Here is a 65,427-nt window from a genome sequence, read left to right on the forward strand (position 1 = left end):
TTTGGATTAAATGTTAGGAAGAAATTCTTCCCTGTAAGGGTGGTGAGGTCCTGGCACAGGTTGCCCAGAAAAGCTGTGGCTGCCCCATCCCTGGAATTTTCAAGGCCAGGCTGGACAGGTCTTGGAGAGACCTGGTTCTAGTGGAAGATGTCCCTGCCTATGGCAAGGGGTTTGGAATTAGATGGTCTCTAAAGTCCCCTCCAACCCTACAGCATTCTATGACCCCAAATAATGCACATGTATGGCAAATACAGAAAACACCTTCAGCTGCCTGCTGACAAGCTGGTGCTGGATTCTTTGCCCTTTGGCAGCAGCTAAAGCCAACCAGGCAACAGGAAGAAAGCCAGCAGGAACTGCATACCACATTTACAAAAGGCTTTCTGAGGTTCCACAAGGAGTTGCCTTGGTCACAACAGGCTCTACTGGGTCCTGCACTATCCATCAGCACTGCAGGAGGTCTGTGCTCTTGGTGTGTTGGCGTGAAATGTCAGGCTGCATTCAGGATGAGATGGCCCAAAGCATGCCACTGCAGTACTGCCAGGATCTCGAGGTGTATTGACTGGATCTCCAGATTAATTAATGTGCTGTGAAATGGCTGGTGGCAGTGCTGAATGCTGATCCTCAGCAGAGGCAATTCGATATTCAGGAGGTTCAGCCTGGCTGAGATTTGCCATGCACAGTCCCAAATACAGCCTTCATAATATAAAAACAAATAGCAACAGGAGAAAAACCCAGACCACCTGCCCACCACTCCTGTAGCCCCCTCTGCAGTCGCCTTCGCTCATCTCAGAGGGAGGTCATTCAAGTCTGCCTTCCATTACAAAAATGATTAATCTCCATTTGTGCAAAGAATAAAGGGGCCTACAGTGGGCTTTGCATCAAGCAAGGGAAACCAAGAAAAAACCCCAACAATATTTCATTTTAGACATTTTCAGTCATAGGCTACTAGTTTTTGGTAGAAGAGCTGACAGCAGCTGTGCCAGACTCAGAAGGGACTCGCTGCAGACACAGCTTATTAGAAAAGACCAGGGAGCTGTGAAAACTCACCTCCTTTAAAATAGGTACAATTTTTTGCTCCATTTAGTATGGGCTCAGCAGGAGCTGGAGATGGGTGCTAAAGTGAAGCCAAGCAAAAATCACTCAGACAAGCCTTCCCAATGCCTCTGCTGCTCGCTAGTGCATTTGGTTACAGAAGCATGAATTCCTTGTTCTTGTGCCAAACATATTGCTATGGGATGAGTAATTTTGCCTTTATAAATTGAGTCATCACTGCAGTCAGGTAGACACTAACACAACACAGTATTGCATACAGTTCTTCCAGTCCTTCCCACTCTGGTATCTCTGTAGTGATCTTGTTAATAACATTGCTCAAAGCACTTTCATTTTAAACATTGTCCAGGATTTAAAAAAATAAAATTCCCATTATAATCTTTTCGGAGCTGGGGAGGTGATCTTTCTTAAGTCCAGCTCTTTGCTCTGAAGTAGAGAAATGTGTTTTTGCAGATTTAAAAACTGGTACTTGAAGGAAACTGATTGAAGTGCTCAAGGTTTCCCATGAAGAGAAACTGGTTGAATAACAACAGTTAGGGTTCATTTTCTGGAACTTGAAAAATTAGTAAAATAATCAGGAGGGTTTTTTCCCTCTGATATTAAAGCCATGCATAATAATAAGCAGCATGACTAAAGAACAATTTTGTCAGCATCACTGTTGTATCATATTAGATCTTTTTTAATATCTATCATTTCCATCTTACATTACATCTGAGGAAGAAAAAAGATGACTGGTCCTAATTTCCACTCTTAAAATCTGTTCTGCTTAAATCAAATTAGGCTAATTTATAACTCAGTACCTCACATTTCTTTTCTCAATGCAGAAACCTAAATCCCTTTCTAAAAGGAATTCAAATTATTTTCTGAGGAAAATCCATCCAGAAATACACATTTGTAATGGAGGAGATTGTACCTCTTCCTTTTCATGTGAGCAAATATGAACAAAAATTATTTCTTCCTAAAAAATAGATTCAGGTAATAGACTAGAATTTGCCACATCTAACTATGTGCCTTTTTGTAGCTAATACCACATCTGTAAGAAAGATGACTGTGTGCTACTACTGAGAAAAGCTCTAAGAAAAGCAACCAGACAAAACATGGGTCCCCATGGATCTGGAGTGAAATGCAGAGAAACGTAACAGGTTGTAAAGAAAAAAAAATAATAATAAAAATACACCTTTGGTTTATATAAAGAATGAATTCTCCCCAAAGATTTGTGCTCATTTCTTTGACAAGATGCTCTCTCTGATCAGCCCAGAGAGCAATGTCTCAATGGAATGTCCATCTGTTCCCTGATGATTCAGTACTTCAAGCTGCTCCCAGTGGTAAACCATAACTCACTGTGTCTATATTCCAGCTTAAATGTGATGAGTAAAACAGGAGTCAAAAATCCTCCTTTTGACTAATACTCTCTCTCCTATCAACTGCTTTGTTTCCATGTGCTATTGCTGTCATTTTTGGACACAGCATATCTCCTGCTAAGACTCGCTTCCACTATAATCTGTAGTCTTATTTCTACAGCAGATTGAAGGTTCTTTGGTTTGCAATTGAAAATCATCTTATCTTGCTCATTTGGAAGTCCAGTGGTCATCTGCCTGAGACATGATAAGCTCATCTATCCAGGAGAATGCTTTAATTAGCATAGGAGTTGTACACAAACCACTTGTGATACTCATTGCTGGTGGATGGTAATTTTCACACAAGAGGCACCACATCCTTCTATCTGGAGGCTGTTCTAACAGAAGTCAGGAGAAAAGGTGCTCAAGTCAGATTTCACAGGGATGATCTGGGAGATGTCTGCAGCATTCACGTCTCACTTTGTAACAAAATTTGATTTATTTTGTTATAAATGACAACATAGTATTGGTTTTTGCATTTATGTATTAGCTTTTGCATATTATTATTAAACACAGAGATATTGATATGGTACAATTTTTATTTCCTTTAACTTCTTTTTGGTATAGTAAATAGTAATATATATAAGTAAATATAACTATATATATAAATATATATAACTAATAATAATATATAAATATATAAATATATAAATATAACTATATATATACTATATATATACAAGTATATAGTAATAGTAATATATACTATATGTTACCTCTGTCTCTCTTTTCTTGCCTCCTTTGGGCTCTGTTCTCTGTGGATATATCTTTTCTCTAGTCTCTCAGCCTTCTCTGGGCTCAATTCTCTGTGAATACAGCTTTCTATAATCTCCCAGCCTCCTCTGGGCTGAATTCTTCTGGGATCCTCCCTCGTGGGGAGTTCCACTTATATCTCAGTTCTCATTATTCGAAGTAAACTCTCGAGCTCGTTAAAATCTTGTTTCTCGTGTTTATTGCAGAATCCTTACAAAAGTTAACAGGTTTCTTCAGGCTGGTTACAAGGTTAATCTTTGCAATTTGGTACATTTCTTTCTTCTGATGGTACAAACAAGGCCTTGTGGCACACTTCATGTCTGATACACAAAATGGCCCCGAACTACGCAGTTCTTTTATCTTTATACCTATTTTTACCCAATTAACAATAGACACGTATATTATTTTTCTTAATGACCCAATGACCCATCACCTCTGTGATGCACTGCGGCATTTTCTATCCAATTACTAACTATTACCCAAAAACCTCCAGGAGCAGAACATGAAGAAGAAAGAAGAAGGACAAGAGACAACACCCTAAATCCTCCATCTTGTCTCCTGTTCTCTAAACTACTTTTTTCACCCAGTGATTTAAGAAACTTTCTAATCTACACACCTACCTTTCTTATCTAACTTTAGCATTTGTTTTCATGTACCACTATGAAAACATGCTCATGAATTTCATATTATATGAAATTCAGTGTTTTCTTGGATCTCAGCACTAAACATTAAAAGCAAGGGCACACAGTCTGTATTTCAGACTCCAACATCTGCCCCTCTCTTTAAAAAAAAAATTAAAAAAAAATCAACTCAAAGCTTTTCTTTGATTACTTTTCAAGAAGGGTTATTTTTCCTTCACTCATGCCTTATGCACCAACAACAGAACTGCTGCTCTGTTCTACAGAGCACTCTACCTCCAGTTTTGAACATTAGTTAACTAACTACCCAAAGCTAGAGAAATAGATCTAGGTTGCTTACTTGACCAGTAGCTTAATTTTTCTAATTGCTCTAAAGTTTCTGCTGAAGCTACTTGAATTGAAAGCTGAGTTGTTATAAATCTCTATCTAAAATTTCAAAAGTCAAACTCTTCACAATCAGGTGTAACTAAGATTGATATAAGATTACACTAAGAAGTTGCCTCTTTGTATAGAGCATGATTTGGAGTAACATTCATTATCTCATCTTCATTCTGTTTTAACACAGAAAAATTGGATGTTATACTAAAATCTATTTTCTGAGATAAGGTACACTTTCTTTTGAGTTAACTAAAAGAAGCGATGCGGGTGAAATTGCATCACAAAGTGATCAACAAAATGATATAGCTCAAGGGTGATACCTGATTCACTTTCATATTCAAGGATTTTATCTCTCGTGCAAGATTCTGAATCTTGACACTGTTCACACCATGCTTTAACAAATGAGGCTTTAAAATATCGACTTTCCCACTGTTTCACATGAAACCCAAAGTTCACTGTTCTTGCATGTTGGATCCAAGCTGTTCTGCTGTTAACTGTGATCTTGATACAGTTCACATCTGCATGCTCGCTCTTCTGCTCTTTGGGCTGTCTGCTTGTCTCTGCAGCTGATGAGTTTTCATGTTCTTTGCTAGGAAGTTACTTTTGCTTTGAACCTGTGAATACACAAACATACACTTTCTTCCAAATTATTAATTGAAATAAATTTTTTAATCTTCTTGCTTTTGAACTTTTGACCAGAACTTAAGAATTCTCTCTCAAATTTGCTTGAGTACTGTTAGAACAATACTTAATAATTGATGGAACTGACTTCGTAAAAGACTTGTTTAAAAAGGACTGTTCAAGAATTATTTGCAATAGATATAAGATCTTTACACTTTTTCCAAAAATTTAAAATATATTAGGTTTTTATACTTCCGAGGCATAGCCTTGGTCCCCCCCTTTTTCTTTATATAATTAAGTAAGGTATTTGTTTTTTTGTTATGAAAATGAAAAACTATCAAAGTAAAACACTTGCACATGTATACACATAGGAAATAACACTTTTACAGAAATCAAAAACTTATTAAGAAGATGCATAATTAATATTATGCGTTATTAAACTTATCTGAATAATCTGTAATATTAATTGATAAATGTACTAAATATATACTCTCATCCCAGAGTCTGCCACAGCTGATAAATCAATGGAAGATTGGAAAATCATGTCCGGATAACAATTTTCCAAGCTCACTGTAAAATCCAGCTGCTATATTAAGTCACTAATTGCCAAGTCAAATTGACCTGAATATTGTTTTGATGCAGAAAACTTCTGGTTTTATTGGTAAATTCTCCATCCAGGTAAAGTCAAGGCTTGGCCAGAGCCTTAGGCTTCATCTGGAAAGATGTCTCCTAACTCATTTTCAAAGCAAGGGGTTTAAAAATAACAGTTATAAGATGCTTAAAACACAGCAAACTTTTAAAAAGCATTTGTATAAAGCAAATGACCAGAAGCCTTAGGTACCAGACCAATTAAACCATCCAGCAGTTGGTTTAATCTGAAGTTTCTCTCATGGCAGCTGACCCTTAGCAATGGTACATCTTCTTAAAATTCTGAAAACACTGAAAAATAAGAAAGCTATAACAATAGCAATAACAATATATCAATAATATAACAATATAACAATAATAATATAACAACAAACAATAGAACTCTCAATGAAGTTAAAGGTGTCACAGACTGCATTCACTTCTGTCCACAAGCAGGTGTTCATCTTCATCTCTTTAGGAAAATAACTATACTTTGCAATTTAAACAAATATCTTCAATAAAACATAAAGCAATTTAAATTTAAACCTGTTAGAAATTAATTATGATAAAAGGAAGTAATAAAACTTAAAATTAAAAAATACCAAAGTTATAACTTAACTTAAAAACACTTAAACTTAAACATAGTGAAATTTAACTTTGATTAATTCTATTAACACTTAATCTGTATCAGATGAAAATATGACTTAATCTTACTCTATTATTATTAAAAAAGCAACTAAAAATTTGGTATACACTTCTTTGAACACAATATAATAGGAATATTGATTCACTATAGAGATTATAGGGATGCAACAAATTTATCATCATTCTGTGTTATCTGGTTTTGAGAATAATTCTAATAACTGCAGATGTTATTAAAAATACCAATTCATAATAAGAATTTGCTTGGTATATGTTTACATTTGTTAGGATTTTTAGAATGCAGTTTCACTAGAAAAAAAATACACCACCACAGATTTGGTAATTTCAGTTTTTCATTCAGTTTTTGTAGTACTTTTCAGAAACATTAAGTTTAACTTTTTAAATTAAAATTCAAAATCCAAATTGATATATATGCTGTTATACATGTTTTTTTATAACAAAAGGACTCACATTAAAATTGCCTAATTATAAAAAAATACTAAGCAAATGGGCAATATATGGTTAACATAATTTTGAAATTACTGAAAACCGTATTGAACTAACTCCACAATACAGTTACTCAAATGAAAGGTTAAAAATAAAAGAAACTTGTCATTCAATCCTTTTTCTGTAGGGTTAATCATATGATCTTTTAACTTAATTTTAAAGAAATGCTTCTTGCAGAAACTGACTGTAACTACAGTAATAATGCTTGATGATCACTCCATATGATACAGTATTACATTATCAGTAGATGTATAGAGAAGATAACATTTTCAAAACCTTCATGTATTGGGAATACTGAAACAGAATAAAAATCTTTTAAACTTCTTGGGATGTATAAATATCATTTTCCATGCTATTTTGTAAAAACAAAACCAGCAGATATTATTAGAAATACAACATCTATATATATTTTACTATAAAATATCTATAAACTTTTTGATCTATTTTTGAAGGCACTTCATTCAATAGAGACTTCTTTTTAAAACTCAATTATGATTACAACAATTTGCTGATTTACCAACAATACAATTTGCAAAGCTTCTAATTTTTGAATTGTCCTATTAAAACACTCTCTTTTTTGTCCCTCTCTGAGATGTCCAGCTTTCTGTTCCTTCATCGAAGTTGCTTGAGTTGTTTTACCGGTGGTTGTCATGGCGACAGCGTTTCTGGCTGCTGTGTACTATCAAGTGCTGCTTTTAAATCTGAGAAAAAACTCTAAAAACTTATATTTAGGAAGAAACTCCTTTTCAGGAGATAAATCCCTTTTTGGGTGACTGCTGTTTGTCCCAGAAAACGGACCCATGACCCTGAGATTAAGAGTCTCAGGCTCTGCCGGCTGAGCCAGCCGGGCTGATTTCCCGAACTTCACAGGCTCGGCTTCAGTGCCGAAACGCGCATGCGCGGCTCGACAGGGTTACACCGCCAATCTCCCCTCCGGAGGGCCGGGTCCTCCTCGTCATGGATCGTGGCACTGCTTTCCCTGCGGGGCGTGCCTTTATAACTTTGGCCAGCCCCTTTTCTTTCGCTGTCTGTCTATGGCAGCGTTCTAATATATTTCTTTTTTCTAATCTTTCCCCCCTTTGCTCGGGGTCACTCCGCGGCGCGGCCATCCCGCCGTTTCCCGCCGCTCTTTGAAGCCTCTCCTCTTTGGGCAGCTTCTATCTCCGCCTGATGGGCGGGTATTTTCGGGGTTGCCTGCTGAGCAAATACCCCCCTCCGTGTCCCCTCTTGGGCAGACACACCTTTACCAGCCTTTTCTAACATCTCTGTGTTATTAAATTCGTCAGAGGGCGGGGTAGGCTCCTTCCCTCGCTCTGGCTCCTCTGACGTGCATGGAGGGTGCAGGGCAGGGGGCTGTTCTAAAGGCGTGGTTTCAGGAACAGCGTGGAACTTTTCTAACTTTTTTTTTTTTTTTTTTTTTTTTTTTTTTCCACCCCCCCCCCCGCGATTTCTTCTAACTGCAATAATTCCAAAAAGACTCTATATAAACCATCATATCTCTCCATGCAATCTTTTTAACCTCTAACAATATAACAAACTGCTCACTCTGCTTTCTGAAGTAACACAAGCTTCCCGGTGTTCAGTTTTCCCTCGCATTCCTCCCTCGTCCCCCCACGTTCTCTGAAGGGACAGGGACAGGGGAACCACGCCGCTGGGGAATTATCTGGGTTTCCCGCGCTTTCAGAAAGGGCAGTTCATCTCCCCCTATTCCCGGGCCTATTATCTCTTTAAACATCATATCTATATTTCCCCCATATCCTGGGTTTAAACAATCTCTCTTTATAAATATTCAACCCCATTATCTAGACTGTATACAGCTTACCAGACCTGGCTATCTTCAGATTACCGACCAGCAGAATCCAGTGTTCCGAGTCCAGGGCCCTTGGAAATTCGGAATGTGATAGCAGATGTTTTTCTCCAGGATTTCTTTCAGGAACTGGTTGCTGTGATCCTGCAGGTGTTGATTGAAGCTTCTCTGAGTTCGATCCTCACACGGGGCACCACTTGTTACCTCTGTCTCTCTTTTCTTGCCTCCTTTGGGCTCTGTTCTCTGTGGATATATCTTTTCTCTAGTCTCTCAGCCTTCTCTGGGCTCAATTCTCTGTGAATACAGCTTTCTATAATCTCCCAGCCTCCTCTGGGCTGAATTCTTCTGGGATCCTCCCTCGTGGGGAGTTCCACTTATATCTCAGTTCTCATTATTCGAAGTAAACTCTCGAGCTCGTTAAAATCTTGTTTCTCGTGTTTATTGCAGAATCCTTACAAAAGTTAACAGGTTTCTTCAGGCTGGTTACAAGGTTAATCTTTGCAATTTGGTACATTTCTTTCTTCTGATGGTACAAACAAGGCCTTGTGGCACACTTCATGTCTGATACACAAAATGGCCCCGAACTACGCAGTTCTTTTATCTTTATACCTATTTTTACCCAATTAACAATAGACACGTATATTATTTTTCTTAATGACCCAATGACCCATCACCTCTGTGATGCACTGCGGCATTTTCTATCCAATTACTAACTATTACCCAAAAACCTCCAGGAGCAGAACATGAAGAAGAAAGAAGAAGGACAAGAGACAACACCCTAAATCCTCCATCTTGTCTCCTGTTCTCTAAACTACTTTTTTCACCCAGTGATTTAAGAAACTTTCTAATCTACACACCTACCTTTCTTATCTAACTTTAGCATTTGTTTTCATGTACCACTATGAAAACATGCTCATGAATTTCATATTATATGAAATTCAGTGTTTTCTTGGATCTCAGCACTAAACATTAAAAGCAAGGGCACACAGTCTGTATTTCAGACTCCAACACTATATAGTAATAGTAATTTGATAAATGTATTGTGTCTTAAGACGTAGCATAATATTAAAATAAAGACTATGTGATGTTAAAATGCTTGTATGTAGCTAACTCAGAGAATGGTGTAAGATAATTAAGTAGTTCCTTGCATTTTTAGACTGAGTGATTAGATAACAGTGACAAAAACCAGAACCCAATTTACTGACTCCTCGTTATCAGGGAGTGCAAAAACAACAGTGAAACCACAAGAAGAAATAAAACATATTGGTTTAACCCACAGGATGGCATGAAGACAAGTCAAAGGTTAAAACCAAGCAAAAGAACATCTAAACTCAAAGGAATGTTTGAATATGAATAAGCTCTTATAAATATGCATGTACCCCCTCTAATGTAACAGTATATAAAGAACATTGTTTTAAACTAAGGGTGTGCTTTTGGCATATAGCCAAGTACCCCAGTGCTAGATTTTTGTCCCTTTTATCCTTTATTAAACTTTTAAAAATTTTAAATAGTAAACTTTCTTTTCCACAATTTTCTAGCCTGAGCCTGAAAAACGCCACAAAACACTTGCATGAAGTACAATGCTGGCTCTAATATTGCCGTGTGTTACTCTGAGGGAATTTCTTCCCATTGTCGTCACGGAGACGCTGGAAAGGGGGAAGGGAGTGTCTTTCTAGGTTAATATACAGTGATTAATAAACAAAATGAGTAGCCAATTGCTCTGGCACACCACTGTGACCATTGGGGGAGGCAGAACAGGATTTGGCAGTTCTTAGCTGGGGGATTTGGCAGTTCTTAGCTGGGGGATTTGGCAGTTCTTAGCCAGGGGATTTGGCAGTTCTTAGCCGGGGGATCTGGCGGTTCTTAGCTGGGGATTTGGCAGTTCTTAGCTGGGAATTTGGCAGTTCTTAGCTGGGGATTTTGCAGTTCTTAACTGGGTGATTTGGCAGTTTTTAGCTGGGGGATTTGGCAGTTCTTAGCCAGGGGATTTGGCAGTTCTTAGCCGGGGGATTTGGCAGTTCTTAGCTGGGGATTTGGCAGTTCTTAGCTGGGAATTTGGCAGTTCCTAGCCAGGTGATTTGGCAGTTTTTAGCTGGGGGATTTGGCAGTTTTTAGCTGGGAGGGTTTGGCAGTTCTTAGCTGGGGGTGGGCCTCTTCCCCATTGGGAGAGGAGGTGATTTTGGACATGGACTTCTCCTGCGCAGCGGTTTGGCGCTGCTGCGGATTTCTCCCTGCCGCCTGCTTTTAAAACCCATTGCTTGCTGGAGAGAGAGAGACCAGTCTCCACCGCCTCCCCAGACCTGAGCAGGCTGCACTCAGGCCTGGCAGAGCCTCCCTGGAGCTTCCAAGCTCCCTCTGCCGTGGTACCCAAGTGCCTCGCCACTGCCGGCCGTGGCCGTAACTACCCCATGGGGAAACGCTGCTTAGCGAGTGGGAAACTTCTGTTAGTGTTTTGTTGTTTGTTCTGTTCTGTATATTTTTATATATTTGTTCCATATATTTTATAGTAAAGAACTGTTATTGTTTTTACTATGTTTTTTGCCTGGAAGCAGTATATAATAATGATTTGAAGGGAGGAGTCTTCTTTTCCCTTCCAGGAAGGTTCCTGCCTTCCTTGGCAGAAATGTTTCTTTTAAACCGAGACATTAATTGGCACCCAGTGTGGGGCTACAAGAGGAAAGGATGAAAAGAGAACAGTTCTTTGGTGACCCATTTATGCATTGGATATAGAAACCTTATTAGGCATCCATGTGGTCCAGTTTATCTCGGTTCAGTTGGTGTGTGATCATGGTTATGTTTTTTCCATTTGTAGGTCATTATCTAAACATGGGTCCTACAACTAAGGTTATTGTGACTGTTACCAAGTTTCTAGAACGAGTTGATTGGGTGAGGAATTCAGTGCTTGTAAACCTCTTTTTGAAAGTGTGCACATGGCTATCTAACCACCAGAGCCTAAGTTGGGGTTTCACTAATGATGGTACCTGTTTGTGGGGGAGGAATGTGGAGGGGTGTTTTCTGCCAACACTTCTTCAGACCTCCCACGACAGCTCTTGAAGGGTTTAAACTCCCTTTAAATGCTAAAGATACCATATTCTTGCTGATGTTTTTTCTAAGTTTATTTAATACAGTCCATTCAGCAGTTAAAGACAGGATGAGGTTGCTTCAAAATCTGCGCCAGAGGCTGGGAATGCTGCCCAGAAACCTGCTACAGAGGCTGTAGACACTGGCCAGCAGTACGACATTTCCAGCTGAGGGTAAGGGGGATAGCAGAGCCATAGAACCAACAGATATTACAAACATCCAGGTTCCAGCTAAACTACAAAGAGAGCCACAGCCAGCTGCAGTCACCCCGGTGCAGAGGAGGAAGTATAAAACCAATCAGGTACAAGGGCCCAGAGGAGCCGGAGCCTGATACCATCACTGAGTCCCTGTCATTTGACAGTCTCTGCAGTCTGTGAAAAGATGTTACATGACAGGTGGGCAAGGCTACTCTGGCCTGATTGACTCAAGTTTGGGACCTTATGGGTGCAGGTGTACAACTTGATGGTACCAAAGCAAGGGTTTTGGGGTCCTTGGCACTGGAGGTGGGTATCAAGCAGGCATTTATGAGAGAGCCAGGACCCCGTCTCTCCAGGAGCAGCTTCTAACAAATGTAAGAAAGAGGTTTAGACAGACACACATTTGAACTTTCAAGGAAAAGTCTAAATTTTAATTTGATTTACGCCTGTAACAACATTTATGTTTATACTAATAAATACAACGCATATATGGTAATCCCATACAGTGCAGTTATCCTCTCTGGACTGAAAACAGCCCAGCTAACCCCAGATAAAATCCTGTGCACAGAGATGGACAGCATCATCTCCTGATACTTGTCTTTATCCAAAACACTAACTAAAGTGTCCAAGGAATGGAAAATGAGGTCTCTTGAATAAGACCTTCCAGAGTGCATTGGATATAGCAACAAATACCCTTTGGGGCTGGATTTCCTTCCAAGTGCCCATGAGATCTGTGTGTCCACTGGTGCTCATTGGTGGTCATCTGAGGTGTCACTGTCACCTCAGATTAGCAAAACTTCTATATTATTCTTTAAAAGGCAGCATTGATTTTTTCTGTGTTATTTATCATTTAAGCCTTGGACATGGTCTGCTACTGATGCAGTCTTGTGTGCAGATGAAATACAGCCTTGAATGCCAACACATCCCACTGCCAGTCCAAGTGGTATCCCCAGCAAGGGACTAACCAGTGCTCCTGTTCCTCATCATCAGTGAGGCAAATCCAGGTGTAAGAAAAGCTGCAAGAGAAACCTGGAAAGGAGAGGACTCCAGTCACATCTCTATGGGGTTTCCCTTCTTTCCTCTAAAGAAAAATTTCATAAAAAATTCTGCCATTTTCCCGAAAGGTGGTTTCAGAAACAGAAATCTATTTTTTGATGCTTTTCCCATTTAATCAATGGCTCAGAGCTGGTAGTCAGGAAATCTGATTTTAATTCCCAAGCCTATTATGGGCTCCCAGTATAGCTGGGAACACACATCTGCGAAATGACATGGTGATACCAGGTCTGTTTACATCTATTGAGCTGGAAGTGGGCTGGATGCTGTATTTCTGTGTGGTTCTTCTGGGTGAAGTGCCCAAATATTTTTAATTTCCACATGACCCTTATTTTTCAAAATTTTTCAAAATAGGGCAAATCAAGCTCCCACAGTGGGGTTACCAAGATATTTACACTGCTTAAAATGCAAAAAGATGTCTCATGGGATTATCAAAAGTACCAAAACACCTAAATGCCACTGGTTTAAGAGATTGGAGCATACTCTCTTTGGAAGCTTTTCTAAATCCCATCAGTGTCACTCTGAATTTCTAAGCTTGCATTGCATTTTCCAGGACAGTGCCTGGTTTCTGCTACATTTTCTGACAGTTTGGGCTTACTTGCCATTACAAGGTTACCCTGGTAGTTAGACTTTCCTTTCTAGACTAAGGAGGAGATTGTTTTACACAATGCCTTTCATCTCCCCTAATATGTGCCATATTATCCTCTTGATTTCTTCCATCTGGTCAAATCTTTTGTTGACCTCACCTGAAATCTAAAACCTTTCAAAATAAGCTCTTCCACTTCTGTTCTCTGATCTAGTAATGGTGGATGTCACTGGAAGGTCAAAAGTCTGAGATTAGTCCTGACCTCACTCTTTGGCTTCACACTGGCAGTAGGTCAGAAGCTTTGAACTTGGTATCCTGACAAATTGTTATTGCTACCTACCAAAAATCAGATCACCCTCATGTCTGGGGAGGGTGTGGGGTGAAAAATAGGGGAGGTAGATTCCTTCAAAGAGTGAGTCTTTTCCACACAGCATGATATGGAGACAGGAAGGGTTTAATGCAAGGTAAAATTTTGGCAGACAATAACTCCTAAAACACAGCCCAGAAATGCTCTTAATTGAATCCTAACTGGGTTAGATAATGTAGACAATAAATTCCACTTTAGCTTTTACTTAAAGAGGGTGAGTTGCCAACCTCTCCTGAAAACTGAGTAGAGACCAGATTTCTGCACTGATTGGCTCTCACAATTTACAAAGCCAAGAATAAGTAAAGTCAGACAAGATCTTCAGAGTCATTGATTGCTATCAGAGGCAACAGCTTTGACAAAAAATGTATTCAAACATATCAGTCTCCATCTGAAGAGAAAAATTTTCCTTTTAAAATTAACTTTTATCATTCTCTGTTTTTAGTCTGGAGATGGGAAGCTACTGCAAACTTGTGTCTTGTCAGACTGTGAGAATATGTGTGCTCATCTCTGTCCATTCCCACTCTAACAGCATCTGACTCTGTTGGCCAAGCTCAACCACTCTTGCAGGAGATTAGATGCCAAAAAGGCTTTGTTTGGTATCCTCCAGAGAGCAAGGCTTTCTAGTCAGTCAAGCAGAGAGGCAGACCCATAACCACATTTGAAGCCAGACAAATATAACTTGAAAATAGAGTCTGCCTTTTTAAAAGCACAGCTATAAAATGAGTAAGCCATCAATCGGATTTTGTGTCTTCTTAGGCAGCAGAGTTAGTCAGCCTCAAAATACAAATCCAGAGGAAACCTGGCTCCTTTTGATCCAGAACTACCTATTTTGTAGATTTTAAAGCCATAGTGGGCTATAAGATAATCTAGTCTGAGTTCCATATAATATGGACCGTAAAATTGCACACTCCAATAAGGAACACAATAACTTGTGCTTGGCTGAAACCTGTGTTCCAACAGGCATCTGCTCACAATTTTAAAGTATCTGAAGAGGAACACTCTACTACTTTCATTGGTATTTTGTTTCAACACCTAATCATTCCCACCGTTAAAGCTCTTTTTGAAATTAAATGTGTCTGCTTTTGGGTTCCAGCCTTGGACCTCTGATAGACTACAAGGCTCTGTTGCTTCTGTATCTTTTCTCCTGAGGGTGAATTTCTACCCTTTCTGAGCCTCCTCTTGCCCTTCCCTTGGCAACTGAAGCAGGCAGAGATCTACCATGAGATTTGTTTTTTTCAAAGTGTTTGAAACTTTTTGTGAGTTTTCAGTCCTTTGAAGGGCCTTTCAAAATAGGTTGACATAATAATAGTGTGGACAACTTACAAAGTAAACATTTATTGATGCAGTCAGTGCACATGAGGGAAAAGGGTGAGGGGTGAAGAGACAAGAATTGAAACAACCCAGGAGTTTAATGTTCTGTCTGGTGGGGACATTTGACAGTGCTAAAATGTTCATGTTTTTTTATAAGATCATCTCCTCTCCTAAAATTATTAAGTCAGAAACTAGTTTTCAAAGGGAGACAGAGGAAGAAGCTCATCCAGGGCTCACAAGAGGTTTCCAGTAGGGATGGAGAAGGGTTGAGGGCATAGATATGATAATGTAATATTCCTGTCAGGAAAATTAATCCACAAACACCAGAGGTTTATGTCCAAAAAGGAGACAGAGGAATCCTTTTACTTTATTCAAATAAAGGGAGAGGCCATGGGGCATTCCCCTGGGGTCTCTCAAATTTTTGGAGGGCACAGCCTCCTTTTTATCCTAATTTCCTGGCCGCATGTCCCTTCTCTCTTTCCCCATAGGCTGAGGTACTTGAGAGGTACAGACTTCCCGGAATGCCTAATACCAGAGATTCCCCTCTAATGTATAACCCTTCCTCTTATTTTTTAATTCTTATGGAATTTATGGTGTTTCCTCAGTGTCCCTTTCATCCTTCAGTGGAATCCATGCCATTGTTTCTGTTATCTCTCAGTGACAGTTTCATCTTATCAGCAGACCCACAGCTTGTTTGTGAGGACAAACCTGTCATTCCTCTCATTCTCATGGCTTGCTGAGCATGTCCCAGCAATGGTGGCTCATATAGTTTCACTTCTGGAGTTCTGCCGCAGCTTGGCCTGCTCTAAAGCTCTTTTTCTCTAAAGGATATCCAAATTCAACAGCAGTAGACAAGAGTGCACAGACACTATTCAGAGTCAATCCAATGGAGTTCATAGAAGGTGGAAAGCAGAACTGGAGTATTTGTGCAGACTAAGTTCAGCTCTTCAGGCCCTCACTTCCTGGCCCAGCGGTAACACAGCCTGTAAATCACTCCTTGCATAGATTTCATTTTTAAGTTCTTGAAAACAGAAAACCTACATCTGGTGGAAGAATAAGCCAAATATAACAATGGTTCATGGGGTGTGGTAGCAAAGCAGCAAAATGTCTCACTGTGGATGAGGAACCACATATCCAAGCCTTCCTCTAGATTCAGGACACTGGCCACCCACAATAGCTTCTCTATCACAGGTCAGCAGCAGATGTATCACAGGATACACAGATCAGAATTGGTGCCTCTTACTCAGGGCCCAGCTCTGCCTTTCAGCTTCTAACCCAATCTACAGCCCAGCCCTGCGGAAATACAGCAGCTAATGCCAGAGAGACTGCTCCCAGGAGCTTCTGCATCACAGCCATCAGCAGAAAGCAAGCTGAGCCCTAAAAGGGAAAACAGAAAGGGAAATCGGTTCAAATAGGTCTGGGGATGTGGAGTGCCCCCACCCAAAGAGGCGGGAATTTGATTCTAGACAGGCAATGTTCAAGTGAGAGGCATGGCTTTAAGTGCTGGGAAGGAAGAGTGGACTCCACGCCTCTGCCTTGGGGGATGTGCCCTATTAGCCCGGGAAGAGTTACTCCACCCCCAAATACTTTATCAAGTATCAGCCCAAAATGTTCTAACTCCTCCTATTGTACCTCTATTGGTTTGTACCCTTGAGACTTCTCCCTTGCTGTATCCCTATCAGACTCAGACCCTAAACCCCACCCTTACTCTACCCCATAAAACCCACCACCCTGCCTTTCTTCTGGGTTCTTCATCTGGTTCATGCTGGGTTAATTCCTGTGTTGGTGATGCCCCAGTAAATGGATTCCTGAGTTTAACCAAATGGAGACCCTGGTCTGGTTGATTTCCCACGCCGGTCACCGGTGGCTGCACCCTCCCTGGACATGACTGCAGCAGCAGAACACAGTGTGGGGAAGCCTAGACTGCAGAGATGCAGCACTTAGTTGTTTTGTCTCCTTGGTCTGGGAGGTTGTTTGCAGCACTAGAGGGGAACAAACAAGGTTGCTGACCTGGCAAATGCATGTGCTGTGATTCTTGGGGTGTCTTATTCAGGGCCAGGAGGTGGCCTCAATGATCCTTGTGGGTTCCTTCCAACTGAGGATAGTCTATGATTATATGATTTTAACTCTATCTTCCCAAGTTTCCTGTTGAGTGAGCAACATACCTTTGCATGGGCAAAGAAAACAAGGATCTATCCAGCACTTTGTGACAACTTGATGTTACTATCTCACTAGGATATACTAGAGAAGTGTCCTTATGTTGTCCTGCAGGCCATTTTTTTTTTTTACTCCTTCTCCACTTTCTGTTTGTGGGTCTGCTGAGATGAGATTGCCACACATTACCCTGAGCTAAAGCATGGAAGATCCAAAATGAAGAGAAATTTGGATTTTTTGAGACTTTGGCCAACAAACTCTTCCAAGTGCTGTGGCACTGATCTATATGAAGTTTGTAAATCAGCACTAACAAGGAGAGGAAGAGGGTTTAACCTTTGTTACAGAATCCATAAATCACCATCCAGAGGGTGAAAATCCAGTAGCAATTCTATGGCTATAAAATCCACACATTATGCTAGGCTGAGAAAACTGCAACATTGGAAATAGTAGATTTTCAGAGCCCAAAAGAAACTCAACGGCTTCCTAAAGGCACTAAAGTGTCTGCAAAGCATCTTTGGTGACTTTAGCAAGCTTCCTTTCAGCCCTCAGGGAAAGAAAGAGGCAAGTTTTCCCCATTGTGTCCCCTCATTCCTGACAGTTCAGAGGAAGGCAGAGGCTTGTGTCCAGCTCCTCCTCATGATGTAAAAGTGAGAGTCCATGAGGACATGCATGTGCTTCCATCTTGCACATGCCCAGGCCACCATTATCAGTGCAAATAAATTTCTCTTCTGAGTCACAGAGCCACGCTACATCTTGGGCATCCTCAGCTCTGCTGCATTTAATGTTTTTGAAGGTTAGGGCTTTTCCTTTCGTTTTTCTTTTCTCTTAGGGGATTTTCCCCCACTTTTGTTGCTAAGGAACAATAACGACAGGGTGCTTGCAGTGGTTTATAAACCTTTAACTTCTGAATCACTGTGTATAGAGTTCACAAAAAACATAAAGGCCTTCAGCTGCTCCTAGATGCAAGTGCTGTAGAAATATCTGAACTTTTTTTAAAAAGAAGCAGACGGTGCTACTGGAACACAAAAGTATTTAACCATTTATGATTTATGCCACAATATAATGGCATAAACTGGGCCCATCCCATTTTAAGCAGCTGCACTTAACAAGCCAGTTTCCTGACAGCAGATGACATTAAACCATGGCTCTCTCCCATGCAAGTTGTTTTGTGAGCCTGCCCACTGTGACACCAAATATCTCAGTTTCAAGCTCTGGCTTCAAAACTGTGTCAACCACCAGCTCCAACCCAACTCATCCTCATGTACTTCCAGCAGGACATGCTGGCATTTTACCACATATTTCATGGTATGCTTTTATTAGTCTGGGCATGTGCATACATTCTGTTTTGGGTTTTTTTAACTGTATGCCAGACATGGTTTTGAACATGAAAGGGAGGGATTTCTTAGCTTTTCAGGTTTGGATTTCATCCTCTGGTTTTGGGGTTGTATCTCTTAATAAAAACAGAATGCTGGAGTCCAATCTGTCAAATTAAAGCAAAGATTTACCAAAGGAAAATATGCTTACAAAGTAAATATAAATTAATTTAATTGGTTCCTATTATCACTTCTGTTGGAGCCCACAAGTATAATCTGGTGCTGAAGTAATTGTGTGTGAAGTAGCTACTGTGCCAAAATTTACTTGTAGGAAGTGAAACTCTCAGACTTTTTGGCCTGTTACCTGCAGCATCTTGGCTTTGTTATTTTGTAGAGGGGGATGAATTCAGTGCCAAGCTCTGCAATCAAATTAGCACTGCTGGGATTGCAGGCACTGATTTTTGTGGTTTTCTCTGCCTTAATATAGTCTTGGCCTTAATTGCTCTGTTTTTTCCCCTCTCTGCTCTGGTTGTGCAATAAAGGAGCTTTGTCTGGTTTGTTTGCCGAAGGGATGGGGAGCATGGTGGGTGGAGGATGCAGTGTTGGTACAGGTCTCAGCAGCAGCAGCAGAACTGAGAGAGCCACCAGTCATGGCCTTCCATTTCATTTTGCCAGGAGAGTCACTCATGCAAACTGGGAATTAGCTCAGGCTAAATTAAAATTTAACTGGATTAAAATAAGCCAAGCTCGAGTACTGCAGAGGTTTTGAGATCCTGACATGTCCTGAGAGGATGCTCAGCTGCTGCAACTGAAGCAAACAGATGATGCTTCTTCCTACCTCCTGTACTTTTGGCATGCTGAGTGTTTCTTCCCATGCATCTCTCCAGCCTTCCATTGCACTTTCCAGCTACTGTCATCTGGCACTTTGGGCAAGTCCCTCCTTCCTTGATAGCAGCATCTGTAAGTAGAGCTGGGCACCACTCTCCCATTCATCACGTACTTCATCTTGAAGCATCTCTAAACAAGAGTATTCTTTATGTTCACAAGTCAAACTCTTCCCTGGACTGGATAGAGATGAGCTCAGCTTGGGAATTCACCCCAAACTTAGGCATTTGCTTTTTCTCCACTGTGTCTATCCCAAGAAAGCAGGTGTGAGGCTGGAACGGTGCTTAGCAAGAAGTGCTACATGGCCATCACAGGAGCCAGGCTGTACTGAAGGTGCAAGAGCTAAAATCAGCTCCAAGCACATGTTCTGCCCCCTCCCCTGCACCTTGTGCTTACAGGGTCTCATGAGCAGCTTGTGGCCATGTGGCTTTTGGGGACTTCTTCAAGACACACACAAAAATTTTAAAGCAATGAGACAACATCAAAAATATAAGGACTTTGGGGTGATCACTGCCTACACAAATTCCTGATCAAGATTAGAAACAGACTTTGATAGGGACAAGCCTGTACATGCCAGGACACCAGCTCTATTTTCTGGAGTCTGCAGTAAAATCAGCCAAGACAAAAGAAGTGCTGCTATTACTAGAGCTAACAAAAATGCAGATTTAAAAAAAAGGACTTTCTGAGCCAGAGCCCAACCTTAATGGGAACAGCGTGATCACAATTTTCCAATCTTTTTCCTCAAGGGAAAGCAGAGACTGACCCTTATCTTATATACTTTTGAAGTACCATCAGTGTTCTGGTTCTCATTAAAAATTTAATTTGTTTAAAATTGTTAAGGTTTTGGTTTATGAAACTTATTTCTTTCCACCTCTTCTTTTCTCTATAAATATTTATGCACATATTTAACCAAAAACTTATTCTTAAATATGTATTTCAGCAAGGGCCAGCATCTTCTGTATGAGTCTGCAGTTTTTTGTTCAATTCCCAGCCCTGCCAAGGCCTCCTCTGTGCATCCTTGAGACCCTCCACAATTTCCTTGTACCTACAGATTTGGCTAATTCAATCTCACATCACTGGTGGGACAGAGAATTAAAGCAATTGTTGTTCACAAACCTTGTTAATTCTCTTGAATGCTCAGGACCAAGGCAGTCCCATGAGATCACAGAATCCCAGATCACAGAATAAACTGAGTTGGAAGGGAGCAACAAGGATTAAGTTCAACTTCCAGCCCTGCATAGCACCCTCCCAAAGAGTCACACCCTGTGCACGTGAGCATTGTCCAAATGCATATCTATGATCACAGTGCCCTGCTGTGTTTTAGGGAGAAAGTCCCAGGTCACACAGGAGTCAGCAGGAGCCAGGCTCACTCAGGATGGTGTAGATGCACCCCAATGTGAAAGCACCCCAGAAACATGGGTTTGGTCCCCATCCTAATCTGCCCTGACCTTACAAACTGATGGTGGACATTTTCCAAGGGCAGTGCCTCCCTCCAAAGCCCTGATGGACAACAAAGGAGGAAACCACACAGACAGTTCCAGGTAGCCTCACTGTGAACCACTGAGGCTAGGAATGATTGCAACCCATGAGCCAGCCCAGGCTGGAGAGCCTGGTAAGTCACGTGGAAGTGCAGAGTTATGAGTTTCCTCAGACAAAGACCACTAATTGCAGTCTGCTCTCATTCCTGGTGGGAGGCCATGCAACTCACTGGCAAGCCTGGGAGTGGAGGTCCTGGATGGAGTGATGCGGTTTCTGAGGGGCACAGATGGACTAACACACCTCCTGAGGTGAGGGCTGGAACACAGCTCAGATGAACATCATTCCTGTCCCAGAGTTAGCAACCTCAGTATGCAAAGCCTTAGCATTGAAAATTGTCTGAATGTGTCCAGTTTTACTTCTGTGAGGACCAGCGCTTCCAAGCAAAGCAAAAAGCAGCTTAAACTGGGAGAAAAGGCAGGCTGTGAGACTGGCATCAATGGGAGCTTTGTCTGCAAAGTGATTACTTGGTGGTGCAAATGCTCCAGGGCTGGGTCTGTGCAGCAAAGCAATCCTTGTTATCACTCCACGCCTGAGCTGAGTGACTCAGAGTAAAAATAATTAAATATGTTAATAATTATCAGGGCTCCCTTTGATTAAAACAAATAAAGCCTGTGATGTGTAAGCAAGGAGGAATGTGTAGGTTTGTAGGGCTCATCTCACAACCAGGAGCTGATAGCAAAAGCAGATGTGATGCCTGAGTCTGGTCAAGGGTGATGGGGGCAGGTTGAATGCACCCCAGCCAGAGGTGTTAAGGGTGGTCAGGTTCCTGCTGTAGCAGTTGCCCCCATCCTTGATCCCAATATACTGTCTCAAGGCCAGGGATGAAACAGGGGACTGGAGGCATCGTATCTCCACATCTCAGCCCACCCAAGTGGGAGACCTGCTGGGTTTTGGGTAACTGGTCCTGGAACCAGCATCATATGAATTGCAGAAGGAAGGTGGAAAGCAATTTTGGAAGGTGAAGAAAATGTTAAATACAATTAACTGCACCATGAAGCATGTTTTTTCAGGAGCTCTGGGCATCTGATGAGTGGAGGAAGGCACCTCTGAAGGGAGATTTAGATCTCACATGGATTTACTTAGACTTCTGGGGTGCCCAGAGGAATGCTAGGTTCATGGCTTAGATGGTGGCTTCAGTGCGGTGATTGTCAAGTGAAGCAGTGTCATGTAAGGACTCTACTGGTCTAACCCTTGCCAAAAAGCTGGTGCTGCTTGAGATGAGATCTGGTGACCACTGTACTGAGCTTGGGAGGCAACTGCAAATCACTTCAACAGAGACAGACATGCCCAGACAAGTGGCTGCTCTGGTCCTTGCTCAACATGGGGCACTTGGAGTCAAAGGCAGCATCTGCAAGCGCTGGTTGTTATGGACAGCAGTGGTCTGTGTCACATTCTGGAGATCTGCACTTTTGGCCAAGAGAGGAGGTGGTGTTGCTGTGGTGCTTTCAGAGGAGAGTGTGGAGCTCCTCTCTTGTGCTGGCATGTGGCCAGAAAAGGCAGGCTGCAGGGCACTCAAAGCAGTCAGAGGTGCTTTTCATGGCTATTTTGATCTCTCAAGTGTACAGGTGTGATAAGAATCAGGTACGATAGTACTGGAAGGGCATTTATAGACAAAGCAAAACATGCCTGTGAGGCAGGAGGGTGTGTTCAAATCATATCACACCTGAGATCTGTGATGCTCTAGGGAAAGAATACCCCAACTTCCTGGCAGGGCACGTTTCCCACATGGTGCTTGTGTGGCACCACACAGCACCTGTGCATGTAAAACTGCGTGGTGGCCATGCTGACTGCGAGGAGTAGGAGAGGATCTGTCCACATCAGCTTCACCACTGGAAGGCAAACTCTAGGTTGAGTGGAGTTGCAGCCATTGCATGAGCACATACAGCATCCCAGGGCAGAAATGCTCTTTGTATCCCAAAGTATTTTTAATCCCAGGATGGAGCTCATGTGAAACACAGGAGTCAAGTTGTCCTCTGCACGTACAGTGTACCAGCTCATGAGCAGATGCAGATTTTCCACTGGAATGCACCCCCCTCTTGGGCAATCTATGAGAACACAGCAAAGCATTGGAATCACTGAGGAGAAGCAAGGAAAAGAAACAGCTCCAGTTCAAACCAAGGGGGAACCTGAGGATGTTCAGTGCATTCCCCCTCCCTGGAAATCAGCCAGGGCCCTGGAGCTACCACACCTTTGCAAACCCAAAAGGGACCCAAAGACAGAGAGCACAGAACACTATTCACAATCAGCAGACAGCTCTCCAACCTTTTTTTCCAATTAGTGGAGATGGGGCATGCAGAGGGAGGATAGCCACCACCATCTTCTGCCACATGGTCTCTATCTGTTAGTTTGCATCATGCTGACTCACTGATAAAACAAGCAATGTCCCTGTGGTGCTTTCCTGGGGGGAAGCATAAAATGGATTTGGAGTTAGTTTAATTTTTTTAAGTCTTATTTAAGAAAAGGAGAGGAAAGGGATCCCTGCAAGAGGAGCACTTGCTAACATGAGAGCACAACATGTTTGATTGAGCTTTCTTCTCCCATGGTACCTCACTGACTCCCTGGAAGGCAAAACTTAAGAGGGGTTAGGTGATGGAGCTAAACCATGCATAAAGCAGCAACTCTGTAACATGTGGTTGTAGTTTCGCAGCTACATAATCCCAACTTCCCATATAAAGTTACGTATTTTGGGAAGATAACTAGCCCGTGTGTAGCTGGCTGTGATCTGACACCCAGGGTAACTGCGCCACCTCATGGTTCCCAGAGTCAGAGTCTAAAGGTGGCAGTTCATCGTGTGACTCGTGTTCACTGAGAAGCATCTTCACAGCCGCCTTTGAGGAAAGCTGCAGCGCCTTTATTCACTGTAGTGAAATCACCTCCTTTAGTAAGGCCAGGTGGGGCTGTGCTCCATGGCTTGCTGCCTTATTTTGACAACACTCAAAATAATCTCCAAATAAACTATTATTCTTCTAAAACAATGTAAGAGCTGGAGATGACCTCGGCCATGGCTGTCTCCTGCCTGTTCTAGGACTGTTCCATAGAGCACACACATCCAGTCCCTGTGGTTTCTGCTGCCTCCCAGCAGATGTGAGCTGACAGCCCAGCAGACCCCACCCTGGAGAAGGGCAGTCCCAGATTATCAGGTTCTGTTTTCTTTTCCTTTGATCCAAATGAAATAATCTTTCTGGTTTGGCACCTCAGGCAGCCCATTTTTTAGCCTTCTATTCTCACCCTTCACATTAAAGTTGATTGTTAGCTGTGTATTTTACAAGCTGTCAGTCTGACATTCAGACCTGGAATTTTTCAGTATTTCCTCTGTAAGAGATGTGGTGGGAGTAGTTTTCACCTGCTTAAATCCAGCACAAGGTAGTCACCTAGTGGTCTCCCACAGTAAAATGGAGAGCAGGGTATCAGTAGGGTTAAGGAAATCCAGCCCAAGTCAGCTACCCAACAAAGTCCTGTGACACTGTTCTGGGAATGTCTCATTTGTCCCTCCTGCTGTCTCCTCCTTAACCATGTTCAGCCATGCAGATTGCATTCCTGTAGATGATTTCCCCTTGCCTCAGTTGTTCAGCACCAGCCTTTGTCTGCAGTGAGATAACAATAATGATCACTGTTAATTTATGACAATGTCATGCACACCATGACATGTTGACATGACATGTCAGTATCACTGACTCTTGGCATGGGTAGTTCCTGGCATCATAAAACACATGTATAGTGCAAGCAAATGGAAATCTGATGTATCCTAAAACTAGATGCAGTTACTATTTTCTGAACTTCCCCTCCCTGCCCTCTACACCAGTATTTGTTCATAAAAGAAGGCTTTGGGAGAAGATGCAATCTGCAGCAACAGGCTCAGAGCCATTTTGGTTATTGTTCTGCCTCATCTTCCTTATTCCCTTTGCGTGTCATAGAATCACAGAATCCCAGAATGGTTTGGATTGGAAGGAACCTTAAAGCTCATCCCGTTCCGCCCCCTGCCGTGGGCAGGGACACCTTCCACTACACCTGTTTGCTCCAAGCCACATCCAACTGTCTTGAGGAGATTTTATGATGATACTCTATTCCATAATAATCTGCTTTATGCTCAGAAATGGTTGCACTAGCTTTAAGATGGACCCAGGAGGGGGAAGCCTTGGATTCTTGCGTGGGTTTTATTCAAAGCCTCCCTCAAGAGTGTGCTTGGCAGGGGCGTGGGCTGCAGCGTCGTACTTTTGCTTTCGCTGGATTGGAGCGAAATAGCATTATGCTAGCTTGAAGCAACTTTTCTTTTTTCGCCCCCTCCCCGAAACTGGAGGCTGTTCCAGTAGTCCTCTTGGTGGCTTTTTGTTTGGTTGGTGGGGTTTTTTTGTTGTGTTTGTTGTGTTTGGGTTTTTGGTTTTGTTTTTGGTTTTGTTTTTTGTTTGTTTGTTTTTCTTGAACTGTTTCCAGTTTCATTTTCGGTTCCGGGAGCCGACGGGGGCTGCTCCGAGCTCAAAACCTCAGAGAGGCTGAACCAAGAGGAGAAAGGACACCAAAATCCACCAGCTTCACCTGCTGTGAGGAGGATGCCAATGCCAGAGGATCAACAGGTTTCCCATCTGCTTTGCCCCAGGCTGCTGTGTGAACTCCTTTCCCTTCCCAGACACAAAAGGGGCCAGCTGCCATTTTGCTTTCTGGGGCAGGTAATCAGCCTGTGTATATCTTCCCCAGGTATTTTGGAGTTTTTTTTCTTCTGCTGTGGAGGGGGTGGTAAGTTTCTGGAAGTTCAATGTCTAGTGACAAAAACACAGGGCAGGAGATTTGCTCCTTTTTAAACGACTTTTATTGGGGCAGCTTGGGGTGGGAGGCCAGAGGGGTGTCGCGCACGCCACCACTGCTCCCGAAGGCGACACAGAGAAGGAGGCAAAGCAGCTTTGTTTGTTTTATATACAGGCAGAACCAGGACTTCTGTCCTCACTGGAGCACCAGAAGGCCTCCCTTGGGCTCACAGGTCTCACTTTCAGCAGGTTCTTTGAGAGTTAGGGTGAGGAGTTGAACCATCCTAACTTCAGAAGGAGGTAATGCTATTTTTTCCCAACCTGCCCATGTCTTTTGAGTGACTCCTGGGCAATTCGGTATGACAAAGTCTTTTTATTTGATGTGGCTTTCTTTCCCAGTCGACACCCAGTCTCCTTCATTTGCATATCTATGATGTTCTTCCTCTTTTTGTCACCATGTTGGGAAAGCAGCAGAACTCCACGACAACCTGACGGAAAAAGGGACAGAACAAAGGATGAGTGATAACCAGGGAGTATAACAGTACTATTACACTAAAAATGAACATTCAACAAAAGGGTTTGTGAACATTTTACAAAGAATTTAACAACAACGAGTTATTTCTTTAAGGCTTATTCATTTCATCTAGCATTTATTCAGTCCTTTTCTGTTCTATGCCCTTGTGGGCATGCCCATTTTTTTGTTAATAAACAGGGTTTTTTTCACTTTCACCCACTGGTATTCATTTCCATCACTGGCAAAAGGGATTACTGGAGGCCTTCTCTTTGGAGGAAACACTCCTTTCAGAGTGTTTTTCTCCTAAATTTGTCTCCAAACAAAGACACCAACCTGGCCTTAACCACTGCCAGGGATGGGACAGCCACAGCTGCTCTGGGAAACCTGTGCCAAGGCCTTACAACCTTTGAAGCCAGGAATTCCTTCCCATATCCCATCTAATCCTGCTCTCTGGCAGTGGGAAGTAATTTCATATCCTTGTCCAAAGTCCATCTCCAGCTCTCCTGGAGCCCTTTAATCTGTGGAAGGGACTCTTAAAGTCTCCCTCAAAGCCTTCTCCAAGCTGAACACCCCCAGGTCTCCCAGCCTGTCTCCAGAGAAGAGGTGCTCCAACCCTCAGAGCATCTTCACAGATCTTCCTTTGCACTTGTTCCTGCAGCTCCCCATCTGTCTGACCTTGGGGGTCTCTCTCCTGTGACCTCCTGGGCTTCAGTGAGCACTGCTGTTCAGTGGGAGCTGAATGCTGGGCTGTGATGTCATGTTAGAGCTGCCTGGGGGTGACAGCTGCTCTTACAGAAGCCAAATTCAGCTTTGGGAAAGAAATTTCACCTGCTTTGATTGGAAATGCTATCCCAGGAATCACCAGGTAAGTTTTTTGGATCAACTCAATTTATCAAGAGTGGTACTTGCAGTTTGAAAATCTTATCTCTGGTTTGACCCAAATACAATACAGAAAATGTGAACAAAACACTTACAAAGCATAAATCTAGCTGTCCCTGTGTACAAACTCTTTACAAGGCAAAGGAGGAACTGTTTGGTGAAACAACTGAAATACCACCAAAGAAACCTATTTCAGGATATTTGAAACATCATTTGTAAACTTTACTCAAAATCTTTTCTGCATCCTGGTGTTTACTGTCCACTGTGGATATGATCTCCCACTTTGAACTCAGTGGTTCCTCCTGGAATGAAGAACTAGGGACAGCAGAGCGAGTGACTGCTCACCTGCTGCCAAACTCCTTAACTTCATGCTTTGAGCAAAGTCATGAGATGCAAGGTGTCCTTGGAAATTTGGGAACATCAGCCCCAAGTAAAAGTGATCCAATAAATATTGTTCTGTTTTTCCTTGGTTTTCCCCTTGCCAGCTTTAAGATTAAGTTCTCAAATACACTTAATATGCATGAAGCAAGAAAACTGAACAAACACATAAAAACTGTGACCTCTGCAACTCAGCAGAACATTTTCTGAAGCAGGCATTTAAGCATCACAGTGTCCAGCAAAAATGGGCATTGCCAAGGTCTGTCCCCTGGATGGCCACATGAGATGCAAGGTTCTATACCTTTATCATTAACCTCTGTTTCTTTACAGAACAAGCTGGTCATGTCCATTCTCCACACCAGGAAGGCTGTTTGGCCTGTTTGGCCACTACAGGACTGTTTGGGACAGTCCAAAGCTGTTCCAGGGGCCTTGCATAAAGCTTATCTGTACAGTCAGCTGTGACCTGCACTGGCCATTAGTATGGATGCAGCCAGGGAATTTTATTTACTTCAAAGAACAATGATGCCACAGCCTCATCAGTGAACACTAGTCCAATCTTACCACAGGAGTAAGGATCAAGGGGCCAGATTGAGCTCAAGATGTTGACTAGAAGCAAAGAGAGACAAAGAGTGAAATGAAAACCAAATTGGTATCATTATTTATGAGGAGGAGAAGGAAGATGTTTTTTAAAAAACCTCTCAGTCCCATGTTTTTTTTTTCCCTTTATGTTGTGCTTATGGCCTTCTCTGTCAATAAACCAGGCTTTCAAATATCCTGCAGAATGCCTATCAGCATTTGTCTGGAATCAGCTACAGAATGGATGAGCTGGCAGGGACTAGATAAAGTATGTCACATTCCCGTTCGAGTTCCAGCTCTTTGCTCTGATTTAATGAAGCAATTGAGCTGATTCAGTGTCTTCATGCCTGTGGCTGTAACATCCTGTCTCCATCTATGATCAGAGGAGTCCAGGCACCACAGGTTTTGGAGCATGTTGTAAGAGCCACTAAATGAAAGTCAATGAGCTGGACGATGGATTAGATCAAACTAGATAATTAAGCTAGACTCAGTCAGACTTCAAATAAAGGAAAAATCCCCATGTAACTCCTCTTAAGTGCTAAGGACATCAGTTATCTAGGAAAAAGCACAGATAAAGAGATTTAATTCTGTGGATAATATCAGAGTTTTAAGGGAAGGGGCTTTTGTATGATGTTTGGCAATTTGATTCCTGGAAATAGTCTCAATGCTGGAGCACAATTTGCACATAAAACCTTACTAATTTTCTTACTTGGTGTGCCACAGGAGCTCATGCAATGCAGTGGCATCTCTGTTCCCCAGGACTTGTCAAGCATTTGAATGTCACAAGCTCTTTGGGTCACTATTGCTATCCTCTGCTTTAAGATAGTGAAACTGAGTAGTGGAGATATTCAGTACATTACCTTACCTGAACAGTGGGAAAGTATTCCTTTGCAATTCAGAACAGTTCTCAGTCCTGCGCCAAGCTTTGTCACTGACCCAAGCCATAATAAAGAAAGCAACCAGAATAAATGTGGAAGGCAGAAAAGGGATTTGCACTCAAATACACATCAGTTTTAGGCACAGCTTTTCCCTTACTGGGAACAGGTAAAGAGAGGAGACACCCACACATCCTCCTATTTTCAGGTCTGTTATTTGGGATGCTGTATCAGGCTTGGGGACCAGCCCAAGCTCTGGATCCCACCTTCTAGTCCAGCAGCTACTGGTATTACCCTCAGGCTGAGTGTGCTGTCATGTTTGTTCAGAAGATATGCTGACCAATTTTTTTCAGTCCTAGAATTTATCTCACACAGTTTTTTCGTCAAAGCCCCACCTATCCTGTACAGCACTTCCTTTCTGATAATTGCTACTGAGATACAAAATTAAGTAATGGAAAAGGGAGAAAACTAATTCTCACCATTGTCTTGAGGGAAGTCTGTTAAAACATGAACTCTGATATTTTCTTCCAAGCTCCTCCCCTGCAATAGGCTTCTGAGCATCCCTGGAATTTCCTTGCGTTTGGACACTGTCCTAAACTGTGGTGGGAAACATACTGAGATTGGGAAGGTACCATTTGGTGTTGAAAGATTCTCAGTTTTGTCAAGAATGAATGGAAACAGAGTGGTGAGCTGCTCTTAGTCTACAGCACTCATGCATTTGAGATCCAAGGAGAACAATCTCCCTGGAAAGGAGCTAAGAGACCACCAGGGAGATAGGATGTAGAAGATAATTAAAATATCAAAGTAGAAAACAAATGCTCCAAAACAGGACCAGTGATGGATGACAGTGAGAGTCTTATTCCCACTGTGACACTTGAAAAATGGAGGCAGATGAGAAAGTTCTCACTGACTCTTTGTGTTAAGAAGTATTATTAATCAAAAATGATCCCCTAGGAATTAAAAGTTAAAAGCAGGTTTTGTCACAGCTTGATTTCCACCTTGGTCTCTGCTGTTCGCCAGAGAAAGCAGCTCATCCCCTGCTCTGTGAGGTCAGCAGGACATCTAGTGGCAGAATAACATTGAAATACACAGGAGAATATATTGGACTCTGCAGATTTGCATCATTTTTTGGACATCTCGATTATCACATTCTTTCTACCACACATAAAAAAGACTGGTTGAGAGCTCAATGATATATTTTTAACTGATTGGTTGAAAAAATGTATTGAAATTATGTTTTCCTATATCTTCCAACTTCCAGCTTTATGGAAATTAAACACCATTATAGCTGCTGTGCTTCCTTCCTGTCCTCAGCCTCCCAAGACACTTTTTACCCTGACTCTCTTCTTCTTTTTGAGGAGTTGGACGTATCACTGTGGTGTCTGGTTCTGGTTATATTTTTTGCCCATGTGTGTAGGGTTCTATATGCCATTGCTGCTGGGCTGATTGATGTGATCCTGCTATACAGCTCATATTTTATTTTTTTTTTCCATCTGTTCTTTCCAAAAATGTTTTTTAAGACCTTTTTTTTATTTGGGCTTTGTTGGCACTGGATTTTGTTTCAAGACTCACATTAGCTATTATGTTGTACATCTTTGTGCAGCTGTTCCATTTAGTCCAAGTTTGTTCTTCACTGGACACAAACCAGTCACTATTCAGCTTTGGCAGCTGCTTAAAAAACAAAACAAAAACCAAAGAAAAAACCCAACCCCTCACCCCCCCAAAAAAAACCAAAACAAACAACAACCCCCCATCCAAAAAACACAAGACAAAAACCCCCTGATCTTTGCAATGGCAAAATTAAATTTCTCAGTGGAGCAGGAAATACTGCCATTTTACTTGCAGAGAATCATAGAAAATTTTAGAAGTGACCTTAAAGATCATCTTGTTCTACCCCCCTGCCATGAGCAGGGACACCTTTCACTAGACCAGTTTGCTGCAAGCCCTGGCCAGGCACACTTCTAGGGATGGGGCAGACACAGCTGCTCTGGGTAACCTGTGCCAGGGCCTCAACACCCTGACAGCCAAGCATTTCTTCCTAATCTCAACCTACCCTCCTTCAGTTTAAAACAATTTCCTCTTGTCCTATCACATTTATAATCTGATTTACCTTCATTAAAATCTGTAGTCCTTACTCTGCATTTATTCTACAGTCACAGGCGATGGTAAATTCATAACGGTTAATCCATTGAATGAAATGAAAGATGTGAATACTGTCTAGGACAAGGTAATCTAACTCTAGGTAGTAGTTCTCACTTTTATAATGACTTCGCAGGGTTCACAAAAGACCTTTGGCCAATAATGGGAGATTGTTGCTGCAATAGCAAGAGAGTTGCTCAAGCAAGAGTGGGCTGTGGCCCAAATTTTAATAGGTATTTAGCAATGTTCGGTACTGCTATACCTAAAGTAAGCAATCAAGAGCTAAAGTAAGCAAATCTTTACTCATCACCTGGTCTGTGGTACCCAACTACATCCATGGTCCTAACCCCAACTCATTTGCAACTGAAAGCCAGTAAACTGCTGGATCAGTTTGGAAAAATCAAATTTACGCTTTGAAGCCAATTGGATATCATATAGTGAAACACCTAATCACCTGCTGTTTGGACCAAAGAGACAGCTAGGGATCTTCAAAACATTTGGAATCAGATATTTAATGTGATTCCATGTCACCTGTGAAACATTAAAAAGTTTAGAGGAATCAACAGGCAAATAAATATTTCAACTTTAGTAGTGACTTTTTAGTCACTACTTTTTAGTAGTGATTTTATTTTGGTAGTCATGTTTTTTGCAAGAGTAATTACAACATTTTAGGTTGCAAAGAGAAACACCACTTCTACAAGTAGTGTCCACATCAAATCCATTAAGCAAACCAGTGAAGACCACTTTTAAATTGTCTGCAACCCTTCAGCTGTGCACATAGATACTCTGCTGAATACCTTGGTCCTCTCACTATCATTCCTCCTCCTCTCTTTTTGACTTGTCACATTAGAGAAAGCCTCCTCCACCTCCAACCACAACTGCAGACAAGGAGACACACAAAGTCTGCCAAACACTGGCGAGCAAAGGAGAACCACCTCTCACAGGGAAATCACCCAGAAGAATCTGGGGAGGATGTTCACCTTAGAAGGGTCTGTTGTTGTCCCTTCTCCTGATGTCCTCTGCAACACAGACTGCAAGATCCCTGCAGAGAGCAGCAAACAGCATCCACTCTCCCTGGGCTTGCACCTTAGGGCAGGACATTCTGAGTGAGCTACAGCCACCCACCACTAATGCTTCTGCACCCAGCTGGAGTACCCTGCTACAGAAAGGTACCTCATTTAACTCTGAAGCCTTCACAAGATAAAAAATCCATCCTGCTTTCTAATGACCTGCTCTAGTGCTAATTAATCACCCTGTTGACAACAACCTTCCTCTACCCCAGATATTCCTGCCTTCCCTGTCAAATCCTTGTCTCCAAGCCTGTTAATTCCTGCAGTCATTCTGTTGGAGACTGATATGTTATAATTTATGGCTTAAACATTTTTATGAAGCACTTTTGCCTATTATAGCAAAACTGTATAACAAAAGCTGTATGGAAGACCACCACACCCTGAGTGGGCCTACTGACTGAGGCCCTGGACTGCAAGTTGATGGAGATACATTTTCTCAGTCTGGGCTGCGGGGGAAGAATACAAAGCCTAGCACTTTGGGGTGGAAATGACATCCCCAGGCTTATCTGCTTCCAGGCATGCACAAACCCTCACACCAAAGAGGGGTGGAAGAGAGGTTTTGTGTGTGTGGTGAAAAAGCCTCTGGTCCCAAGGCAGTGAATGCCCATCCTCTGCTGTGCAGACCAGCTCAGCTGTGGGGGCCCCTGCTCTGGGAAAATTGTGTCTACAGGACAGCAGAGGGGGTGCCATGGCCCCTCAAAGCCCACCCCTCCAAGGGGTTCCCAGACCCTGCACCAGACCTACTGCACGTAATGCAAAATGATGCACCAGATCCAGACTCTTGCAAAGGACAGTTTCAAACCTAGCCCCCTCAGGGGAGGCCCCTGGGCATTCCCAAAAGTATATTAATCCATGCAGTAGGGGGGATCCTCACCACCAAGAAGACCAGATGGAATGAAGCAACAGTGCTGGAAATTATAGAAAGTTTAAAATTTTTTATGTAACTTTATTCAGTTTAACTTCTCTTTGCCCCAGGGTAAGGGAATTGAAGTTTCTTTTCAGGGGACTATTCTACTAGACAAGTTCTAACGAGCTTAACATCCCAAGAGACTGGGAGCAGCACAGAAGATACACAACACAACCATTAATGACCATTAATGACCATCAACTCCAGACATCACTCAAGGCATGGTTGGAGACGCCTGGTCTAGGAAAAAAAAGATAGGATGAGAACCTAATTAGCATTGGAGGTGAAGAAATCTGTATCCAATAGGAAACCAAATACTAAGAACTGCACGACTTGGGACCAATGAACATTGAACCAATGAATTTCTATGGGCTTTGACTGGGTAAAATATGTGAAAAATCTAGTACAATCCATGTGTGATGGAATTATTTTCTCTGCACTACCCAGGCAATGGGTGGATGAAATTATTTCTGTTGCATATCCTGGACAGAACAACATCCTCACCAGAATAAAGTAATGCCTTGATTCTGTAACACTAAAAATGCTGTTGGAGAGCTTTTTTTTTTCCCCCACAATTTCGGTGACAATGAGACATCATTGGGACCCTCAGAAAGGTGATGTGTTTCTACCTAATCCCGGTCCCTCCCTCCCTCCTTCCTCTTTCTTTCTCTCTCTCTTTCTCTTTCTCTCTTTTTCCCTCCCCTCCCCTCCCCTCCCCTCCCCTCCCCTCCCCTCCCCTCCCCTCCCCTCCCCTCCCCTCCCCTCCCCTCCCCTCCCCTCCCCTCCCCTCCCCTCCCTCAGGTTGGTGATAGGAGTGTGAGTGTAAGGAAGATGCATAGGTGAGTAACATCCATTCAGATTATTAAATATCCAGAGTTGATGCAGAAACCTACCTCCCACATTAATCTAATTACAATAAACAAATAAATAAATTTCTTTATTTTCAGCAAATCAGTATTTCCTGAAGTATCGTGATACCTGAGCTGAGTTGAGCAGAGCTCCACTAGGATTTTAATTTACAGACAATTTAGTAATTTCCTATTACATGTAAGAGTTGTGCTAGATCAGATAAAAATGCATCTTGCATTCGTTGCTTGTCCCAGAGCTGCTGCACAGTAGATGTTTCAATGTGCTAAACACATAAAGAGCTATGAGTATGCAGCTTTGGAATTTTTTTTAGGGCTATTTGGACACATAATTGACTTTACTACTTTTCTATGGCCGAGAAAAAATTTGGAAAGAGAACTATAAAACAGTTGGTATTTTTTATTCAATAATCCTGAATAATTAAAAAAAGTTATTTTTAAAACAGAAAGTCATGACCAGTTGTGAAAAAAAATTATACATTTTTAACCCTCTCAGCATTAAAATGAAGATAGCTTAAGACAAACTTTTGCAGTTACATATCATCAAACTAAAATATTTTGTCTTAAAAGTGGAGTTACATTCCACCTGAATGAACCATTCAGGAAAACAATGCAATTCACACATAATTTTCCCAATTTAGAGAAAATTTCAGTTGAGAAACTTGGATGAATGCTGTCCAAATGTCTGTACCACCCTGGTTCAACTCATTTTCATAATAAAGTCAAATCTTTCTTTTGTTTTGTTTTGCTTTTTGATCTTATTACATTGCCCATCTGATTTAGAGGGAAGGCAGACTGGAGCAGTGAGTAAATCTTTTGTTTAAGGTTGGGTTTCTTTGCTTACTTTTACAGATAAGTAACAAGGGTTACAGGAGCAGGTAAGGGAAAAAACATTTTTGATATGTGAACAACTTGGGAAATTTTTCTTACTTTGCCATGGGAAATTAAGATGTATGTTTTGTTATAGAGCAGTCACCTTAGACCTGACATTCCTTTATTTCCTTCCTGTATTAAAAAAATTGCAAAGAACAGAAACCCTTGTACAAGGAAAAATATGGCAGTGACAATTTCTCATTCAGTATGCAAAGTAGGCATATAAACTTTGGTTTCCACACCAGGTGAGATTTGAGGTAAATGCAAAATTATTTTGTAGGTGCAAAATTCCTGGAGTTACTGAGATAGGTGTGCTTCAGAACAGACTTCCCAGATGCCACAATTAAATATTCAAAAGTTGTTCAAGAAAGTTATAGCACATTTGGAGCACCTCTGCTCTAGGAGACAGGCTGGGAGAGCTGGGGGTGTTCAGCCTGGAGAACAGAAGGTGCCAGGGAGACCTAAGAACCTGTGCCATGGTGTAAAGGGGCTCCAAGAGAGCTGGAGAGGGATTGTGGATGAGGGCCTGGAGTAACATGGCAAGCGGAGTGGCTTCCCACTGCCAGGGGGCAGGATTAGGTGGGATATTGGGAAGAAAGTCTTGGCTGTGAGGGTGTTGAGGCCCTGGCACAGGTTTCCCAGAGAAGCTGTGGCTGTCCCATCCCTGGCAGTGCTCAAGGCCAGGTTGGATAAGGCTTGGAGCAACCTGGTCTAGTGGAAGGTGTCCCTCCATGGCAGGACATGGAACAGGGATTAAGGCCCCTTCCAAACAAAACTAAGTCTGGAATTCAATGATTCAACTGCAGGTTCCTGGTTTCCAGTCTCCCTGGACCATGAGCTGAGCACCGAGTGAAGTGCCTACAAAAACCAGAGACCTCTATGACACCAAGCCAGGCCATGCTCAGCAACATTTACACAGGTTAGTAGAGAGTGGCACATAATGATAAATATCAAGATTTTAAAAGTTGAGTGCCAGAGCAGAGAAGATAAAAAGACATACCAGTGTAAAGGCCAGAACAATTTTCATCAGTTTGAGATGTATAAGGTCACCTTTTCCCCAAAGTGTAGCTCCCTGCACAGGCAAGGTTGCAGGAGGAAAGCACAAATCTTTACTTACTATTTGAAGAATATTGGTGTTTGAAGAAAAGTGAAGAGGAACTTGTCACTTATGTACATTTGGGTTCCATAAAACCATCATTTTAGGATGAGGGGGAAAACAGAATGCTAGGTAAGAAAAATTATGGGGTTTTTTTAATGAAACAGTAAAAACCCAATGTATCCTGCAAATATATCCTGGTCAGAATAGAAAAAAAAAGTCTTGTAAAGATCAGAAGCAATGGCTGAGCAACATGTGAACTAAAATTGAGAAGCAAAGGTTACTTTGTAGACAAACAAAATGGAAGACTGTTGGCCTGAATTTGGGAAGGGGAAATGAAAAGGTGTAAAGTAGGAAAAAATACAGCACATGTAATATTTAACAGCAGAAACATAGTACAGTCTGATTTTCTTATTCTCCAATCCACCATTAAAATGAGTGGATATATCTAAAAGGCAAATTTTGAAATAGTTCAGGAAGATTTAAGTTTCCCAGTATCTACAGAAAGCCACCTGGGGAATGAAATTTGATACCACAATAGCAAAACAAGCCCCAGTGCTCTATTCGGATGCTGAATTTTGTTCCTGAATGGAGATTTCCAAAGTCTGTGTTTTTTCCTGCCTTTGACTGTGCATGCCCAGCTTAACACCACTTTCAAGCTCCTTTCACAGAGTGGAGTAGTGCTAAACAATTTCTAAAACCCACAGCCTTTCAATACAAATGGGAAGTGCAGAACACAGGCAGCTAAGAACACTGACCTTCAAAACACATGACCTTAGAGGGCAGCAAGTTGGGCACAAAACCATGGAGCATGCAGCTGCAGAAAAATAGCACCTAGGTCTGGAAAAAGACATGTCCTCCTTGCAGCTCTTTGCATATCAGTCAGTTCTGAAAGAGAAGACCAGTGAGACTTGAAGGACCACACCAGCAAGGTGTTCAGGAGCTTATGCCTATCTTGGAGAAGCAAATAGTAAAGAAAATTACTGTGTCTGCATTTTCAGCACTACTTTTCCTTTAAGTTTCCCAGGAAGAATGTTGCACTCTCAGATGGGAAACTGCATCCGGGTTCTACTGTATTGTCCTGTCTGAAGGACACAAAGAATCAGGACTGACACCACTGCAGGTGAAGATGGAGAAGACCAGGACTCCATTTGGGCTTAGGTCTGGTGCAGAATTTACACCAGCTTCCTGCATCACACTACCAATGAAATAGTGCCCTTGTCCTCTCTCATGTATTTCTCCATCCCTCTCCCCATTCCCTAATGACCAAATCCATTTCCAGTAGTTCCCAAGCATCTTTCCTTCACCAAGACAGCAAGTGCTTACTGTACAGAAGTGTCTGTGTACACTAGGAGTTTCCAGGAAATGCTTCACTAGGAAACAGCTATGAAGACTGGTGTTCCAGGAGTAAGACAGAACAAAAAAACCCAAGGTCCTGGTGAGTTCTTCTACTCAGTCTCTATGTCCTGGTGACAATTGATGCTGAAGACTCTTGGCTGCCACAAACTACTTCCTAAGAAATCACCCTGAGGTTTGGGGACTGTGCAAAAGATATTCTCTTGCTGATCTCCTAGAGGTTCTTCCAGGAGCAAGGAAAGACACTCCTTTGCCAAGATCCTCAGACACTTGTTGGCTGAAGAGCTGGCAAGCTGAATTTTCAGTCTAAGGGTGGTGTGTGTGGTCCTAGACTGCCACAGATGATGAGACTCAGCAGTGCCCTCTCAGTGAAAGATGCCATGAAACTACTGGCAGATGTGCTGAGCTGCCTCCAGCACAGGCTTTCACAGGGATCTGTTTCTAAATGTAAACCAGTGTTTCTTAGTACCTTTTAATAAAGGTGGAGCTGCCACAGGCCCCTCTCTTGGGCACCCTAAGGGAAGCCTGGGCTCCAGTTGGGACTCATGTGCCAGGCTCGGAGCATGGTATTGTAGCAAGAAGGCACCCAAGTAGGCACCTATATAAAATAACTATTTTTAAAAAACATCTTTTTATTATAGTGTTGCTATTTGGAGCCTGTGGCCATGAGAGTTTGAGGAAGGTTTGTAGATTGCTTGGGTGGCTCTGGGGGATGGTAGCAGCCACCATCCACTCTGCACCTGAAGTTCTACAACTAGGAAACAAATTTTTTCCCAGGATATTTAGGTCAGCTAGCATGCATGCAGGGGGAGGGGGGGGCAGGGGGCATTGGGAGCCTTGCCTTGTGCAACACAAGAGTATCCTTTACTCTAAGCAGTCACATGGCCAGTTTATTCACTGATACATTTAACTTTGGGACACTACAAAACAGAGGAACAGGGGATTACAGGGACATCTGCTCTGTCACTGCTGCTTTTCAATCTCCCTGAACAACCTGCACTAGTACTCAGATTGACTGCAAGGATACTTCCAGGGATAACTCTTGCCAGCTAAAACAGAAGACCCGCAGGCTTGGTTCTAAGAAAAAAAGAAAGCTTGCTGCAGGAAAATAAATAATTAGAAACACTGCACAATATGGCAATAATAAAACAATTACTGTGTTATGGAACATGCACATTGAATTCTATTTGATTACCAGTGTTATTTTTCAAAGAAAGCTTATAAATAACGTGCACATGTCTGAAACTGCTGTAGACATGTTTAAAACTTCCAACTCCATTTTTTCTGCTGATGTCTCACCAATTACATTTAGGCAAAATGTTGGAAAAATTCCTATTCCTTGTTGGAACTGTTTTCCTTCAGGAAAGTAGGGAACACTAGAGTCTGGAAATGATGGAATGTTAAGCTTATTTGGGATAACACCTATTGTTATTCTAGTTTAGTGATTGTTTCCTGAAACAGATACAATAAAGAGATTTATTTTCTTCTGCTTAAGAGTAATTGGGCTGTTTCTGGCCACTCTGAAATTTGCACTGTTGCAGAGAAAGTGAGTGTGGAAGATGGAATAGCTGCACCTAGAATCCTTAAGTGGCTCTGCTCCCCCACTTCTTTACAGTAGTTTGGGTACTTGGCACCCAAACAAGTGGATACAGGATTTCTGAAGACAGTGACAGAAATAACACTACAGAAGACAAAATGATACATGCTCCTTTTCAAAGTATCAGTACTGGTTTCTAGCAGGAATTCTGTGCATGGGAAAAGGAAATACATTTTGTGTATTAAAACAGGCATTGCTTTCGCAGAGCATGACAGGCTGACCGGTTACAGAAATCCACTTTCACTAAAATTATATCTGAGCAACAATGCTTACACATTTAACACTTAATTTTAACAGACCAATTACTTCATTACATAGAGTGTGCCAAAATGCCAGGTCAAACCAAGGTAAATACCTCACATACACCTTCAAAATACACACTGTCCTGAATTGACAGAATATTTTAAAACTGTAATTCCCTGTCTCCAGAATCTGTTCAAAAGAGAATCAAAGTTTATCTTCAGTGATTGTTTCATTTTCAGACACATTTATATCAGTCTCAGACCTGCTCTAGCAAAATTGTATGACTGAATTACACTTCAGTTGCATTCTTTCTGTGCACCCCTAGAAATCAGATGGGAAACACTTTTCAGTAAATAGTTTTCCTTCCAAGAAACCTCTCCTGTTAAAGAGGCACCTATCATTGCACACTGCTATGCCTTTGCTCCCCCACATCATAGACTAATCATAGAATCCCAGAATGATTTGGGTAGGAAGGGGCCTTACAGACCATCTCAATCCACCCCCTGCCATGAGCAGGGACACTTTCCACCAGACCAGATTGCTCCAAGCCATGTTCAGCCTGGGCTTGGACGCTTCCAGGGATGGGGCAGCCACAACTTCTCTGGGCAGCCTGTGTCAGTGTTTTACCACCTGCACAGACAAAAATTTTCCCTTTAATCTCCCTTTAGTTTTCAGCATCCTACCAAATTATCACTATTCAGACTAACTCCTATAGGTGTCAAAAAGTCCAGAGATTCCTCACCAACAGGACAAATCAAATTGTAATAAATCAGGAGCTCTCAATTTATTATAGACAAGCTAAATATCTCTGTGAAACACAGAATCAAAAGATTGAGCCAGCTAATTAGCAATGCTTATCACAAGGGTGTGCCTCCATCTGAGCTCCAGTAGACACTTAGTAACTTAGAGTTTTACTGCACCTCCCTTCTTCAGTTTGTCTCAGTACATTGGTTAGAAAGGTCTCATTTACACAGTCAGAAAGCAGTTGTCAGCTCTTTTGGCCAGTTCTGAGGTACTGGATATCAATTTTCCTTCTCTCATCGCACCTGTAAGCCCCGGCTCATCCAACCTGACTATGGCACAGGGCTCGTGACCTCTGAGATCACAACCACCATGTTGCTGTGTTTAGCAGGGGACCTCACAGAACTCCAAGATGGGAAATAATTTTTAATTAATTTTATTAAAATTGTTATTGAGATCATCTTTAAAAAGAGCCAACTTTCCATATGACTTTTAATTTTAAAATGCTTTTTTATAGCATTATTATTAACCAAGATTTGGGAGCTGTTTTCATATACTGAGAGGAACAGAGAAAGCTATTAGCTAAAGCACTTCTTACAATTGAGACAAGAATTGCAATAAGATGAAAGCATGTCAGAAAGCATATACAGATACTAGTGAAAAGATAATGCTTAGGAAACGTGGAGGTTTTTCCAAATTTGATCGTATTGTTTTGACTACATTAGAGCACTAAGAACTCATAGTCTTTAGAATACTTCAATTTGCTGTTGCTGGGGGCTTTTCTCACTGCAACTGCAAAGTACATAAAAGTACTCTTAATTTCCCACCTACCCCCAACATGAGGAGGACACAAAGTTTGTAATGGGACTGGAGCACTTCCCATACGGAGACAGAATGAGAAAGTAGTGGCTGCTCAGCCTGGAAAAGAGAAGGTTGTGTGGAGACCTCACAGCACCTTCCAGTTTCTAAAGGGGCTACAAGGGAAGCTGGAGAGGGACTCTGCATCAGGAACTGTAGTGACAGGACAAGGGGGAATTGCTTTTAGATAAAAGAGAGGAAATTAGATATGCAGAGGAAATCCTTGGCTTTGAGGGTGGTGAGGCACTGGAACAGGTTGCCCAGAGAAGTTGCGGCTGCCCCATTCCTGGTAGTGTTCAAGGCCAAGTCGGATGGGGCTTGGAGCAACCTGGTATAATGGAATGTGTCCCTGTCCATGGCAAGGGGGTGGAACTGGATGAGCTTTAAGGTTCCTTCCAACCCAAACCATTTGATTTTTGATGATTGATTTGACAAGTAAGTGATAAAACTGTCATGCATCAGCATAGCTGCAAAACTTTACTTTTGAACCATTTCAAATTTAATCTCTTTCCACCTGATTGTCAGAACCTCCATCACTAAAACCACTGTAGTTAGTGCTGTCTCAAAATACTTCAAAAAACCTTGCAAAACATGCAGATCAGCAGTACTATCAGTTTCCTTTGTCTTCAGAAAATGCCACTCACTACAATTGCAAAAACAATGAAGAAAAAATTGCTAAAGTAAAAGTACCTTTACAGAACACATTCCCAGAGGCACAGCTTTACTAAGAAATCCAATGCTATGTAAAAAGCAATTCACATTTTATTTTAAATTTCCATAAACTGTACAAAAATGTTTCATTCTCGCCAAAAGTAACAGTAATATTTTCAATTTTACGTCTAGACAAACAACAAACTCTTATTTTAATTTTTCCGCAGTGAGTTTACAAATAAACATACTGTAAGATGCATGGGTTTGCATCAGAGTCAGGGCAGAGCAAACAGACTTAAACGTTTGTCGAATAAATTTTACATTTTTAGTGTCTTTTAGGAATTTAAATACTCCTGCCATGCCTGTTAAGTTTAAAGAAAAAAGTGTCTGACACAAAGGAATGTAAACAGTCATCATGAGATTAAAGAGCTTGACTCTTCCAACAAAACCGTAAACGTACCCCAATATCACTGACATTCACTTTACACCGAGACCTGTCCACAGCACGGTGATCGTGCAATAGCTGAATCCACTCTCCAAAATGCCACTTAAATATACATCAAAGTCTTCCTTAAGAGTTTGGGTTTTTAAAAAAAATCCTAAGTAACAGAACTGGAATAGATTATATTACTTTTAATATTTTGAGTTTCTTTCTTAGCCTAATTCATCAGTGAATATGTAACAGCCCCATCAGATCTACAATTATAACGTACTTTTTCCACGATGCAATAAAGTAAATGAGCACCTATTTAAGCCAATCAGATGTAGAAAGCACCTCTGCCAAGAGCATGGGCTCGTGTCAGGCTTGATTTTGTCTGCCAAACACATTTAGTATGGACTAACAACACATAATTTAGGTTATTGACCACAGCTTGTTCAGTTCAAGGCCTAAAATGGAAACAGAATTGCAGTGATTTTTTTTAAGATTTCACCATTTTTTCTCACCAGCTTTGAAACTTAATTAAGAGTTCAAAAAGTTAGGCATCATCTGTTACTTCAGAATTGTTTGAAGGAATACAGTCTTGAAATTCCACTTTATCTGGATAGAGTTTAATGTAAGTGTCCACCATCAAATCTAAGTCATGTTTTATGTCAAAGTTTATGTTCAGCAAAGCAAGGTTGCTTGACCTTTGTTCTGTCAAGGTGTTTTTCAGGTATGCCTTTAAGCGCCTTCGTCCTATTCCATATTTTTCATTCTCCACCTTCATCACTGGAAGCAAGCACAAGACTTTAAGCAATGCATAAACATTAGGGAAAAACTTTATGTCGGGTAAGTGAAGTGCTTCATAAATAGTAGCTGGAAGTTCAATATCTTTTCCTCTGTGCTTCCACTTGATTCTCCAACAGTGAAGCTCAGCAGAAAGTGTGTCTGGATTGGGCAAGTCATTTTTGAACATATCAGCATGATGCTCCTCAGACGTATTGAATTTGAGCTGTCCCATGACTGAGGGCACTAACGATAAACATTTAAGAGCTTTTAAATGTTGTTCTGAGAAAATATCTTTTAATTCTTGAATAATATGCTCTATTGTTGGGACACTTAGGATTTCTTTGTAGTAATTTTCTGATGTCATATCAGGGTCAAAGTTCCCCTGTTGTGCCCTCCGAAATTTTCCTGGGAGTTTAATTTGTACATCCAGTTTTGTAGCCAAACTTGTGGCTTCCTCAAACCAAAATTCATGGTAAACTTCAATATTCTCCATCACTTCATTCAGAGAGTGCAACACTGCTGTTAAGCTGCCAGCTGCAAAGAACACATCTGATGTTTGTCCCTGGAGATTTTTTCCAAATGCTCTCGTAAAAGATAGAATATTTTTCATAATTACAATAGTGACAATGAAATCAAAATCTGTTAATGCACTTGAAAGTACAAATGCTCGACCAACAATGAAGTTGTTCCACCTGTCAGACAAGTCACTGGTCACAGCATCCAAGCACAGTACCAGTGCTTGCAGGAGGTCCACTAAAACCTCAAAAGTATCATGCCTGCATGTCCACTGAGAACGGCAGATCTTCTTCAACTCATTACCCTTCTCGTCATTGTCCTGAAAAACAGCAGAAATTGTGTTGTCCAGTTCTACTAGCAATTGTGGAGACTGATTAAAAAGACAGCAAACTTCTTCAATTGTTCCTAATGCAATGGAAACACCAACAACAGGAACAGATTTTGCCAGCCAAACATTTAAGGCACATGAGGAACACAGTGTATACACAGCTTGTGGATACTTTTCCAAGAGTCTTGTAGCCACAATTTTCATTTTAGAAGCAAATCCACTGGAGACGATGTAGGCTTGACCCCGACAGTACTCCATGTTTAGACCCCACTTTTCAGTAATAGTTGCATGGAACTTAACAGCTAAAATTTCAGGATCAGCTTCATATGGTAAAAACCCTATGAATTCTTCTCTTAGATTGTGAGAATCATCAACGAACCTCACCAACACTGGCAAATGTTCCTCTCCTGCTATGTCTACTACTTCATCGGTGACAATAGAAAAGAAGTGTGAGTCTCTTACTTCCCTCAGTGTCTCCTCTCTAACACAGTTTTCACAGATCTCAAGCATTTGTTTCTGCTGAGTTTTTGAACAATACTCAAGGTTGACTGCAGTCATCTCAAATCGTTTCCTCAGAACTTCATCGCCACCATTTATTCTATATTCCAGTAGAGCCTGAAAGTTATCTGAAGCAAAAATACCTTCTGGAAGTTCATCGACATTATGGCCATCCAGTGGAATATTTTGTTTACCCATTAGGATCAAAATTTCAAATAATGATTTAAGGTAATCTTTGTTTTCTCTTTCTTCCAGTGTTAAGGGGACAGCTTCTTCCTCTTGTTCTTCCCCTCCTTCCTCTGAGACAGTATTTTGCTCATTGTTTTCATTAGATTCTTGAGTTGCCTGTTTCCGTTCAAAATCTTGATCAACTATAAAATGAAAAAATACTGTAAGTGTCAAAAATAAAACATAACATTTACTTGCCCATTACCTTTAAATTACCGGTCCAGAGAAGAATGTTTCCAGTTTAAAAGTGAATGAGTATTTTGGAAACAATTTAGACTGGCTGGCTGAATCAAGAAAAAACTCAATTATCCTCCTGCCATATATAGTTATGCTATAGTTATGAGTCCTGCATTGTTGGAAACCGAAAAATAGAAACTTCTGCAGATACTGAAGGGTTCAATCTGCAGCCTTAGAAAGAGCTTAGACTGACGTAGTGATGAAGGTACACAGACACTGGGTAGAGAAATTATAAACTTATGTCTCTGTATTTATAAGTAAGAATATGCCTAGAGTAGGTAAGAAATTATACTGGGTAAAATAGTTTGAGGTTTAAGCTGTAATAGTATGAGTTACAGAGTAAGTTAGAGATCTAGAAACTATAATAAGAGGTGTGTATGAGTACATGACCTGTCAGCTTAGTGACTAAGAGACAGATGCAGAGCAGCAAAATTAAGCAAAGGTGCTGGGTTAATAAGTTTTGTGTCAACTGCCAATTGGGCTAAAATGTTATATATTGCTGTTAAAAGAAGAAATTCGGGACTTCCTCGAGCTATGGCTGACTTGTTGCTTCTCTCTAAATCTCATGCCTTCAGACTGATATCTCATCTGGCTACTTGAGCAATAAATCATTTCAAAGCAAGGTGGTCCCATCCCTCATTTTTCATCTTGACACTGCATTACCTTGTTAGCTTTAGCAAATAAAGTTATTATCTCAAATATTTTGACAACTTACTCTTTTGCTGTTTCAATGTTCTTATTTCATCTTCACTCTTAAAAAAACAAACAAAAAGAACTTATATTGATGACAATGTCTAACATGTGACCTTAAAATATTAACACTTCAAGATCAGATACAAATACTGTAGATGATATCAGTTAACATTTGCAAAAAGTGCTAGAAATTTTAAGACCAGAAGGTTTCTTGAGGTAGTTTATTGCCGCCATGACATTCATCTACTAACTACATGAGAACAGTTGTATTAGGAGGTTCTTCAGTATTTTTAATTATTAGTAAATAGATTCCATTAAATAGATTCTATTGCAGTTTGATAATGTACTGTCAGTAGACAGAACTGTATTTAATTCCATTTTCAGTCAATCGATGCAACCAAACTCACAAAGAAGTATTTAGAAATTGCCTGTGATTTTTCAGATATAAACAGAGACTAGGAGTAGATTTCCTTTTAATTCTTAGTATACTTATAACCACAGAGACACTTTCTCCCTAAATGACACACAAAACACAATCCCACAAAAAATTTCTCAATCTTGGTTTCATCCATAGATCATATTTTTCAGAACAATAAGCTAAAACAAGCATGTCTGAATTGATTCAGATTTCAGAAGTGAACCGAAGATCACAATCAATATGCAGCAATAATTTTGGGATATTATGCATTGGTTGTGTTCATTTGGCACTGCAGTAACAAGGAAAAGAAAACAATACATTTCTTGGATGGATGAAAGCATCAGCTCTGGATCAACACATTTAATTTTCCAGATTATTCTTAAAGATTTCCTTAGCAGATAAAATTTTTATCACACATTTAACTTATAATCAACAAAAAAGATACAGGAATAGGCAGCACAGAAAATACAAACACTCAAGTGCTAAATATTTTTATTTGACATTTTTGTGTAAAAGTTTCACATTAACTTATTTGCCTTTTTTTAATAATAAACCAATAATTTTACATTAAAAGCTTACCAGCTCTTTTATCCTTTTCCTATGTCTGCTGTGGGGATTGTTCAGGTGACTTGTCAGATCAAATATAGTTGGCACAGCATTATCCCGCAAAACTGTTCTGTATGGGCTCTGTAAGGAAACAGACATCTAGACTAGGGAATTCTTTGAGAATGTGCCCCTTACTTCCTCTCCTTCTTTTCTTGTTTATGCTATTATCCCAAAGTACTTTGACTTTTTGATGTTACCAAAGAGAAAGCTAAGCTATGCAATTCACATTTCTGGGATAGAAAGAGAACACTGAAAATAAGAAGACAAATGCTACAGAAAACTCCAATCCAAACTGCAAATCCTTTTTTGTTCCCATTATCTTCATATCAAAGACCCTGGATGCAATAATTTTACTTTACTGCAATATTTTTTAAAAAATAAACATTGTGGATAAAAAGACATGCATCAGAAAGGAAACATTTTTACTATTACTATTGTGTTTTGGGTTTTATCATTTATTTCACAATTCTAGAGACATTTAACTGTGAAAAATTTTAATTGCTTCTTTTTGTAGAACTATGAAGTCCACCAAGCACTACTGTGAAAGGTCATATTGAGGGAAAATTTATATGTGAATGAAAAAATAGAAAAAAAGACTTCTAGATGATCATGTCAGTGCTCCCAGTTAAAAAAAAAAAAAGTACTTTAAGTAAAATTTTATATGTGGATATACTGTAAACCTGTGCTGCCAATAATGGCTAACACTAAGTACAAAATTTTAACTAATGGCATCTGTCATTAGATTGAAATACATTTCAAACAAACTCAGTTTCATAGAGCTTCATGTCAGAGTCATAATTACTTTCAATTTTCATTTTTTCTGGGATGCTGGCTAATTAGAGACCTCACTGTGTGCAATATCACCAGAACTTCAGAGTTTGACCTACAAATTTTAATTATCCTTCATAACTAGAAGATTGGTTTTGCTTATGTACCAGAGTGAAATTCAGCCTAGAAATTAAAACCTGATACAAAGCCCCAAGTCCACACTTTCCATCTGTTATGCAAGCTGCTAAACTTATATTGTTGACAAAAAGAATTGAAAGCTATTACTTCATTAACAGAAAACAGCGCTTTCATTTTAGCTGGATGAAAATATAGCAGAAAATAAATACTTGACAGATGTAAAGAGTATCTAAATCTTTTGGCCACAACAGAGTGCAATTTAACCAAATCATACCATGTACTCACTTCAAGAACAGGATATTAATAAGTTTATATAATTAGAGACATGCAAACTTACATCAAATAAACTTATATAATAGTGTAATCTCTACTGAAACAAAACAAGCATGAGGAAAGCACTGCAATAAGGGCCAGTGTTCAACAAACATATTAAACTGGCAGGAGAGCACTACTTTTTCTCTCTCCTCTGATTGCTCATTTTCATTATCATTTTCAATGGCTGTGAGCCTGTGTGGAGCCCCAGACAATGGCAGTTATCCCAATTAAGACTAAGAAATTCATTTTCCTAGGGACCAGTTACCCAAGAGCTGAAAGATTAAAAACAGCATTCTGGTGAAAAATGTCAGTCACATTTAGCAAGATCCAGTAAACAAATGCTTGTTTTTACTTACACTTCTGCATATCATAGAAGTCTCAAAATGTTTAGCACACAATCTGTAATGCTTGTTGAGTTGATCTGGAGTTTTATCTTCTAAATCTGCCCTTCGACAGTTCTCTACCCATCTCTGACATCTGCATGTAAGGAGAAGAATTACATAATCTTAGGATAAAACAAAATCCCTTACAATTTTAAGCCATACTCAAAATTGAAGTGCAAGTGACCTTGATGCAAGGCTTGGGAAAGTTCTTTACAACTTCCCTTGGAACATCCCATCAAAACTTTGTAAAAACTACTTTTTCTGCTTTTGCTCACTACTCAACATCAGCCCAGCAAATTCAGGAGTCTTTTCCCTTAATTTATATATTCTTGCCTTTGTAACACTCTCACATACACACACACATATTCTAAAGAATTCACTCAAAAACAAAAATTAAAAACCAAAGAGATTTGCTTGTAGTCTAAAGTCATAACATTTTCTAGGCAGTTTTTAAAATAGTTGTCTTCTCCATCCCCCTTCAAAAAACAGTATTCTTATTTATTGTGGTCACTGGAGAGTTTAGAGTAGATTTATGAAAATGAAATAATAACAACAGAAAAGCAACCATTCCACCAACAGCACTTCCAGGCCTGAAGAATATTCTCCTTAGACGCGTATTTTTACATGTATTTACTTCTGCTTTGGATTAGTTCTGCAAGACATAACACAAAGATAAAAAAATGTTTCCCTTACTGATATGACTCCATTTAGGTATGCAAGAGACTGTTTCCTCTGGTGAGTAACCACTTGCAGTAATTGATGTAAATGCAGTAGTCAGCTTCCACTTCCCCTAATGGGGTATATGCCATCACTTTCTGAGCAACAAAGTTACTTGTTCTGTTGTTAAAAGTTAGGAGAAAGCAATTTTACTATTATTTTTGACTGCAAACATGAAATTATTGTTTATAGCAATAAGGAGGGAGAAAAACAACTAGTGATTATTCAACAATATAGGAACAAAGGCTGTCTTGTCAGATGTTTTGGTGGGCAGCCCAAATGAGGAACTCACATGTCTGAGTGGATTCACCTCTACTTTAGCTCAGTAAAGGGTAATTGTGCAGATGAAAGAGGGGAACCTCGGATTCTGATCTCTGCCGGCTGAACCGTGTGCTAATCTCAATTTTTTGTTCATGCAAAATATCAAGATAACAGTGACAGTAAATGCCATAAGTCAGGAATAATTTCTAATATTGCTCTTGGAGATCCATACAGAGTATGCTTACTAACAACTTGAAATAATGAAAGAAAAACAATGTTTTAAAAAATCAGATTTTTTGGCACAACAGATCTTGCACTCTTGTCTGGGCAGTGCAATCACCCCAAAAAGAGCACAGGGGAGCTTTCTTCACTTATTCAAGTGATATAAACACTCTTTTAAAGTGAGAGACCTGTAGCATGTGAATTATATTAACTCTGGCTCTCAGACTCTCTCAGTGGGTGTCGACTACTAAACAAAAAGGCTGATCAGCCTTCTCAATAATTAGGGGGGAGGGTTTCAGTCCAGAGAAAGAGCCTGACCCCATGATCTTACTTGCTTCTCTCAGTGATTCACAGAAGCTGACAAACACTGACAGAGAGCAAAGCCAGAGCTCCTTACATTAAGTTAACTCCTCTGAATCACCTCCTGGCAATCGCAGGGGGACAAACTGGTGGCAGGAATGGTGCATTCAGAACTGGCAGGCAGTTGTCAAGGGCAGGTAAACATCAGCCTGAATTCCTTACCCTCCCATGTTAATGCCAACCAGAGAACCTAGGTAGGTATTAGTGATAGTCAAAGATCAGATCAGAGTGACAGCAAGAGATACCACCACCTCTTCAAAGGGGGCTTACTCAAAAATGAGTCTCACACAGATTTCATTAACCACACAATACTCCTTTCCTGATGCCTTAAGTTTTATCTTTCATATTATCCAGATTCTGTATTGCATTAGTGTATAACTCTGAGCTTCATATAAAGTGTTAGCAAGTTCTCCTCACAGTTTAGCTAGACAAAACAAACATTTTCCAGCCTGAGAACCAAGGACACCATTGCAGCTTCAGGCCCAAAAAGTATAAACAACAGCAAATTGAGGAGAGCAATCTGGGAGGACAGGACTTCATAACCCAAAGCTGTAATTGGACAATACACCCCAATAAGTAAATGGACCAAAACTTAAAAAGTGTGAAAACGTGTGACCCATCATCCATCTTGGGAGTAGCCTCAGCCAGGCTCTTGTACTGCCCAAGACGCATTCTTTGGCATCAAGGCCTTTTTAATAAATACCTACTTTATTCTTTTAACACTGTCTAGCTTCTGTTCTAGGTAGCCTCTCAAGGCATCATTCCCTTACCAAGTTCTTTGACAATTGCAAAAAAACTGACTGTGGCTGCTGCCTTTTTTTCTCTAGTCAACACAGCCTGTGATGCCAAATGATTTTTGCCTTTTTTTGTTTTATATATTCTCTGTATTCTTACACATATATTTGTAGCTTTGTAGCCTATTGTTGTATCTTTGGCTAGTCTTCCCAGTACTTTAAACTACCTTTTCCCTAGGCAGAAAAATAAAACACATTCTAACGCTCCTGTCCCTACCCTGGCTCTGTCTGGGAACCAAGGCCAAAAAACAGCTCTTCAAGACACATCTTGAAGAACAATGTTTAGTTCCCATCTAAGGTGTGGGGGAGAAGTGGGGGGCAAGATCCAGAGAAGGTTGAACTGTGGGAAATGGCAACACCTCGTATGTCTCTAATTGGGGATTTCTGTCAATTATGCTAATTTTCTAAACTTTTAAAACGGTATTCACCCCATGGGGGGTGGGTGTTTAGTGGACATTTTTCCATATCTGCCCCTGGAGACCTCCAGTGAAGACCAGCCTTCGTGTTTCCTCCTACAGTAATATTACCTCAGGGGTATGTTGTTTCATTTCTAGGTTCTTTAAGGCCTGATCACATGATCCAAAAGAAGCCCTTGGTGTCCAGAGCCCCCGTTTGAGGATCCTAACCATACAATCCTAGAGTGGGCTGGGTTGGAAAGGGCCTTATAGCCCATGCTGTTCCATCCCCTGCCATAGACAAGGACACCTTCAACTTGACCTGGCTGCTTCAAGCCTCATCCAGCCTGGCCTTGAACACTTTCAGGGATGGGACAGCCACAGCTTCTCTGGACAACCTGTGCCAGGGCCTCACTGCCCTCACAGCCAAGAATTTCTTCCCAATACCTAATCTAAATTTCCCCTCTGTCATATCATGGATCAGACATCGGCACCAATCCTCTCAACCCACTGGAGCAGCAGATCAGCAACTGGAGTTCTAGAAATTTAGGAAGCTTTACTGGGAAAGCCTGAAATGTTGACATCCTCTCAGGTAGCTACAGGACTAAAAGGAGATAGCAGGTTATATGACTGAACTCAAACCTGAAAACTCCATCTGAGTGTGAATTCAGCCCTTCAGTCTCACTGTGAGTTTGGTTCCAAATAGAACACTCTCTGAGGAATGGAACAAAAAGAAAAAGGAAGTCAGATCCCTGAGATCACCTACTATAGCTCTGCATGGTATTATCCAAGCAGCAACTGCAAAGATTTTAGAATAAAATTATGTATTAACTTTTATCAAATCATTCAGTATTCAACTAATGCATACCAGATGTTGGAGTCAGAGGCACAGAAAATATTCCCTTATCTGTGCTGACAGGCTCTGACTATCAAGAGAACACTGAGTTTAACTCAAAACCATGGAGAAAGCTTCTAGAACTAAGTAGAGAAACTGAGAATGTGTGTAAGTTAGAATTATACTAAGCCACTGGGTGAGAAAGTTAGAGTTTAGGGTATAAGCTGTATTAGTGAATAAGAGACAACATGGAGGATTTAGGTCATTGTCCCTTTCTCCTTCTTCTTCTCTTTCTTCTTCTTCTAGGGTTTTTGGGTAATATTACTTGATTGGATGAAAGAATCCATGTTGCAAGACACAAGTGCCAGGTTATTGGGTTATTAATGAAAATAAGTTACTTGGCATTTCATTACTGTATGGGCTGACACCTAAAAGACCTTGATGAGTTACTTCTCCAGCCATTTTGCACCTTGTTGGCCTAATGTATATAGCTCCTCATACTCTGTAAATGTAATTACTGTATGTAAATGTAATGTAAATATTACTACTATGTAATATTGATAAGGAAAAATAAACCGACTAAGCCTGAACACAAAAACAAGCCTCACTCTCATCAATCTTGGTCCTGGGGAAAAGAACTGAACCACTGATGTCACCCCAACAACCATACACTGTTACACAAGTCCTTCAGTTGCAATGTATTTGGCACAAATTAAAAGCTATCTCAATGCAATGTATTACACCACTGCTGTTGAGGAACACACCTAATGCAAGTAGCCTTAGTGTTTGCAGGCTGTTAAGTGGCACTGACCTTGAGCCTAACAAAGTCCTGGAAGTCCTGTGGCACTGGCTGGCTGGGGGTGGCTGCTACTGCTTTGGGTCACCATAACCCCACAGAGAGGTACAGGCTTAGGGCAGAGTGGTTGGAAGGCTGACTCTTAAAAAGGCCCTGGGGGTGCTGGTCAACAGTGGCTGAACATGAGCCCAGGTGTGCCCAAGGATACCTGGTCTGTACCAGCAATGGTGTGGCCACGGGCCCAGCACAGTGACTGTCCCTCTGTGCTGGGCATTGGTGAGGCACCTCCAATCCTGGGGTCAGTTTTGGAGTCCTTGCAACCTTGATGTAGGTGCTGGAGTGTGTATAGGGAAGGGAATGGAGCTGGGGAAGGGTCTGCAGCACCAGGAGCAGCTGAGGGAACTGGAGGCACTCGGTGTGAAGAAAAGGAGGCTCAAGAGGGACCTTTTCAACTCTCCACAACTCCCTTACAGGAGGGTGCAGGCAGGTGGGGGTCAGGCTCTCCTCCCAGAGAACAAGGGACAGGACAAGAGGAAATCGTCTAAAGTTGTGCCGGAGAAGGTTTAGGCTGGCTAAATTTCCTCACTGAAAGGTGGTCAGGTACTGGAACAGGCTGCCCACAAAAGTGGTGAAATCACCATACCTGGTAGCCCTCAAAAGGCATTGTGGATGTGGCACTGGAGGACATGGTTCAGTGGTGAACATGGTGGTGCTGGATTAATAGTAGGGATTGATGATCTTAGAGGGTTTTTCGAACCTTAAAGACTCTGTGATTCCATTCTATGACTTGATTTTGTGAATATTGGGGGATAATTTAAAGGCTTATCTAAACCTGGTTCAGAGAGCAAGACTGATAACAAATTGTTTATATTAAAAAAATCCCCCAAAACCAACATGCAACAACCTGAACTTTTACAGTAATGATTCATGCCATTATATGCACATTTTAAAGAGTATGACGGAAATTATTAAAAATCATTATACACAGCATTTTAACATATAGTGATTCATTCAAGGTATTTTCATTTTAATTAAGAGCTCATTTACTATCTTTTTTGTGGGGTTGTAAAAGTATTTTCTTCTTTTGCAAGTAAATAGGCAATTGGTTCACAGGCAACACATCTTTCTGGAGAGCACAGCTGAACAGAAACACGAGCTGAAGTAATTGCTCACTCTGATGTGATTATGTGCATAAGGATTCCCTTCAAAAAGGAGGATTTGGAAAGATCTGATTGTAAAGGAATGCTCATATTCAAAATGTGTGCTGTTTGTTTCCTTTTTTATGGAAAACTTATCCTTTTTGTGAATTCAGATTTAGTTATAGTTATTTGGATGGACTGTCAGTGTCAATTTTATGTACCAAGAGCACATTCTCCAGCAGGTGCACATCAGGTGAAACACTGGGTTTTTGTACAAATGTAATATTTTCTGTGGACTAGTACTTATAATGGTTGTAATTTTGTGTATGGTTTTAAAGCACATTTATTAATGCATATTTTAGATGTAGATTTATTTAGGTAAGAGAATGGTAAATTACTTTCTCTCCTGTTGTCTCAAGAAGATATGGTGTTATTCATAAATGGCAAGCATCACCATCACCTGTGACCCAGTCACAGCAGCAGGAAATCTTTTTAATTTTCAAAACAATGTTATTTATATTAACTTGGAGGACACAGTTTCATTTTCATCCTGGACAAAGATATGCAAAGCGTCCTGTCTGAGCAGGAAACTTGTTTTGTTGCCTAAGACTTTATATTGCCTCTTCAGCAAAAAGGGAAAAGCTTCAGTTAATTAAAAAAAAAAAAAAGTAAATATAAGAAAATGTTTTCAAGTTCTGTTATGGTCTTCAGGAGGTAGAGAGTTAGGTCCATTAAATATGCAGAGAATTTTGACACCTACTGCAAAGCAGGAAGGTATAAAACTACCATGTGAATTGAGACTTGTAGTATATGCAGATGGTTTGTTACTTGCCAGCAAGGCATATAAAGATTGAAAGATACTACTCATCTGTGCACTGCTTTAGCAGGAAAAGACCACTTTGCATCTCTTTTTAAGCTTCAGCCATGTTGTCAGAAGTAAAATATTTAGGATTTATATTAACAAAAGGACAAAGATTAGCAGACTCAGAAAAGGTCCAGGCTATGGTAACCAGGCTGTTGTTACTCAACCAGTAACAAAAAAAAACAACAATTGCAAGGTTTTATTTGAGATAGAAAGATATGGCAGACTGGATATACCAGGGGTAAAGTAGCTCAGTAAATCATTGGCAGAGATTATTGTTAAGGAAATTCCCCTGTTGGGGAACCCAGGAGCCACTCTGGCAGTCACACTTGCACCACCTGAGCTGGGACTGAGGCCCCCTGACAGCTCCATGCTCCACCTTCTGACAGTCAGACTGGGTTTCCTTAGTGGCTTAACCCCAGGTTTCCCACAGCACAGTCTCAGTCATATCAATCCTTAAAATAGTTTTAATCACAGTGCAGTATCAAAATCACAGCTCAAGACGGTGCCTCCAAGGAGGGAACCCAAACAAGTCTAAGTCCTCTCACCAGTCTAAGTGCAGGAAAGTTTGGGTGCTGTTGGATCCTGTGGTGTCTTGGAGTGTCCATGTCCCTCACTGTGCCACAAGTCCCTGTGCTCTTTTGTTGTGCAAAGGGTCAGCAGTTGCCTCTTGCCTCTGGCTCTTGCTACCAGAGCTCCATGTGCAGGTAGCACTGCAGTTGCCCCTGAGCTGACAGCACTGAATGGATTCCTTAACACTACCAAGACAGAGGATGTGGAGCCTGTGCAGTGAGGTCCAGAAACAGAAAAAGCTTTCCAAGCTATAAAAGAAGCTTTACCTTTTGCTCTGGCATTGGGATTGCCAGATTACTCCAAGGCCTTTTGAACTATTTCTGCATGAGAAGACAGCTTGATGGAACTTGTGAAGTCATCCACAAGACTTCCCTGAGTCTTACTACTCAATTCAACTGGATGCTGCAGCAGCAGGGAATAAATCCTATGTTAAAAGCAATAGTAGCAACAGCAATTACCATGAAAAGGAGCAGACTTAGGTCTGAGTCACCCAACAACCATGAAGTATACATGAAGTATATACATGAAGTATACATGAAGTAGACATGTTTCTTAAACATGCTTCACAAGTATTATCCCCACAAACAGTTGTGAATAAATTATTTCAAATACACATATTATTTTGAGATTTTTTTTTTTAATCCAGAACTTTATCTCCTATTCCCTTCAACAGTGAGCTGCATCGTGACGTGCTCAGGTAGTGTTTCACTCCAGCCACCTACAGGAGGTATGCATGATCAAATTCTAGAGAGCATGGATCTAACCCCATTCTCCAATGGATCTTCATACATGAATGAAAAATGACACACAGGCTACACAGGACTCCCAGTGTGGCTCCTGAATGGGCAGACAGAAAAGTTTCCTCAATACCACTTAGCCATTGCTCATTAGCTTTGAAGAAGGTTTTCTTCAGTCACAAACTTTACATTTCCAGAGATCTTTACATTTTCAGACTTCTCATGGAAGTTGAAATGGCATTTTACTGAAATGCAGCTAGAGTAATTATATTATTAGTATTGAAGTATATTACCTCAGTACTGGTCAACTGCAGTAGAAAAGCATCTCTTTGCTTAAGACGTATTTTGTTCTAAACACTCATACCTCAACTGTAACTCAAGCCACCACGATGAATAGAGCCACAATGACAGACGAGCGTTAACGTATCTTACTGTGGGGATCACAGCCCAGACTACATAGAAATGTAAAATACAAAACCTTATGGAGGTAACAGAAGCTACTTACACTAGTTTGATATGAAAAGACAACATACCACCCATTAAATGCTGGTGGTTCTTCTCCAAAGGCTAATCTCTGAAACCTCTATCTTCTCAAGTAGCCAAAATGAAAGAAGGTGGTCTTAACAGGTTAGCTCTCACTGACTTCTGAAAGATCAGACTTGGAATGTCTAATTGGAACTGCTTAGCACTGAACTTGGAAAACATTAAAGGCAATTACCCAGCTATTATGGAAATACTGAAAACAGTAAGGTAGTAGAAACAATTTACCCAGGACTATCCATTTGCCATCAATAAATTTTTAAAATTAAAATTTATTTTAAGATGTATTCTAACAATTTTATTTTCAACTTTCCCACTGTAAGCTGCCAAGTGCAAATAACATTTTGGCACACAGTACTTTGCTCACCATCCCAGTCTGACCTACAAAAGTGAAAACAAGCAGTACAAGGAACATATTGTCATTCCGTCTGCAGACTGCTGTATATCAACCCACAGAATAAACCAACACCCTCAAGTCTGTAAAACCAAAAGGATGCATGGATTTATCAGTCTCTAAATGCTCTTGTAAAACAGAATATATGAACAATTTTGGACAGAAAGTTTTAAGATATTAAAGGGGGCACTTCTAGAGAACTTAGAACATCTTTGTCACAGACTGTTTTTAAGAGCACAGAGATGCTATGAATAGTTTACGTGTTGTTTCTTCTCTCACAGAAGACTCTGCCCCTCTCTTGTGAGATCCCATATGAAATACTGTGTACCGTAAGCCCCAATATAAAGAAAGACAAGGAAATGCTGGATCAAGTCAAGAGGAGACCACAAAGTTGATAAGAGAACTGGAGCACCTGCCCTATGGAGACAGGATGAGAAAGTACTGGCTGCTCATCCTGGAGAAGATTAGGTTGTACAGAGACCTCACAATGCCTTCCAGTGTCTGAAGGGGCCTGCCTTACAAAGAAGTTGGAAGAGGAACTCTGTATCAGGAATTGGACTGAGAGAACAAGGGGGAATGGTTTCAAACTGTAAGAGGGGAAGTTTAGGTTAGATATATTGAAGAAATTTTTTACAGTGAAGGTTTGGAGGCCCTGGCATAGGTTGCCCAGAGAATCCGAGGCTGCCCCATTCCTGGAAGTGTTCCAAGGCCAGGCTGGATGGGGCTGGAAGCAAGGTGGTCTAATGGAAGGTGTACTTGCCCATGGCCTGGAACGAGATGAGCTTTAGGGCTCCTTCCAATCCAAACCATCCTAGAGTTTATAAAATAGAATTTTAAAAAAATCAATCTTTAAAATGTAATCATTTAGTCACGCACCTTTAACTACAGCTCCGCACTGCTACCATGGAAAGCGCTCATTCAAAAATGTCCTTCCATAAAAAATTATAAACTGAAGAGGGTATTTCTTCATGCAGTAAACTGTCACCTATTGACGAATTCTGTACAGCTTGATGTGATTTACGCTTTACAAATTAAGAGTGAAGCTGAGACAGCACAGAATTTCTTCAGTTCCACACAAACTGCAGACATTCTTTTGTGTGAGATCCTGAAGGTCTCACAGGACAGAAGGCAGAGACAGTAGGAGCAAATCATAAAAATGAAAGAATAATAGTAGGTAAACAACCACTTTGATTACAATTCATATTAAAGCAAAAGCATATGGAACATGGATTGTAGTACAATACTTTGCATGTACTAGGCATCAAGAAGTCTGGATAGCCAAGCTTTATAGCAAGGCATTGTGTTCATCCAGGAGAACTTCATAACAGATCCAAAATCACAACTTTAGAGAGCAGCTACTACCTATATAAGCTGTTTGCACCTTCATCTGAAATTGCTTGGAGGGTCTGTGTCCTTAGAAAATACTAGATATGCATAATTTCCATGGGGTTTTGAATTTGCCAAAAATCAGGTCAGGCAGCTTCACAGAAGGAAGCAAGTAAATATCATGTATAAATCATAAAAAAAATTTCAGCCTTAACTATCTTCTCTGAGAAAAGAGGTAACTGGTATTGCTCTATGCCTATGCACCTTTCAGTATTCTGAGTATCATGTTAAATCAAGTGATTCTAAGAGTGTTATCTCGATTTAAGGGTGAACCTTTACATGAGGGTTTCTATGTCAAAATAAATGATTCATATTTCATAGTATTTTCCACTGTCTCTCAAACACTTTTTGCTCTACCAGTACACCACCCCTGCTTTTCACCCATTGGGAATCTGTCCCATCACTTCTGCTGCTGCTCACGATGCTTTGCCACCATCCCAGCAACCCTGAGACAGTTCCTCCCTGTCGCAGCAGTATCCCATTTGCCACGCACACACCCCATCGTCCAGCACCGCATCGCCTAATACAGAGCAGAACCTCCACTGCTTGAGCCAGTGCGGAGCCTGCGCGGGCTCCCCACAGTGCAGGGCTCCCCTACGTCAGCCCATGGCTCCGGCACCCCTGCAGCTGCCCCACATCTCTCACAGCCATACATCCATTGCACCGCCTCTCGCACACCCCCACCCTGCCCACAGGCAGGTAGCTCCCACCGCTCTCTCGCCCAGGCACCCCCGGAGCTGCGCCGCTCCCATCCCTCCCACTCTTCCGAGGGGCGGCAGCCGCTGCCGTCCCGGCGCAGGCGCAGCCGCCCGCCCGCCTCCCGCCGCCACAGCCCGGAGGGTCCCGCGGCCCCGCCCCGCCGGCGCCAGAGCGAGCGCGGCCTCCGCAGGCACCACCGGAGGTCGGGGCGGCCGCCGGACACGCGGGTAAGGAGGCGCCGTGAGGGAGGCGCGGGCGGAGCAGAGCGGGCAGAAGGGAGGGAGCCGGCTCGCCGGCACGGGTCCTCAGGCGGGCTGTGGGCCGGCGGCGCCCGAGGGGGAGAGCCGGGCGCCCCTCCTCCAGCCCGCCCCTCCCGAGATGATCTCACCTGGCTGGATCCCGGGGGAAGCGGAAGAAGGCCAGGTCGGACTGGGTGCTCTTGCGGGTGCAGTTGGGCGCCGCGCAGAAGTTCGGCATGGTTCCCCCGGCCGGCGCCGCTGCCCCTTTAAATCCGCGGGCCGGCGGGGGGAGGGTGCGTGTTGGGGTGGAGGAAGAGGAGGAGGAGGAGGCGGCGGCGGTGGCGGCGGCGGCCGGAGGGGAGGCAGGCCGGGAAGTGGCTCCACAGTGCTGTGAGCGGCCGGGAGGATTCAGCGCCGCGCTCCGCCGGGCCGGGGCCGCCTCCTTCCCACACTGCACCGCGCGCACCCGCGGCGGGAGCGGCGCTGCGCGTGCGCGCGGGGAGCGGACGCGGTGGGGGCGCGCATGCGCGGGGGATCGGGGGGGTGTCTGTGAATTCTGCTGTGTGCGTGTTACGATCTGTGTTGCACCGCGTGTGTTCATTTCACCGTGCGTGTGTTTATTTCACCGTGCATGTGTGCATTTCACCGTGCATGTGTGCATTTCACCGTGCGTGTGTTCATTTCAGCGTGCGTGTGTTCATTTCACCGTGCGTGTGTTCATGACACCGTGTGAGTTACGCTGTGTGCACGGGCTGTGCCGTGCGTGTGTTTTATGGCATGTGCATTTGTGTTACACCCTGCATGTAAGGCCGTGTGTGTGTTACAGTGTTTTAGGCTGTGCATGTGATGCTATGTGCTGGTGTGTGTCACCAAGTGTGCGTGCACATGTTGTGGCCTGCGTGTGTTACACTGTGGTCACTCCAAAAGCCAGTGTAGGACGGACATCATATGATTTTTTTGTACATATAAGCACTTTTCTCTGCTCCCCAGCTCTTTCTTCTCCAGTCCAACTTATTCATCTCAGCCTGGTCTTCCTGCTCGCTCCTGACACATTATCCCCTTTTTTTTTTTTTCATTCACGTATTTGCAGCCCTACATAGTTTTCTCATCTAACCACCAGTCTCCAAGCACAGTGCTTCCAGGCTCCCCATTAACTCCACAACTGGTTTCCCCCCTCTCTTTGCTCACAGCTCCTGGTCACCAGCCAGTGTCCAGCCAGCCAGCCTCATTGTTACACTTCTGATCATTTGTGGCTAAGTTTCCCTTAGTTTCCCTCCCTGAGGAAACTCACAGAGGGGTGAGTGGAGCACGGCATGGCTGGTGTGCCTTGGCCTGGGGCTGCTCCTCATCTGTATATATGCTACACTGTGTCTGCTTTAAAAACAGGCTTAGGGTGGACATCGAAATCATAATGTTGTTCTCTTGTCTTACTTTCTTTTGTTTGGCTCTAGGAGGATGTTGTTACTCTGCAGCCTGATGGATAATCCCACACAGAATCACTGAATCAATTAGGTCGGAAAAGACCTCTGTGATCATTGAGTCCAGCCTGTGACTGTTCATAACCTTGTCAACTAGACCAGAACACATCCAGGCTTTCCTTAAACTTCTCCAGGGATGGTGACTCTACCACCTCCTTTGGCAGACCCTTCCAATATCTGAGCACCCTTTCTGTGAAAAAAAATCCTCCTGATGTACAGCCTAAGCCTTCACTGGCACATCCTGTCACTGGTTGCTGGGAGAAGAGGCTAAAACCTGCCTAAAACCTCCTTTCAGGTAGTTAAAGAAGTAGTAGTAAAAGCCACAATAATTTGAAGTAATGAAATAATTAGATAGAGGTTGTACTGGTCAGAAGCCATTATTAGGTAAAACTAAAATAAAGCTTTGAAAAAAAAAAACAGGATACAGAAAACTGTAAGTAGGTGAGGGCTCCCTCAGCAAATATGTCCTGTTTAAAAGTAGGTGGAGCACCTATGGAATTATAAATGCTGATGGCAAGTGATGATAGTTTCAGGTATAATACTGTTGTAGTTTTAAGAATTCTGCTATGATACATCCTTTTTGTATCTTCACATAAAAAATCCTCATGTTCTGGAGATGTGCTGGGCTTTAGGAAGGATAATACAAAGACACAAAATAGTCAAGTGTGTAAGTTTTCAAAAGAGCAAAAAGGAAAAATAACAAAAAAACCTACTTATTTGATTACTTTTGAGCTTCAAATATTTTAAGCTTGCTTTGTTTAGTATGAGCAGGATTGAAGCTGTCTTTTACGTGAGGAAGTCTTGTCATCAAGTGCTCTTGACCAATTATAATAACATCAGTTTATTTAGTGTTGATTGCCTGAATTCTATCTTGGGTATGTAGCTGAAGTAGTTTTGAGTAGTCATTTAAGCTAATGCTAAAGAGAATTGTAGCTGCACCCCATTGGTTTGACATTACTGGGCAGTCACCAACATTCATGGACAGTGAACTGTATAAATTAATTACTCAGATAAGTAATCTTTTTTAAAATAAGATAATTTAGGTTAGATTTAGTCCAGATAGCTGCCATCTGATATGTGGTGCAGGTAGCATAAATGTTCATGCTGATACAAGGAAACAAAAAAAAAAGAGAGCAGGATCATTTTCAATTGTAGTAAGAGTATAGGAGCATAATTGCATAATGTTAGAGTGAATTTTAAAACATTTAAAATCTGTTTCAGTAGGAAAAAATTACTTCTCACATAACTAATAAGAAAATTGTATCTTCTGCCCAATATTTTCTCCTCCAAATTGCTTCACCAAACAGAAGTACTGGCATGCTAAACTCCTTTTTGGGGCTCTGAGCAAGCTAGACCAGAATGTTACCATGGCAGTATTAAAATTAAATTGCACATATTTCTGAGCTGCCACTTCTGACCAAAGTCTCAGCTGATACTGGTTGTGTCATACGAAGCACTATACAAGTATGTTATGGCTGTTACCTTCCAGATGTGTGTATATTTGCATAGAAGCTATGTTAATGAAATGAAGGCAAGGACTTGTTTATAAAGTAGACTTACTGAGGTCTGCTGGATGGTGGGTTTTATGTGGAAACTTATTCTTAAGTGCTTTCTATGTGATGGAAAGAAAATGGACTTAACAGTTTTCAAAACACAGTAGTAATACTAGAAGCATTATTTAAAGCACGTTATTTAAAAATAAAAATTAGTTTGCATTAGTACTTAGTTGGAAATTTCAAAAATTACCTTCGGTTGTAGAGTGCAGAAATCCCTGAAATCATTTTTCCTGTACAGTAGCCTTTGAAGTGTACATCTATATTTTAAATAATCCTCTTGATTTTTCAAGTCTTATTCAGAATGTGTTTCCAAGTATGTCTATAGAACATTTAACAGGGATTATATACTGTATTAGTGTTGAACATATAATCTGTATTCTTAAATTATATATATATTATATAAATTATTCTTAAAGGAATTTTGTGTGTTTGTGTTGCTTTTTTCCCCGCGTCTTCAAAGATAGCTGCATTTTAAATACAGAATTTTCTCTCACATAATAGTGGGTATAAAATAACGTTATCTGTGTGCTTCTCGAAATGGACTGCATGTCTCTTTCCCAAGGTGAAAGTTGGTATGCCTTAATTTTCTGAGAGTACTGTTAGTGTGACTGTGTACTCCTGCAGGTTTCCTGCCATGAAAATTTTATTTGCAAGAGAATATTTAAAGTCTGAAATGCTTCTGTGATTCTTTTTACTTACACATTTGTCTTCCAAGCATTACAGCCCCATTGTTGGGATAACCTGAGTGTAAGACCTAAATGGACATCAGATTAATCTCGCAGAGCAGGTTTTGTAGATTTATATCCAGAAGTATCTATTCACAGTAACTCTGTGATCCCCAAGATACTTCTATCCAGAAAGGTTCACAGAATCACAGAATCACTAAGTTGGAAGAGACTTTCAAGACTGAGTCCAACCCAGACCTAACACCTCAACTAAACCAGGGCACTGAGTGCCACATCCAATCTCTTTTTAAACACATCCAGGGATGGTGACTCCACCATTTCCCTGGGCAGACCATTCCAGTACTTCATCAATCTTTCCATAAAAAACTTTTTCCTAATATTCAACCTGTATTTCCCTTAGTGCAGCTTATGACTGTGTCCTCTCCTTCTGTTAGTTGATGCCTGGAGAAAGAGACCAACCCCACCTGACTACAAACACCTTTCAGGGAGTTGTAGAGAGTAATAAGGTCACCTCTGAGTCTCCTTTTCTCCTGGCTAAACAACCCCAGCTCCCTCAGCTGTTCCTCACAGGGTTTGTGTTCCCAGCCCCTCACCAGCCTCGTTGCCTCCTCTGGACATGTTCAAGTGTCCCAACATCCTCCCTAAACTGAGGGGCCCAGAACTGGACACAGAACTCCAGGTGTGGCCTCACCAGTGCTGAGTACAGGGGGAGAATGACCTCCCTGCTCCTGCTGGCCACATCCTGATCCAGGCCAGGATGCCATTGGCCCTCGGCCACCAGGGCACAGGGCTGGTTCATGTCCAGCCTGCTGTTGACCAGAATACCCAGGTCCCTTTCTGTCTGGGCACTGTCCAGACACACCATCCCCAGCCTGTAACATTGCTGGGGGCTTTTGTGGCCAAAATGCTGGACTCAGCACTTGGACTTATTAAACTTCACTTTATTGGACTCTGCCCATCTATCCAGCCATCCAATTGTTCCAGGTTTCTTTACAGGGCCTTCCTACTTTCCAACAGATCAACACACACTCCCAGCTTAGTGTCATCTGCAAATTTACTAATGAAAGATCAATACCCTCATCCATGTCGTCAGTAAAAAATATTGAACGGACCTGGCCCCAGCACAGCCCCCTGAGGGACACCACTGGTGACTGTCACCAGCTGGGTGCAGCACCGTTCACCACCACTCTCTGGGCCATCCAGCCAGTTCCTAACCCAGCAGAGAGTGCTCCTGCCCAAGCCGAGGGCTGCAGCTTTTCCAGGAGTGTGCTGTGGGAGACAGTGTCAAAGGCCTTGCTGAAGTCCAAATAGACAATGTCCACAGCCTTTCCAACATCTACCTGGTCATAAAAGGAGACCAGGTTGGTAAACACGACCTACCCCTCCTAAACCCCTGCTGTCTGGGTCTGATACCCTGGCCATGCTGTAAGTGCTGTGTGATGACACTCAGTATAAACTGTTCCATTACCTTAACAGGTACTGAGGTCAGGCTGAGTGGCCTATGATTACCAGGATCCTCCTTCCCACCCTTTCTGTGAATGGGTGTCACACTGGCCAGCTTCCAGTCATCTGGAACCTCACCAGTGAGCCAGGACTGTTGGTAAATGATGGAGAGTGGCTCCACAAGCTCAGCTGCCAGCTCCTCCTCACCCTAGGATGGATCCCATCTGGGCCCATAGATTTATGAACATCCAAGTGGCTCAGCAGTTCTGACTGCCTCCTCTTGGATAACAGGGGGAACATTCTGCTCCCTGACACCACCTACCAACCCAGGAGGACAGTTACCTTGAGGACAAGCTGTCTTTCTGCTGAAGACTGAGGCAAAGAAGGCATTAAGCACTTCTGCCTTCTCCTCATCTGCAGTTACTGAGTTCCCTTCTGCATCCAGTAGAGAACAAAGGTTTGTCTTACCCTTCCTTTTGCTATTAATATATTTGTAAAACCTTTTTTTTATTTTCCTTTACAAAAGTGGCCAAATTAAGCTTGAACTGAACTTTGGCCTCCCTCCTTTTTTTCCTACATGACCAAGCCATCCCCCTTAAATACTTCCTGAGAGACCTGACCCTCCTTCAAAAGATGATACATCCTCTTTTCATTCCTAAGTGCCTGCTATTCTGAAGAACTGGAAGGCAAAGGGGGAATAACCAAGACTTGCAAGTGGTGTGTGTCAGACCTCTGGGGACAGGTGAATTCAGGTTGAGTATGCAAGACTAGTGACCAATATGCAACTTAACTCCTACCCTAAGTTACACTAATGCAGCATCCCAGCTCCTCTCTTGAGGTTAGCTTTTTGCAAATTAAAGTTAACAATGTCTATGATGATATTAAAAGGTTATCAGACCAAATTTCCATTGCATTTTCCGTTTCACTGGGATCATTGTTATGGTTCTGATCCAAGGAATGGTGATTTTCGTAGGTTTTCTATCAGATCTTCAGTATGAGGAAACCCAGAGGGCCATTGTCTTTGCAGCACTGGACTTTGATGTGAGGATCTGCCCAAAAACCATGGTTTTGTGCACAGGTTGTCTGACTGCTCTTTCCCTATTTGCTTGCCCCTGCTCAGGGTTGTCTATTTGTCTGCACAAGCCTTGTTAATTCCCAGTGTTAACATCAACCTCTTAAAGGACCTGTACCTTGACCAAAATTTCACTGAAAACTGCACTGTGACAATAATGCTAGTTTCTGGTTTGCAAATGCGGCACCAGCTTGCTCTTCTGTTGCTGTTGTCACCCTACAGCAACACTTAAGTTTAAACTTTAATTTCCAAGATGTTCCAGGATCAATTATCCAGGATAATTTCTAACACTTGTATTAAGGTTATATAATCTTTAATATTCACTTATTTCCTCAGCATTTATAGCATACTCAGCCTTGTAAAAATAATTAGTCAAAATCAGGAGCAAGTAATTTGTTGGTGAGTTGAACTTTAAAGCAATAGATGGACTGTTGATGGGTTAAAAGTGGAACTTGAAAGAGAAGATGCAAGCTTCACTAAAGTACAATGCAAATCAAGTCCCAGTGTGACTGAATTCTGCTAATTGCTGATCTGGGATATATGTCCTTTGAATGGCAGAAGCTTGTTAGAGATACCCAGTGTCTGTGTAACATATACGTGCCGTAGATAAGGACTCAAGTGGTTCAATGGAGCAATAACTT

The 65,427-nt window shown here is 41.6% G+C and overlaps 1 protein-coding gene across 4 annotated transcripts; it reads right to left on the reverse strand.

The window, feature by feature from the left end:
* Positions 1-25,969: 25,969 nt before the first annotated feature.
* THAP12 (THAP domain containing 12) lies at positions 25,970-59,743 on the reverse strand. 4 transcript variants are annotated; one of them, XR_009278114.1, is made up of 8 exons: positions 58,701-59,743; positions 47,576-47,696; positions 45,972-46,079; positions 44,997-45,033; positions 36,577-44,187; positions 28,858-28,923; positions 27,925-28,022; positions 25,970-26,133 (listed from the first exon to the last, which is right to left on the reverse strand). XR_009278114.1 is itself a non-coding variant. In XM_058844012.1 (5 exons), the coding sequence occupies exons 1-5, from the start codon at positions 59,150-59,152 to the stop codon at positions 42,242-42,244; spliced, it is 2,664 nt and encodes an 887-aa protein (XP_058699995.1). In that variant the 5' UTR covers positions 59,153-59,743; the 3' UTR covers positions 34,526-42,241. The 4 variants fall into 4 exon arrangements, 1 of the variants encoding a protein (XP_058699995.1); XR_009278115.1 differs by lacking the exon at positions 28,858-28,923 and having other exon boundaries at positions 27,978-28,022; XR_009278117.1 differs by lacking the exons at positions 25,970-26,133; positions 27,925-28,022; positions 28,858-28,923 and adding an exon at positions 33,031-33,223.
* Between the last annotated feature and the right edge of the window lie 5,684 nt (positions 59,744-65,427).

Source organism: Poecile atricapillus, chromosome 1, assembly GCF_030490865.1.
Source record: "Poecile atricapillus isolate bPoeAtr1 chromosome 1, bPoeAtr1.hap1, whole genome shotgun sequence".
Classification (NCBI taxonomy): Eukaryota; Metazoa; Chordata; class Aves; order Passeriformes; family Paridae; genus Poecile; species Poecile atricapillus.

Excerpts from the sequence above, each read along its gene's own strand:
- THAP12 (XM_058844012.1), bottom strand. The coding sequence starts at position 59,152 with ATGAACACACGCGGTGCAACACAGATCGTAACACGCACACAGCAGAAT. Across the intron at positions 46,080-47,575 it reads CTTCTATGATATGCAGAAGT|AGCCCATACAGAACAGTTTT; the intron begins GTAAGTAAAAAC and ends GTTTCCTTACAG. Across the intron at positions 44,188-44,996 it reads AACATTGAAACAGCAAAAGA|TTGATCAAGATTTTGAACGG; the intron begins GTAAGTTGTCAA and ends TTCATTTTATAG.